General features: G+C 43.7%; 3 protein-coding genes across 3 annotated transcripts; all 3 read right to left on the bottom strand.

Moving 5' to 3' along the window:
• Positions 1-7,856: 7,856 nt before the first annotated feature.
• LOC141134780 (olfactory receptor 11L1-like) lies at positions 7,857-8,801 on the bottom strand. The gene has a single exon (XM_073624217.1). The coding sequence runs from the start codon at positions 8,799-8,801 to the stop codon at positions 7,857-7,859; it is 945 nt and encodes a 314-aa protein (XP_073480318.1).
• Positions 8,802-39,930: 31,129 nt separating this feature from the next.
• LOC141134781 (olfactory receptor 6C2-like) lies at positions 39,931-40,866 on the bottom strand. The gene has a single exon (XM_073624218.1). The coding sequence runs from the start codon at positions 40,864-40,866 to the stop codon at positions 39,931-39,933; it is 936 nt and encodes a 311-aa protein (XP_073480319.1).
• Positions 40,867-62,900: 22,034 nt separating this feature from the next.
• LOC141134175 (olfactory receptor 11L1-like) lies at positions 62,901-63,845 on the bottom strand. The gene has a single exon (XM_073623759.1). It carries the CDS (start codon positions 63,843-63,845, stop codon positions 62,901-62,903), a length of 945 nt encoding a protein of 314 aa, XP_073479860.1.
• Positions 63,846-72,089: the final 8,244 nt, after the last annotated feature.

Raw genomic sequence — 72,089 nt, forward strand, 5'->3', positions numbered from 1 at the left:
TCGTATCTCTCTCTCTCTTTGCAGAGAAAAAAAAAGGCCTGCGTGTAAAAAAATAAATAGTAATAATAATAATAAAAATAAAAAATAAAGAAAAAATACCCGAATCAAGGTTTGATCTGGGTCAGTGCCAGGGTTAGTTTTTGGGTCAAGTAATGGTCAAAGGTCAAGGTCAAAGGTCAGGGTCAGTATATTTTAAACAGCAATTGTTTTAAACAGTATCAGTATCAATCAGTGCCAGTGTATTTTAGGAGGGATATAAAAAAATTAAATGCGCACTGTTGTTTATGAGCTATACTACGGGTACATACATTCTTTGGTAGCAGGCTATGGTAGTAACAAGAAACATACAGCTAAATAAAAAAGAAAAAAGTAATATATAATATATATATATATATATATATATATATATATATATATATATATATATATGTGTATATCCTTCTTTTCTTCCTATTTAATGATATCAAAGCACGGTCAGGGTGGACTCCCAATCCTCCGCCAACAATCAATTAGAAAAAAAGACAGGACCAATGCTTCAATGCAGCATCTTCTTTACTTCAAAATTCATTCAATTACAGAAAGTGCAGACGTTGAAGCCACTGTGCAGTATCAAGCATCACTGCTCTTCATCAGGCTTTTCTGGCTATCTTCATCAGGCTTCATCAGGCTTTTCATAGTCAGAAAAGCCTGATGAAGAGCAGTGATGCTCGATGCTGTACAGTGGCTTGCACATCTGCACTTTCTGTAGTTAAATGAATTTTGAAGTAAAGAAGATGATGCATTGAAGCATTGGTCCCATCATTTTTATATATATATATATATATATATATATATATATAACTTTTTTCTTTTTTATATATAATATATTATTTTGAGCCAGTTTTCATTTGATATAAAAAAAAAATCAGGAGATATCCATTACCATTTTCCACCAAATGAAAGCCCAAATTGTCCTGAAAAAAAAAAAAAGGAATAATCCACCTGGATGCACAAAGTAGTTGTGATGATACTGTATGTACAGTTTTATTAGCACATGACAAAGTTGCAAAACTGTGCTTAGGCAATAAAGTGTTACTAAACCCAGGACCCTGCATTCATTATATCTGGTCTCCCACAGTACACAGAACATGGAAATGCAATCATTTCAGTAAATATAAACAGCTAAATACCTTTTCTCATCAGCAGTATATAGCACAGCGGTGGCCTGACAATTAGGGGAGCACGGGTGCCCCCCCCAATCCATGTGTCTGGCCCCCTGATCTACATGGATTCCAATCGGGTTTTTTTTTTTTTAAGCATGTGATTAGAGCCAGAGGCTCTAAGAGGCTTCAAAAAAAGGTGGACTCGGGGGGCAGAGCACTGCGCCCGAAGCCCACCCAGCTGTGTGACAATAGCATATGAATATTCACTATTGTAACACTGATTCTCCTTCTGGGCCAATCAGGAAGTCGGTTATGAGACCTCAATGTCGCCTGATTGGCCGAAAGGAGATCTGACCGAATTGTCCGCCAGGAGGAGGTGGGAGGAGACGCTGGGGACCCGAGAAAGCAACCGCCCACAGCCCAGAGAGAAGCTGCTGCCACCCGTAGTGCTGCACATGAGCTGGAGTAAGTGCTGGGTCCCGACTGACTGACCCACTAGGGGGGTGTGGATGGAGGATGCCATCCGTGACCTGACTGACCGGGGGGGTTGGTGACAGGTGGATTATTTGCCACCCCCCCAAAAGAAAAACCACCAGCCACCACTAATATAGCAGTCTTGTGACTTATATCAGTTCCTGGCTAAAGCTTGCAGGAGGCGTTTTCATACTGCACTGGCTGTCCTATCAGGATGCAGGACCCTGACCCTCTGTCTGGGCAGTGCTGATTGGCCCTGTGTGGATCACATGCACTCTCCAAAAGAAAAAAAAAACTCTATAGCAATATACACCTAACTTCAAATTTGTTTCACCCTTAGGTGTGAAGGGGCTAAATTGACAAGGGATGCACCCTTGTCTACACTATACAAAACAAAAAAAATTATTTTGGTTATAAATACACTTTAAAGGTTTCAAATTTGCAACAGGCAAAATGGACTTTGTGGTAGTACACGGGTTAAATTATTATTACAAAAAAACACAAAATATTATACAGTATATGCAGTTAGTTAATAATTCTTAAAATGCCAACAAATAAAAAATATATTTTTTTTTATATGGACAATAAATGTACATTTCTAAAAAAAAAAAAAAAGTCAAGCAGAAAAAACGAACAAATATAAAAAATTGAAAAAAAAAACGAATGGCAAAGATGAATGTAGCGTAATATCAGAAAACACTGGAGAAATAAATACATTCATCAGCCCAGGAACTCAGCATCTTGATTTGACTTTCCAACATGACTTTGAACTGAAAGATAAAGCCAATATGGCTCTTCAGTAGCTTCAGTAAAAAAAATTGAAGGTTATAAAATGGTCATCACATTCTCCTGGCCCACTCACATCAAGGATTCATTTTAGGGAGCTCTCAAACATGTAGTCACGAAGACTGCAAGACATCATTGATGCTAAATGGAACAATACATGATATTAAGAGCTAAGCGAATGAAATTTTTTTACAGGACCAATGCATTATTTCCTTAATTTCTATGTTTTGCTTAATGATCATGCTATTCTGTGATGCCTAATAGTTTAATTTGAATTTGGATTGAAATTGTTTAATTTGAAATTTTGAATGAATTAAAAAAAAAAATGTATATGGCTTGATCACTTATGTTTTCTTTAAAAAATGCTCCTTATTTTACTCATTTTGTGGCATGAGTACAACTGTATTTTTACAGAGAAAAAGTAACCATTCACATCTCTCTCTGCCAGAGAATTTCTTACAGTCCATGTAGTATTAATCAATAATGTGGCGCTCCAAAAGTGGCGCTCCAAAAGTGAACAAAATAAAAAGCATAGATATGAACCTGGAAAATCAAAGGTATAAATGAAAATAGTAAACAAACAAACACCCCAGATGATGTCCTATGGGACGAAACGTGTCGGGTGACGCTCGTGGAGTCATTGCAAAATGCTTTGATTACTGAAGGATACAAACATGTTTTTTTTATTGGAATCTTTGTAAGTGTAGCCCCCCCCCCCCCTTTTTACTCATTAAACCCACTATACAGTGTCACACTATGTGCGGCTGTTTGTTTTTTATACATACCACCATGGATCACTGCAACATCTGATGCGGTCCACCGCACACTGGAGCCTGCTTTTGGATGTTGGAACCTCTCCCTCAATATTGGATGGAGCCTACTCTCTAAACATTGATCTTTCCATGTTGGATACTGGTGGATGATTTCCTGTTTGACTCCCATGCTGTACAGTATATGAGTCCACCTTTTCTGGTAAGCGTGCCAACCTTATCACTTATTGTTTGCACCTTTAAAGATCAAGTTTTCTTTCACTTTGAACAGCACGAGAGACTTTTTACTGTATGTATATTTTTCATTTTTTATGATGGACTACTTCATGAGGTTCACCCACAAACTTTGATTCATTTTGAACATTGTTCCTTTCTCATTCATTATCACATTTTTTCTCTCATATTTTTACGTCATTTGTTTGTTTACTCACTATATTCATTTATACCTTGGATTTTCTAGGTTCATATCTACTTATGCTTTTTATTTTGTTCTCTTTTGGAGCACCACGTTATTGGTTTGTATGGTTTTTTTTGCATTATATATCTAGTGTGAAGTGGCAGCTTAACAGTTTCTATGCACAATATTTTATTTTTTCCATGTAGTATTAATGTCCCCATGTTTGACAGATATCATTTAACTATGCCCAATTTTTGACAGAAGTTATTTAACTAACATTTGTTTCATTGGATGGTGGGAGGAAGTCCACCAAGCCTATTGAGAATATATGATTTCCACCTGGGAGAGTATGGATAGGATTTTCCATCAGAATCACAACACTGGAAAACCAGACCAATTCAGCTAAGCCTGTACCAGTACAGGGTCCTTTAGCACCTAAGGTTAAAATTCCAAAAAGGGCCACCATGATCTGTAAACTACTTCTTTAGCTTAGATTGCAGGTTCTCCACTTTCTGTACTCTCCTCCTGCTGGAACGCTCAAGGTGGCTGTCTCTCCTGTCTACCCTGCCCTGAGCTAAGCTACTTTGAACATTTCTAACCCAGAATTAATTCTACATGATTATAAAGCCTTAAGTCACTGATATTTGGCTAAGTGGCTGGTATGAAGCTGTACAGTTACTTACTTGTTTCTTAATGTAAATGAATAGTTATCTCCCATGAGCATCTGTTATCTACAGATCTGAATTGTCGAAGATCATTTTATAGTTTCAGACATATATTAATAGGTCCTCTGGGAATTCTATCACTGGTCCTTTGTTGATATAGTTGTGTATTTACTGCTAAAGAGCTATGTGTAAAACAAGTCTCTGGAGTAACTACTGACTTTTTTTTTTTTATAAGGTCAGTATCACACATTGACATGGTACTAAGCCTACAACATAGTCCTGCTATTATGTAGAGGTCATAGTCTAGCTATTTTACATTATGTAAAATTATCTCACACAGGATCATTCCACATTGGTGCATGCAATAATTTCCAGCTAGGAGAGGACTGGTCTGGGGCAATGGGAGCACTTGCCCCTTGGGTCACCGCTAATAAGATTTGTTGGGCCAGTGGCCCTGATTAGAGGTCCCTCCCCAGACATCAATCACACAAGGACCTGAAATCTGTGATACATTCCTATCATTTAATAGCTATTGGTTTCCAGCACCAACTTCCTTTGTGGCTCTGAGATGTCATATGACTAAATGCTAAAATATTTAAAGGCAGCGAATGCTGTAAGATGTGGAAAGGTGTGTCACAATAAACTGTCCCTATACGGCACCCACCTTTCTCAATGCCCACCAATGACTGTGGCTCCATGGCACACTTTGCATGATACATATTATTTAACCCCACAAAAATCAGTCCCTACAATTAAAGGGAAAAATGGTTGTGTCCCCCCCACCATCCCCCTGTAGGCCATTTATTTGTCGTGCAAGCCAGCATGCATCCGAAATAAATGATAATATGAATAGATAATAAATGGTACACTACTGCCCAAGTTTGTATGTTTAATCTTTAGATCATTGTCTCCAGCAGTGTACATGTCCCCACATTCGCCTTGGTAATGGCAAATGTGCCATCCGTGTCTCCACTCGCCACCTCTAGTATCTAGGATTTTATGTGGAATTTTTGTAAGTCTTTCCTATCTTTGGTTGTAATACTCATAAATACAAGACACTCTTTGTTTTCTTATTGTATATGTTTTTTTAATTAATCTAGAAAGTATTTTCAATTCCTGAAGAAGCGATCACTCGTAAAATATGTAGAGCAGAACACTATTGGGCTGTCTTCTCCCACACTATTGACTTGGGTCTTATTACAGCTCAAGATTGCTTTTAATGTGGCCTTCTATTGGGGCCTATTTGAGCCACAGCTGCCAACTACTATTCAGCCTGATGGTTTGACCTTTATGAAGTTTGATCTCTAATCATGTTTTAAGATGTAACTCAATAAAATTTGTTAATTTTTATATATCGGTGCCTATAAGGTCAATGTTTTACTGTTGGTCATTGTTGGTTCTCAACAAATAATACTCAAAGTTGAGAGAAAGTAAGCCTACAAAAAAAGTATGCCAAATTACAAATAACCCAACATTATTTAGGCATATTTCCTACAAACATAGATACACAATGTTGGACTAGTTTGTGAGATGGTAACTAGTTTAGTATTGAAGAAGAAATTTTAAGCACCTGGGGAAAATATACAGACCTGGAAAGGCCATACAATCTGCATGTAGGATGACCTGGGTACGTTCAAGATAACTTTACAGTTGGGTTGTTTTTCTTTTATTTTCATAAAGAATTTTTCATGAAATTACCTCCGACGTGAGATAGAAGGAAAAACAAGGACTGATTTACAGAATGTTCACACCCGGAGTAATAACGTTTAATTCAATATCCAATCATTTACAAGGAAAACCCCTTTTTTTTTTTACATTGCACATCATTTGTTCATAGGCAAATGCATATTCTGCTCACTGTATCCAGTGAAGCTGTAATCTGCCAGTAAGGTATGCTCAGTGCATTCAGCTACTGCCAGTCTGGCCTATAGATTCCTGTGTATCCAGGAAACTCGAGAAGTTTCTGGATAATGGGTGTGAAGCTATGCAGATGGCAGCATGAATATTGATACAGCCCTGGCCTATCCCAGAGCGGTAGGCTCTGATGGCATGGTGGGTGACTGTATATATTCAATGAGCACACAGCTCTGAGTATTTTTCCAGAGTGGATTAGCCCAGCCTGGGGAGCATGCAGCCTTCCCAGGCAGAAGCTGCTGATCATGAAACCTCAGGTGGGTGACTTGAGGGGAGGAATGCTGAGACTCGGGCTAAGGAGAAGCTGACTGAGGGGAGCTGTCTGCCAAAAATCGGTGTTGCATCACTGGAAGACTTGGAAGATTTGGAGGAGGCTGCCATCTGTCCTTGGGGACCTTGTTCTTTAGCTACCCCTCTGGTGCCCTATAATCAGTTGTGGGTCTGTTAAAGGGGACACAAGCTGGTATCCTGCAGAGCTTTGTCCAGATAATCTCCTACTTAAAGGGTCTCTACTTTTGTCTTAAGCTTCTTAAGCTGAAGTCTGCTGTTTGTTACAAGCCCGAACTTCATTCTAGCTTGCTCAGAAAGGAATACCAAGGCCTCAAGTTATACATAGTTCTTATCTTTGGAGTATACTAAAAAAATAAAAACAAAAACATCCCCTAGACTGGTTCTTGAAGAAAGAGTAAATGAGCCGCTTGTGTGTCTGGCTGTGGGGCTGTAGTTTGGGAAGACCTGGACAGTAATCCTGCAGCTGCTATGGGGGTAGCGCTACAGTTTTTTTTTAAGTCACCTAAAAAAGACCTCTGACAGATTAATTTTATTTTGTTTATTAGTACATACTGTATGCCCAGGGCCACTGCCAAGCACTCCATGGGCTTTTCTTGACAATACCTTGCCTATTAGCCCAAAAATGGTTATTACTGATTTCTAATGGAGCTTGGGTTTGGAATCTGAGCTTTGATACTGTTCCCCTGAACCTGGGTATGTTTAGCTCATCCCTACTATTACTAACACTGAACTTCTCTTATTTACATCTTTTTGGTCTGTTGAATATATCATTAAGTGTGTATCCTTTTCAATAAATGTCAAAACTATCTGTTAATCTGCCAGAAATTCAATAAGCTTGTAACTTCCTGTAGTGAGCTGACCACACAGTGCCTCTACTGCACTGATATCCCAAGTGGTCAGTCCTGCCAAAGGTATTTCTAGAGAGAGAGAGAGAGAAGGAGAGAGAAGGAGAGAGAGAGAGAGAGAGAGAGAAGGAGAGAGAAGGAGAGAGAGAGAGAGAGAGAGAGAGAGAGAGAGAGAAGGAGAGAGAGAGAGAGAAGGAGAGAGAGAGAGAAGGAGAGAGAGAGAGAGTGAAGGAGAGAGAGAGAAGGAGAGAGAAGGAGAGAGAAGGAGAGAGAGAAGGAGAGCGAGAGCGAGAGAGTTACTGGTATGATCACTAAGTGAAAAAAAGGAAAAAAGACTAAGGAACTAAGGAATGATAAGAACCGATACATTACATTTTTATTCTTGTATTTAGATACAATTGCAATACAAATGTTTATTGGGTTTCAATGACAGCGGGAAGCCAGAGCTCTGAAAAGGAATGTACATTGTAAGGGTCAGATAGTGTCCACCATGAGAAGTGCATTGCAGTTCTCATTAAACAGAAGATTAGTTATTTCATGTCACTCATTCTCCTTTGAATATTCACATATCTCTATCTAAATTGCTTCACTGCTATCTTCGTCAACTTTTTATGAAGAGCTTGTCTTATCTCCTGGTTCCTCAGGCTATATATGATGGGGTTCATCAATGGGGTCACTACAATGTACAATAAAGAGCTGTACTTGTTCACGTTAGGTGACATCTCACTGGATGGATTCACATAAATAGTGATTAAGGACCCATAATATGCACCCACAGAGATCAGGTGGGCACTACATGTTGAAAAAGATTTTTTTCTGGCACTAGAAGATGAAATCTTGAGAATGATCATAAAAATGTAGATGTATGTGCCAATGATAAAGGTAAGAGCACAGAATAAGACTAGGACAGAATATGTGAAGTCTAGCCATTGTACGATAGACGTGTCTGAGGTGGACAATTGCATAACTGGACCCAAATCACAAAAGAAGTAATCAATGTCACTGGGGCCACAAAAATGAAACTGAGTTATCCAAATAAATTCAATTGAACATAGGCTGCAATTTAATACCCAACAACCACAACCCAAAAGGAAGCAGATTCTGCGGTTCATGATTAAAATGTAACGTAAAGGTTTACAAATAGCTACATATCGATCGTAAGACATTACAGCAAGAAGAAAACATTGCACAAACCCAAACATATAATAGAAATACATTTGTGTGATACAGCAAACAACAGACATTTTCCCCTTTGTCTTTAATATTATCTCTGCCATCATTGGTATAACACAAGTGGCTAGGAGGGCATCAGCGAAAGCAAGGTGCTGGAGAAAGATGAACATAGGAATTTTGAAATTACTATTTGTTGACACTAGAAGGATAATTAAAAGGTTTCCGGTCACTATTACAATGTATACTAAAAGTAGGGCAGTGAAGAATAGAAGTTTGAAGTTGCCTAGACCTTGTGCTCCAAGTAGATAGATTTCTGAGACTTTTGTTTGATTCCCTTGACACATTTTAATAGCCAGGAGGTTGACCTGTCCGGTAGGAGAGTAAAATATTTGATCATACAGATAGTATAAGGGGAGAACATCAAAGCAATTGGTAACAATGAGCTGTCCACTTAATCTGCCATTATCTTAAAGGGACTCTGTGTATTGGTTTTGCACAGAGCAGGCCCAATTCCCTTACTTTTTTGGTCCCTCAATCCTGGAGTCCTGGCTCCTTACCCCTGCCGAGTGCCCCCAATAGCAAGCCTCTTGCTATTGGGGGCACTCGAGCAGGCTCACTCCTGAGCCATGCTCCTGTGAATGGACATTGTCCATTCACACACAGAGCGTGGCTTGGCCCCACCCCCCCATTCTTTTCTCATTGGCTCACTGGGTGTGTTTGACAGCAGCGGGAGCCAATGGCTCCCGCTGCTGTTTAAGCCAATGAGGAGAGAGAAGCCTTGAAGAGACACTGCTGTAATGCACATTGCTAGATTCAGATGGGTCTCAGGTAAGTATAAGGAGGGGTGGGGGGAGGAGAGGGGGGCTGCACCCAGAAGTCTAGCTGTAAAATTAACTTTTGTTACAGCTTGTTTTAGGAATACACACATTTTTTCAAAACATAAATACAGTTTATATTGCAAAGTCAACACAAAGCACCATAATGTTTTTTGTCCCAAAATTTATGATGGATGATGGTGCCACTCCATGTCCTTCACCTTGATGATGATGATGGCAGTCACCTATATCCCCTTCTTCTCACTGGGTTTAGCCAGTCACTCTTCAGAAGCACCAGTCCCCCTCCAAGCGTCCCAAACAATACAGGATCTAATATCATGGCCACTGGAGAGACAGCTGCCTGAGCAATATAAGCACTTCTAAATTTCTCAGGGTCAAAAGATTCTTTAACAAAGTAAAAGAAAATATATAAATGCTGTGCTAATGTGAAAATCAAAATATCAGAGCATCCCTCAGGGATGAGTGTGAAACTGGTGACAGTTTGTAAATCAAACACAAACATATAATATATAAATCATACAAGTCATAAAAAAAGCTGTCAAATATACACAGCAAATATATATAAGATGACTGTGGGGAAAAAAGGGCAATAAAGAACTGTCCTTGATAGACTCAAAATAAAATATTCCTCAATAAAGTGCAGTGAAGTCCCATATGAAGAGAATGTATGAAAGTGATGCCTTTTCAACCAGTGGGTATAGCTGAACAGGCCTCTTCATATAGCATTTACCAACATACAGGTAAGATGATGGAAGAATTAGGTACGCTTACTACAAAGGGTGGACACACTTGCCATACGGTGGTAGGGTGACCACATTTCCAAACTGCCATTCAGGGACACCCCCCCCGCACCCACCCAAAAAAGATGGTTTTTGATACTTTTTTTTCCAATTTTTGGGGAAAAAAGAAAACAGTGGTAACCAGTTTAAAATAGAAAAAATGTGTCTACGCTAGATAAAAATTGCCATAAAAGTGTTATAGCTAACCAATAATAAATAAAAAATAAATCAAAGATAACCATAAGTACATAAAACTGTAAAGTGCTCAGTGCTGTATCAAACATGCAATGTAAGTGCTCAATCAGGGAACATATAAAAATTGAATAAAATATAAAAAGAAAATATAAAAAGAAAATATCTTCTTGTGAATCTAATCAAGTCCAAAACAGGGTGCATCCAGAGATATAAAAGTGCCCAAAAACATTGTCCGTATTCAGTGAAGTTCACACATCTTTCCTTCTGAAGGTGTATCACCATAAAACGTGCTATAGTGTCTTCCAGCGTTCCCCACAAGCATATATGCTCACCTTCTTGCGTGTGACACAGTGATTACACTCTGTCAAAACAAGCTTTGGAGACACTCCTGTGCTCTAATGGAAACCGCTGTGTAGACCTCCAATGCTCTCAATCAAGATTATATATGCAAAAGAAAAGAGACTCCATAGTGCAACATTGCAAGGTATAACACAAACGTTTTATTGAGAAAAGACTTTCTCCCCTTGCGGGGGTACTCACATACTGTGGGTGCGTAAGTGCACCATCCTAAATAGATTAAAAACGGCCGATCTCGCGGTGTGGCGTGCGGTGCGGTGTGTCTCTCGAACTCTCCCTCTCTCTCTCTGCTGACAGCTCCGTCCAGGCCCCTCCCCTACGCGTGTTCGGCACCGGGATCACGTGCCTTCATCAGGGGGAATCTGATTGGACGGACGCTCTATGGTAAATATATAGCTCCGGCGGCCATTTTGCCTAAGATCGCGGACAACATTATCAATAGGCTACAGCTGTGTCCATAGCGGCCATTTTCCCATAGACTGTAGACCAAGCTGAAAATGGGTCATATCCATCACGGCGGCCATTTTGCCTTAGATCATAGACATAACCACTGTTAGGCTACAGACATGTCTATGGCAGCCATTTTCCCTTGGACTATAAATCAGCTAAACAGCAAGGTATATACATTAATGGTAATCGGATCATACAATTGGCGGTGGGACTAAACATTGTCCAGGCATTAAAAGCCTAATGGTACAATTTAAAGTCCACCAATAAGGTGTAAAATCTTCACGAAAATGAATTAAATCCAGGATGGAGCAGTCAAGCACAGAGAGCACCGCCACGCACCTCACATGCATAGATGGCCTTAACCATCACAACCATATTATAAATAGAGTATCCTACCTAGTAAATCCAATATAATGTACAAATATAATAATATAATATAATATATAAAACAGTCTTAATAAATAGGAAAAATAACTATTTGAAAAAATAAATAAATAAAATTAAAGATAAAAATAAAAATAAAATTAAAATAATCATATAATCCAAAAAATTTTTTAAAAAATATTTTAAAAGCGGTAACCACTAAAATCACTGCAGGGAAGCAACCATAATATTTAAATACCGAGAGGAATGAGCGGGTGTAAAAATGTCATAATCTTAAAAAAGTCATAATCTTAAAAAATCCATGCCCAACTCAGCCCAAAAACGAATCTTTAAATTCCAATCAAAAAGGGAACCAGCATCTTAATAGAGTATGTCGGCGAAACAAACAATAACAGTAATTACTTAGAAAACATCTCAGATCGAACTCTCTATTCAATCCCCCAGGAACCAAAGATCCAAGCTGGTGTATCCACCAGGATTCCCTTTTACTTATCTCTCTGATGAAATTCGAACCCCTCCAGTGGCGTTTAGGCGCCTCTATCCCCCAAAATTTCATACCAACGGTGCTTTGATTATGTATCCTCTTAAAGTGCACATACAAGTTGTGCTTATCGGACCCATTCCGTATGTGCCTCACATGCTCCTCCATGCGGTCCTTTAGAGCCCTGGTAGTGCGCCCCACGTACACCAAATTGCATGGGCATTTCAAAGCATAGACCACCCCTACTGTATCACACGATATAAAGCCCCTAATCTTATAGGATAAATCATTCCTAGGATTCGAAAACTCCTTCATCCTTCTAGTGTTATCCGGGATCCTAATGCAACTGTAGCACCTGCCACAGCTATAGAATCCTTCTAGATCCAAGAACATTTTGGGTTTGGGAGGGGGTGGATCTACTACATTATGTACCAGCCTGTCCCGCAAATTAGGAGCTCTCTTAAAGACAAACTTGGATTTATCAGGAAGCACATCCTTAAGATGAGTATCCTGCTTCAACACGCTCCAATATTTACATATAATCCTCCTTACTTCATGGCTTTGTACAGAATAATCTAGAACTACGTTGATACCCTCATGTTTCTCATTATCAGTTACCCTAATGTCATCTTTTAATAGGTCCTCTCTACTCATGCGTCCAACTTTACTCTTTTCTTTCTCCAAAAACTCCTTCTGGTACCCCTTCTCCAAGAACATAGTACTCAACCTATCTGACTGGGTATCATAATCCACCGCCCTTGTGCAATTCCTCCGCATCCTTGTATATTGTCCTCTTGGGATATTACTCAACCAAGGTTTGTGATGACAACTTGTAATCGGAATGTAAGAATTGCGATCCGTGGTTTTAAAGAAGGATTTGGTAATAATACCCTCATTGGTATTGAAAATCTCCAGATCCAGAAAGTGTATACATTCTGTACTAACATTCCAAGTGAGAGAGCTATTGCGATCATTGACATTCATGGAGTCCAATAACCCCATCAGTCCCTCCATATCCCCTCTCCAAACAATTAAAAGATCATCAATGAATCTCCTGTATAATAGAATGTCCCCATTATCACCACTTAAATTCTCCTCCTCCTCCCATTTGGCCATATAAAGGTTCGCCACACTAGGGGCGAATTTAGCGCCCATCGCGACACCTTTCTTCTGTAGATATATTTTATTGTCATACCAGAAAAAATTGTTTCGTAAACAGAAGTCTAAACACTTCAAAAGAAAAGTCGTAAAACCTTCATCAGCTGAATCTTCTCTATCCAAGGCCCATTTAACAGCATTCAGGGCGCCCTCATGGTCAATGTTGGTGTACAATGAGGCTACGTCTCCTGTTGCCATAATCATATTCTCATGTATAGTACACCCACCCAGAAGCTGTAAAGCGTGCTTGGTGTCCTTGAGATAGGCTCTGGTCTTCTTCACTAAGGGCTGCAGATGGATGTCTATGTACTCTCCCAATCTGGAGGTTAGAGATTCAATACCACTCACTATCGGTCTACCGGGTGGATTTAAGCTATCTTTGTGGATCTTGGGTAAGTAGTATATTACAGGCATTCTACTGACCATAGGAACTAAATACTTGGCTTCATGTTTGTTTAAATAACCTTCATCAATTCCATATTTGATAATACATTCCAATGTGTTCTTACAAGATTTGGAGGGGTTACCATCAAGTGGCTGATAAGTATCCGTGTCGCTCAATATTCTCCCCATCTCATCCTTATACTGTTGTAGTGAGAGGACAACGACACCCCCCCCCTTTGTCCGCTGGTCTAACCACTATGTCCTTTCTTTTTCCCAGTAAGTCCATTCCTCTCTTTAAATCTTTATGTTCATACACCTTCTTAACCGGTAACTGTTCCAGTTCTGTAGTAACCAATTTCTTGAATAAGTCAACATATTTATTGTTGGATATATAGGGGTTGAACACAGAGTTGTTTCTTAGGTTGGTAAATCTATGGTTGGTAACAGCCCTTTCAACAGGATTAAGGGCATAATACTTTTTAATATTAAGTTTTCTGATCAATTTCTGTACACCAACATAGGTGTCAAACTTATTAAGACCTTTTTTCGGGGCGTACTTAATTCCCTTATCTAAAACCAGTATTTCCTCTCTTGATAACTCTACTCCGCTCAAATTATAGATTCCCTGCCCTAATCTTCCCGCCTTCTTTTTCTGTTGTATTCTTCGTCCAGCTCTCCCTCCTCTCTTCCTGGATTTCGTGTTTCTCGGGTGGGCCCTCCCCTGGTCCCCCCTAAAAAAGACTCATCCAGAAAGTATTCATTATCACTCAAAGGCTGAAAGCTGTTGGCTACAGGTACTCCATACTGGTCCTGTTGAGGTTTTTCATATCTAACTCTCTGCGGTTTAGGAGAATAGTAAGCTCCACCCCTACGTGTATCTTCTCTTGGATAAGAGGGGTATCCCCTAAAAGGAGGCTGATACGGTAAGGGACCCCTGTACGGTACACAATTTCCTCTGTGGGGTGTATTATGTTGATTTCCATAACTCCTGTGCTGATGGTGTGGAGTACTGTGTTGGTATCCATATTGCCTTTGATAGCCATACGAGCTCTGTTGACCACTTCTATATTGAGGGGGAGGGTTTGAAGGATAGTTCCTGTCATAATGATCTCCTTCCTGCTGGACCCCATAACCATTATCCTGGTAGGTGGAAGCCTCATAACCCCAATTACCTTGATTGGGAGGCGGGCCATTTCTCCCCTCATTCGGTCGCCTTGGTGGATTATATTGCGACTTTCTTGGGGGTTGGCGGTAAGGTGTATGGGGTAATGCATCGTCCTGGCGATGCGGTGGATACCCCCTATTAAATTGCTTATTATTCTGTTGCTGCGGATAAAACTGACCCAGTGGTTGTGATACTGCCATATCCCCATTCGTGGCTGTCCCCGCTTGCGGTTGAAGGTTAGCTGCGGTAGTGGACGCCAGTGTAGATTGCCATCGAAAGACCCGTTTGTTTTGATAGTCCTCGAAGTCCCTCTGGTACTTCTTCTTTGCGTTCTTATTTTCAGTGTCTTTCTTCTGCATACTTCTATGTAACTCCCCCATAAGCTTGGTGTATTCAGGATTATTAATAAAGGGGTTAAGCTTGTCCCTAATATCCTTAATTTGATTCTCCAAAAGGTTTAATTTCCGCTGTTTTCTTTTCATAAGGAACTCCATAATCTCCCTTCCTTTACTTACAAAAAAAGTGTACCACTCCTCTACATCATCATCCCCTAGCAGGCCATCATTAATGGGAACATCCCATCGTAGCTTCCTAGGGACCAGACCGTCCTTTAAATACTTTCTCATGGTGGATTGATCCCACCATATATTACTTTTTTTATCCATGCAATGTCCTAATTTCCTAAAAAGCTGCGTAATATCATTCTCCTTAGCACTAGTGGTGGAGAAGAGATCCTCCAGATCAATTTCTCTATTCTCAAAAAAGGCAAAGGGATCCATCTGGCTACTAGCAAGAATATGAAATCAAAGAGTCAAAATAATAATAGACAAACCTTGCGAGCCACTTACGGATAAATGCCCAATCAAATATCAAAGTAGTGTATAACCAATCCTGAATGAAAACCAGCTGCAAACACTCAATCACGTTTCATAATCGTGCAAGTGGAAAATAGAAAAAAATGTGTCTGCGCTAGATAAAAATTGCCATAAAAGTGTTATAGCTAACCAATAATAAATAAAAAATAAATCAAAGATAACCATAAGTACATAAAACTGTAAAGTGCTCAGTGCTGTATCAAACATGCAATGTAAGTGCTCAATCAGGGAACATATAAAAATTGAATAAAATATAAAAAGAAAATATAAAAAGAAAATATCTTCTTGTGAATCTAATCAAGTCCAAAACAGGGTGCATCCAGAGATATAAAAGTGCCCAAAAACATTGTCCGTATTCAGTGAAGTTCACACATCTTTCCTTCCGAAGGTGTATCACCATAAAACGTGCTATAGTGTCTTCCAGCGTTCCCCACAAGCATATATGCTCACCTTCTTGCGTGTGACACAGTGATTACACTCTGTCAAAACAAGCTTTGGAGACACTCCTGTGCTCTAATGGAAACCGCTGTGTAGACCTCCAATGCTCTCAATCAAGATTATATATGCAAAAGAAAAGAGACTCCATAGTGCAACATTGCAAGGTATAACACAAACGTTTTATTGAGAAAAGACTTTCTCCCCTTGCGGGGGTACTCACATACTGTGGGTGCGTAAGTGCACCATCCTAAATAGATTAAAAACGGCCGATCTCGCGGTGTGGCGTGCGGTGCGGTGTGTCTCTCGAACTCTCCCTCTCTCTCTCTGCTGACAGCTCCGTCCAGGCCCCTCCCCTACGCGTGTTCGGCACCGGGATCACGTGCCTTCATCAGGGGGAATCTGATTGGACGGACGCTCTATGGTAAATATATAGCTCCGGAGGCCATTTTGCCTAAGATCGCGGACAACATTATCAATAGGCTACAGCTGTGTCCATAGCGGCCATTTTCCCATAGACTGTAGACCAAGCTGAAAATGGGTCATATCCATCACGGCGGCCATTTTGCCTTAGATCATAGACATAACCACTGTTAGGCTACAGACATGTCTATGGCAGCCATTTTCCCTTGGACTATAAATCAGCTAAACAGCAAGGTATATACATTAATGGTAATCGGATCATACAATTGGCGGTGGGACTAAACATTGTCCAGGCATTAAAAGCCTAATGGTACAATTTAAAGTCCACCAATAAGGTGTAAAATCTTCACGAAAATGAATTAAATCCAGGATGGAGCAGTCAAGCACAGAGAGCACCGCCACGCACCTCACATGCATAGATGGCCTTAACCATCACAACCATATTATATTATATTATAGTGGTAACCAGTTTAGACAGGTGGTATGGACAGCAGAACGGAGGGGGGCAGCAGAACGGAAGGGGACACGGAGGAAGAACGGAGGGGGACAGCAGAACGGAGGGGGACATCAGAACGGAGGGGGACACGGAGGAAGAACAGAGGGGGACACGGAGGAAGAACGGAGGGGGACAGCAGAACGGAGGGGGACACGGAGGAAGAACGGAGGGGGACAGAAGAACGGAGGGGGACATGGAGGAAGAACGGAGGGGGACAGCAGAACGGAGGGGGACACAGAGGAAGAACGGAGGGGGATAGAGCAGAACGAAGGGGGACACAGAGGAAGAACGGAGGGGGACAGCAGAACGGAGGGGGACACGGAGGAAGAACGGAGGGGGACAGAGCAGAACGGAGGGGGACACAGAGGAAGAACGGAGGGGGACAGCAGAACGGAGGGGGAAACAGAGAAAGAATGGAGGGGTACAGCAGAACGGAGGGGGACACAGAGGAAGAACGGATGGGGACAGCAGAACAGAGGGGGACATGGAGGAAGAATGGAGGGGGACAGCAGAACGGAGGGGGACATGGAGGAAGAACGGAGGGGGACATCAGAACGGAGGGGGACATCAGAACGGAGGGGGACACGGAGGAAGAACGGAGGGGGACAGCAGAACGGAGGGGGACATGGAGGAAGAACGGAGGGGGACAGAAGAACGGAGGGGGACATGGAGGAAGAACGGAGGGGGAGAGCAGAACGGAGGGGGACATGGAGGAAGAACAGAGGGGGACAGCAGAACAGAGGGGGACACGGAGGAAGAACGGAGGGGACAGCAGAATGGAGGGGGAGGGCCTTAATATGAATGAAAAGTCCCAGGCCGGGAAGGAAGGTTTTCTGAGAGGTCTTCATTTTAGACCAGCCCTTTGGAACTGAATGACGAGAGGATGCTGTGCCCACTTGACTCTAGTCAAAGCGGATAAGGCTGACACCTGCACTTTCAGAGTGCTTGACCCAAGGCCTTTCTCCAGGCCTGACTGAAGAAATTCAAGAATCTGTGAAAATGTTGGAGAGGATGAGTTCCAAGATTGCTGTTGTGCAAAGATGGCACATTTTTCCCAAATTCTCCTGTAGGTACTGTTGGTAGTGGGCCTTCTGGCTTGGAGTAAGGTTTCTACCACTTTCTGAGAGCAATCCTGGTCTAGACCTTTCAGCTTCCAGGCCATCAGATGCAGCTTCTCCAGGTTTGGATGAAGTAGATGACCCTGGGAGAGGAAGTCCGCCGATAACGGGTGAGGCAGCGGGTCCACTGTGCTCAATTGTAGGAGAGTTGTGAACCATGGCCTCCTCGGCCAAAAAGGAATCACTGCTACTACCGATGCCGTTGACCTCTTGAGCCTGAGCAGGAACCTCGCTATGAGAGGTGTCAGAGGGAAGATGTAGCCCAATCGGAAATTCCAGTGGTGTTGAAAGCAGTCTGTCCCCTCCGCCGATGGAAAGGGGACCCTTGACAGAAATCTCTGGCACTTCGCGTTTGCTGTTGTCGCTGCTAGCTCTATGTCTGGCAAACCCCAAGTCTGAGATATGAGGGAGAAGGCCTGATGACTGAGCGACCACTCGTTGTTGGAGATAAAATTCCTCCTTAGTGAGTTGGCAAGCAGATTCTGGACTCCCGGGACATAGGGAAGAATGGAGGGTGACAGCAGCAGAACAGAGGGGGATATGGAGAAAGAATGGAGGGGGACAGCAGAACAGAGGGGGACACGGAGGAAGAACGGAGGGGGACAGAGAAAGAACGGAGGGGGACAGAGCAGAATGGAGGGGGACACAAAGGAAGAACGGAGGGGGACAGAGGAGAACGGAGGGGGACACAGAGGAAGAACGGAGGGGGACAGAGCAGAACGGAGGGGGACACAGAGGAAGAACGAAGGGGGATAGCAGAACAGAGGGGGATGCGGAGGAAGAACGGAGGGGGACAGCAGAATGGAGGGGGACATGGAGGAAGAACGAAGGGGGACAGCAGAACGGAGGGGGACATGGAGGAAGCATGGAGGGGGACAGCAGAACAGAGGGGGACACGGAGGAAGAATGGAGGGGGACAGCAGAACAGAGGGGGACACGGAGGAAGAATGGAGGGGGACAGCAGCAGAACGGAGGGGGACACAGGGGAAGAACGGAGGGGGACAGCTGAACAGAGGGGGACAGCAGCAGAACGGAGGGGGACACAGAGGAAGAATGGAGGGGGACAGCAGAACGGAGGGGGACACAGAGGAAGAACGGAGGGGGATAGAGCAGAACGAAGGGGGACACAGAGGAAGAACGGAGGGGGACAGCAGAACGGAGGGGGAAACGGAGAAAGAACGGAGGGGGACAGCAGAACAGAGGGGGACATGGAGGAAGAATGGAGGGGGACAGCAGAACGGAGGGGGACACGGAGGAAGAACGGAGGGGGACAGAGCAGAACGGAGGGGGACACAGAGGAAGAATGGAGGGGGACAGCAGAACGGAGGGGGAAACGGAGAAAGAACGGAGGGGGACAGCAGAACAGAGGGGGACATGGAGGAAGAATGGAGGGGGACAGCAGAACGGAGGGGGACACGGAGGAAGAACAGAGGGGGACAGCAGAACAGAGGGGGACACGGAGGAAGAACGGAGGGGACAGTAGAATGGAGGGGGAGGGCCTCAATATGAATGAAAAGTCCCAGGTCGGGAAGGAAGGTTTTCTGACAGGTCTTCATTTTAGACCAGCCCTTTGGAACTACGTGCTCAATTGTAGGAGAGTTGTGAACCATGGCCTCCTCAGCCAAAAAGGAATCACTGCTACTACCGATGCCGTTGACCTCTTGAGCCTGAGCAGGAACCTCGCTATGAGAGGTGTCAGAGGGAAGATGTAGCCCAATCGGAAATTCCAGTGGTGTTGAAAGCAGTCTGTCCCCTCCGCCGATGGAAAGGGGACCCTTGACAGAAATCTCTGGCACTTTGCATTTGCTGTTGTCGCTGTAGGCTCTATGTCTGGCAAACCCCAAGTCTGAGATATGAGGGAGAAGGCCTGATGACTGAGCGACCACTCGTTGTTGGAGATAAAATTCCTCCTTAGTGAGTTGTCAAGCAGATTCTGGACTCCCGGGACATAGGGAAGAATGGAGGGTGACAGCAGCAGAACAGAGGGGGACATGGAGGAAGAATGGAGGGGGACAGCAGAACGGAGGGGGACACGGAGGAAAACTGGAGGGGAACAGCAGAACAGAGGGGGACACGGAGGAAGAATGGAGGGTGACAGTAGCAGAACGGAGGGGGACATGGAGGAAGAATGGAGGGGGACACAGAGGAAGAACGGAGGGGGATAGCAGAACAGAGAAGGACATGGAAGAAGAACGGAGGGGGACAGCAGAACGGAGGGGGACACAGAGGAAGAACGGAGGGGGACAGCAGAACAGAGGGGGACACGGAGGAAGAACGGAGGGGGACAGCAGAACGGAGGGGGACACAGAGGAAGAACGGAGAGGGACAGCAGAACGGAGGGGGATGCGGAGGAAGAACGGAGAGGGACAGCAGAACGGAGGGGGACACTGAGGAAGAATGGAGGGGGACAGCAGCAGAACGGAGGGGGACACGGAGGAAGAACGGAGGGGGATAGCAGAATGGAGGGGGACACAGAGGAAGAACGAAGGGGGACAGCAGAACAGAGGGGGACACGGAGGAAGAATGGTGGGTGACAGTAGCAGAACGGAGGGGGACATGGAAGAAGAACGGAGGGGGACAGCAGAACGGAGGGAGACACAGAGGAAGAGCGGAGGGGGATAGCAGAACAGAGAAGGACATGGAAGAAGAACGGAGGGGGACAGCAGAACGGAGGGGGACAGCAGAACAGAGGGGGGCACGGAGGAAGTACGGAGGGGGACAGCAGCAGAATGGGGGGGACACAGAGGAAGAATGGAGGGGGACAGCAGAACAGATGGGGACACGGAGGAAGAACGGAGGGGGACAGCAGCAGAACGGAGGGGGACACAGAGGAAGAACGGAGGGGGACAGCAGAACGGAGGGGGACGCAGAAGAAGAACGGAGGGGGACAGCAGCAGAATGGAGGGGGACACGGAGGAAGGACGGAGGGGGACAGAGCAGAACAGAGGGGGACACAGAGGAAGAATGGAGGGGGACAGCAGAATGGAGGGGGACACAGAGGAAGAACGAAGGGGGACAGCAGAACAGAGGGGGACACGGAGGAAGAACGGAGGGGGACAGCAGAACAGAGGGGGACATGGAGGAAGAACGGAGGGGGACACAGAGGAAGAATGGAGGGGGACAGCAGAACAGAGGGGGACACGGAGGAAGAACGGAGGAGGACAGCAGCAGAACGGAGGGGGACACAGAGGAAGAACGGAGGGGGACAGCAGAACAGAGGGGGACACGTAGGAAGAACGGAGGGGGACACAGAGGAATAATGGAGGGGGACAGCAGAACAGAGGAGGACACGGAGGATAAACTGGAGGGGGACAGCAGCAGAACGGAGGGGGACAGCAGCAGAATGGAGGGGGACACAGAGGAAGAACGGAGGGGGACAGCAGAACAGAGGGGGACAGCAGAACAGAGGGGGACATGGAGGAAGAACGGAGGGGGACAGTTGCAGAACGGAGGGGGACATGGAGGAAGAACAGAGGGGGACAGGAGAACAGAGGGGGATAGGAGAACAGAGGGGGACACGGAGAAAAACTGGAGTGGGACAGCAGAACAGAGGGGGACACAGAGGAAGAACGGAGGGGGACAGCAGAACAGAGGGGGACACGGAGGAAGAACGGAGGGGGACAGCAGAACAGAGGGGGACACGGAGGAAAACTGGAGGGGGACAGCAGAACAGAGGGGGACACGGCGGAAGAATGGAGGGTGACAGCAGAACGGAGGGGGACACAGAGGAAGAACGGAGGGGGACAGCAGAACAGAGGGGGACATTGAAGAAGAACGGAGGGGGGCAGCAGAATGGGGGGGACACAGAGGAAGAATGGAGGGGGACAGCAGAACAGATGGGGACACGGAGGAAGAACGGAGGGGGACAGCAGCAGAACGGAGGGGGACACAGAGGAAGAACGGGAGCCTGGAGGAGGACTCGGACGAGGCTCAGGCTGCTCAGGAGAGAAGTTGAACTGTTACTTCTCCGTGCGCTGCTGGCAAATGGCAATGTGCTGCAGAGCAGCGGAGAGCGGCTGCGGGCAGCGGGAATAGTCAGCGGCGGCCCCCGGCCAGGACTGGCACTGACTGGGCACAGGCTGGATGATCCTTACCAGCAGTAAGTGACTGTGGCTCTGTCTGGTCACTGGCATGTTGTCACTCTGTGCTGGCTGGCTGCTCTCTCGTAGGCGCACGTGCTGCTCTCAGCCGTAGGGTGCGGGTGCACTGCCCACACTGACTGCCCACGTGTCAGCCCTCAGGCCTCAGCCGACGTCACTGGTTGCTAGACGCAGCCCTAGCCTAGCAACCAGCCTATGATGGGTCATGTGTGAGACTGTGTATTGTGTGGTGTTTATAAGGGTGGGGGCGGAGTCAGCGGACTGGTCTGACTCTGGTGGTGTGTTATTTTTTTCATTCCGGGACACTGTATTGTCCCGGAATGAAAGTGCCCGGGACACGGGACAAAAATCAGAAATCAGGGGCAATCCTGGGCAATCCGAGACACGTGGTCACCCTATACGGCGGTGGGTCAATCAGGCGTTTTTGTTCATTCAATCCAGCGGGTGCTTGGTGGAAGATGGTGATGATATAGAGGTGCACTTCGATGGCCTCATCCAATACAGTGAGGAGTAGATGGTGCTTATTAGAACCTCCAACAAGCAGTCGTGCTTGAACTCGCATGAGGTTGTCAGCTGGATGGAGTATGCAGGCTCCAAAATGCAGCATATCGGATCATAGGAGAAAAATAAAAAAAAGGCCTCCACATAGTGCATGAATCCAATGGAAAAATTGATCAAAAATGCCAAGAAGTAAAAAGTACAATCCATCTAGTAAGGTGGGTACAGGGGGTGATCACATAAAAAATATATATCTGGATTGCGTGGTGTCAGAAGCACAAAGGCTTAGCAACCCACGACTGCTTGTTGGAGGTTCTAATAAGCATCTACTCCTCACTGTTTTGGATGAGGCCATCGAAGTGCACCTCTATATCATTACCATCTTCCACCAAGCACCCGCTGGATTGAATGATCCAAACACCTGATTGACCACCGTCGTATTGTGAGTGTGTCAACTCTTTGTGGTAAGCGTACCTAATTCTTCCATCATCTTACCTGTATGTTGGTAAATGCTATATGAAGAGGCCCGTTCAGCTATACCCAGGCATCACTTTCATACAGTCTCTTCATATGGGACTTCACTGCACTTTATTGAGGAATATTTTATTTTGAGTATATCACGGACAGTTCTTTATTGCCCTTTTTTTCCCCACAGTCATCTTATATATATTTGCTGTGTATATTTGACAGCTTTTTTATGACTTGAATGATTTATATATTATATGTTTGCATTTATATATTTTCTTTTACTTTGTTACACAGTTTACTACACTGTTGATGCTGGCTTCTAAATTATTGCTTTTTGGCTTTTTGTCATCATTAGTAGCGCAACTTTTTTTTTCATATTTATTGTTTTCAAAAGATTCTTTGCCTACTGCCTCCATCACTGTGAGGCAAAGGTAGCATGAGGTAGAAGAGTAAGAGGAAATGTTGAATTCCATTTAGAAATCCTGTGTGTCACAAAAGCTGCAGTACGGCTTCTATAAATGGCACAGCGGGACAGAAATGGAAACCATTGTCAAGATCTCTTGATGAGAGCTCCTGACAGCCCCTCAATTGTTTTAACCCTGAAAGATTATTGTGGTAGGGACAGGGGGGTAGGAAAGATGAAAAGTTCTCCTGAACTGAGAAGAATCAGCACAGGGGACACATCATGCTAAATATCAGTTATGTCTCTTGTACTGATCTTAAGTTGGTCATTTAGGCCAAACTTAGGCTTTAATCACTTAAAGACCGGAAGGATTTGCCCCCATTTTTTGCGAAGCGGCACTGCGCTGATGTAACTGACAATTGCGCGGTCGTGCGACGTTGTACCTAAACAAAATTGACGTTCTTTTTTTCCCACAAATAGAGCTTTCTTTTGGTGGTATTTGGTCACCTCTGCATTTTTTTTTGGCGCTATAAACAAAAGAAGACTGACAATTTTGAAAAATAAAACTATATTTTTTACTTTTTTGCTATAATAAAGAGCCAAAAAAAAGGCCGATATGTATCCTTCTGCATATTTTTGGTAAAAAAAAAAAAAAAAAAATCACAAAACGCGTATATTGATTGGTTTGCACAAAAGTTATAGCGTCTAGATTTACTAGTAATGGCGGTGATCAGCGATTTTTAGTGGGACTGCAACATTAGATAGGTCTGAAACTTTTGATACTTTTTTTTGGGACCATTGACATTTATACAGGGATCAGTGCAAAAAATAGCCACTGATTACTGTATACATGTCGCTGGCGGGGAAGGGGTTAACACTAGAGGGCAATCAAGGGGTTAAGTGTTCCCTGGAGAGGTGCTTCATAACTGTGCGGGCATTGTAGTGACTGAAGGAGGAGACAGATCTCTGTTCCTAATCACTAGGAACAGCAGATCTTTCCTCCCCTGACAGAAGGGGGATCTGTCTGTTTACATTGACAGATCCCCGTTCTGTCTCTCTCAGGAGTGATGGCGGGTGGCCGGCGGACATCGCGGCTGCTGGCCACACACATCAGCTCTGGCGTGGCATTGCAGGGCGCACGTGCGTGCCCTCGGCGCCACGCGCGCACCCCCTAGTGGTCTTAAAGTGACCGACGTACAATGACAGTGATTCGCCCAGGAGAGCCAACCTGCCGCAGTACAACTGCTGCGGCTGGTCCATAACTGGTTAAAATAAAATCATTCCATTTTTAAAATAATGTGAGACCTATATTAAGAATACTAACTTAGGATTTGAATTGGTAACATTGGAAAAATATGCTTGCAAAACTAATGAGGTTGGAAGAATTTGTAAGGTACCTGTCGAAAATTGGAGTCCAAAGTGGTGCTTAGGCTGAGGGTGGAGGTGTTAGCATAGTCAGGCAGCCTGGGTCTTCAACAGAACTGGCAGAAAGGCCCAACATCAGAATCGTCAGGCAGAAGCGTCATCAAGAAATCAGGCAGAAGTGCGAAACCAGTAGTTTACACAAGAAGGCAGTCTACCAGTGAACAAACTCAACACAAACGGGCACAAAGCACAGGAAGTCATGCTATTTAAAGGCTGAGCTGAATGCAAATTGACCGCAGCTGGAAGGCAGGTGGAGCCGAAGAGTCCAAGGGGCAGAACCACTAAGCAGAGTACATGCTGCAGAGACTCAGATCTTCCTGTGGCAGAGGAAAAAAAGGCGATAATGCATAACAAGCCCAGTCTTCTGTTGTGATTTCCAATATCATGATAGTTTGATTGCAATATTCATAAAAACATAAATAAATAAATGACTGTACAAAATGTGGGGTTGACATAATCTTATGCTGTGATGCAGTGGTGCTATCAGATCTTTCCTTGTTTGACATGCAACCTTGAAATATACCGTATTTATCGGCCTATAACACGCACTTTTTTCCCCTGAAAATCAGGGGAAAATCGTGGGTGCGTGTTATAGGCCGATCCCCGCCGATTTCTGTGTCATCGGAGCGATCGCGGCAATTGCCGCGGTCGCCGCCGACATACACAGCCGTGGGTAGATTCAAAAATGGCGCCGAGACTGCAGGGAGCCGAGATACACATACTCGAGTGTTCTCGGCTTTTTCCGGCGCCGCCGTCACGCCCAGTCCCGCCCCTGGACCTGTGTTATGTCCATCATAGGGCGGGACTGGGCGTGACTGTGAGCGGCGCCGAAAAAAGCCGAGAACACTCGGGTATGTGTATCTCGGCTCTTGGCGGATCCGAGATACACATACCCGAGTGTTCTCGGCTTTTTTCGGCGCCGCTCACAGTCACGCCCAGTCCCGCCCTATGATGGACATAACACAGGTCCAGGGGCGGGACTGGGCGTGACGGCGGCGCCGGAAAAAGCCGAGAACACTCGAGTATGTGTATCTCGGCTCCCTGCAGTCTCGACGCCATTTTTTGAATCTACACCGAGTGCACAAAGCTGCACTGACATGGCTGGACTGGGGCAGACCTGCACTAACGAAGCTGCACTGGGGCAAGGCTGCACTGAGGCAAGGCTGCACTGGGGCAAAGCTTCACTGACAAGGCTGCACTGGGGCAAAGCTGCACTGACAAGGCTGCACTGGGGCAAAGCTGCACTGACAAGGCTGCACTGACAAAGCTGCACTGACACTGAAAAGGCTGCAGATGGACAGATAAGGCTGCATTGATGGGCATTTTAATGTAAGTTTTTTTTTCCTTAAACTTCCCTCCTAAAAATTTTTTTTCCTTAAAATTCTCTCCTAAACTTGGGGTGCGTGTTATACGCCGGCGCGTGTTATACGCCGATAAATACGGTAATCGGAAATACTGCACTGCTCCTTTTTGTTTCTTTCTGTGACTTTGATGATATTTGTTATTTGGAATGCTTACTATTGGACTTTTAACTACTGTCTGAGTTGTTTGTATTGTACGGATTTTTTTCTGGCTCCCAATAAAAAAGTTTGTGGAAAAAAAAAAGAAGACTGACTTCAAACAATTTGTACTCTAAATGACCCTTTTGGTGAATGATTTGTGCTTGGCTCCCGCTGAATGTTCGCCTCAAAAAAATAATCTCTCAAGCAGTAACATAATTCTGGTGCAACATGTTTTGGTTAATGAAATAATTAATCATTGCGACCATTATTTTTTAGACTTTTTTAAATTTAATTTAACAGTATGTTGTTATTAGGCAAGAGCTTTAGCTTTTTTTTTTTAATAGACTAACCATGTACAGTTATTTTATTATTATTATTATTATTATACAGGATTTATATTATATTTAATATTATTCCTTACCTGATGTTGTGGATGTTACAACTGGAAAACATGTTTTGGATCGATGAGATCAAAATTTAAATTTATAATCTCAAACATAATTTCTATGTTAGGAGAGGAGTCTGTAAGGTTTATGAAGAAAAGAACAACATGCCTTCCATACAGCATGGAGATGGATCTCTACTGTTCTGGGGTTGCGTGAGGTACAGCAACAGAGGTAATAAAGTCACAGTTGATGGCAAGATGAATGTAGCACATTATCAGAAAACACTGGAGGGAAATTTGCACCCAGAAGCTACAAATGGGACACACGTGAACTTTCCAACATAACAATGATCCAAAACAGTAGCTACAGTACAAAAAAGTGAACGTTATGAACAGTGGCGTCGGGAGGGGGGTAAGGGGGACTGGAGCCCCGAGTGGGCCCTCAAAAAGCCCCAGGTCTCAGGCATTCACAAATCTATTATTAGCCCCAAGCCCGAGCGGGTACCAATCTGACTCGGAGCGCGGCTGAGTGACATAGCAGGTCCCATCATCTGGAGCCTGCATCGCCTATGATGGACGCCCCACTGGTCCAATGCCGGGACCGCGGGATGTATGACTTCCATCATAGGCGCTGCAGGCTCCAGAAGGCAGAAATTACAATGCGGCCGTGCCGAGCACTATGAGATCCCCGTTTGAGCTTGGACTGGCAGCTCTCCTCTCCTGTCCTCTCCTGGCTCTTCCTGGCTGCCTGCTGTCTGCTGGGATGGGCGTGCGGCACACTATGGCTGAGCTGCAGGAGAAGGTCACCTGAAGTCTGACATGTAATGGTCAGGTAGGTCAGTGCATGTCAGTGTGCGTCAGGTAGGTCAGTGTGGGTCAGTGTAATGATCAGTGTGGGTCAGGTAGGTCAGTGTGGGTCAGTGTAATGGTCAGTGTGTGTCAGGTAGGTCAGTGTGGGTCAGGCAGGTCAGTGTGTATCAGGTAGGTCAGTGTGGGTCAGGCAGGTCGGTGTAATGGTCAGGTAGGTCAGTGTAATGGTCAGTGTGTGTCAGGTAGGTCAATGTGGGACAATGTGTGTCAGGTAGGTAAGTGTGTGTCAGGTAGGTCAATGTGGGTCAGTGTGTGTCAGGTAGGTCAGTGTGTGTCAGTTAGGTCAGTGTGGGTCAGGTAGGTCAGTTTTTAGTGGTCAGCATTGATGGGCACTGGTAAGCCAGGCAGCAACCAGCAAGTGAGCTTACCCCCCCCCCCCCGGTGTCGGGCTCGGACTTCCGGTAGAAGCCCCTGGTCTTTTTCCCACCTAGCAACGCCCCTGGTTATGAAGTATCACAATCTCCTGGTCCACTGTCACCACTGAGTCACATTTTGAGATCACAAACACGTAGTTCATATTAGACAGCTAAAGAATTTACAGGGCCTGGAGGCTTTTAGCCCAAAAAGAATGGTCAGCTTTACCACATGAGAAAATAAAGGATCTCATCCACAACTATCACAAAAGACTGCAAAACATCATTGATACTAAAGGAGACAATACATAATATTAAGAACTAGGCAAAGACAAACATTTAAATAGAAACAATTTATTATTTCCGTAATTTTGTTTTGCTTAAGGGTTGTGCTTTTTTGTGAGGCCTAATATTTTAATTTAAATGAAAATAGTTTAGACGGATAAGATTTAAAAAAAAAAATGTGTACGGCTTGATCACTTATGTTTTCTTTAAAATGCCAGGGGTAAGTAAACTTATTAACACAAATGTATCTTTACAGAGGAAAATTAATGATTTACATCCCATCTCTGCACCATAGGTTGCAAGTTCCACACTTTATGAGCCCTCCTGTTGCTGGAAGGATCAAGGTGGCTGCCTCTCCTGCCTACCCTTCAGCTTTGCCCTGAGCTAGTTTGCAATGCACATTTTTAATCTAGTATTAATTCTACACCTTTTTAAATTATTAAGTCTTTTTAGAATTAAAAAAGAGGTCTCTAGTTTGTAAATTCCCTTAGACCTGAAATGTGACTAAGTGATTGGTAAGAAGCTGCACAAAGTCACCTACCTTTTTAGCCAAATGCTAATAAATATATATCACTCATGAACATCTGCAGTCTACAGATATGAATTATCTAAGATCATTTTATAGTTTCATACATCCAATATTAAGTCCTATGGGTTTTCTATCATTGTTCCCTCTGTGCTTACCATTATCTACTGAGCCTTTGTTATATAGCGGTGTATTTACCACTAATGAGCTATGTGTAAAAATAAGCCTCTGGAGTAACTACTGATTTATTTTTTATTATTTGATTTAATTTAATTTTTTAGGACTACTAAAACAGAAAACTCAATAATTCCCATGTAAATAGAAAAAGTGTTCCACTCTAGTTTCTTCAAGATAGGGTTGGGGCTCACACATTCTGGTAGTAACAAGCAGGGCCGCTGATACAGCTGGAGGAAGAAAAGATAAGTAGAAGTCGGAACCACTGCACAAGAGTCACATGTGTCAGCAATAAAGCAGTACAGCCAGCCCTCCTGTACTGGGTCCATGCCACATTAGTTTAGCTTTATTGCTGACACTTGTGACTCTTGTGCAGTGCTTCCGACTTCTACTTATCTTTTCTTACTCCGGCTGCACTACAGGAGGATTGGTTTTAGTATCTGCTCCCCCTTCCCCATGCTATCGGGGACCCCTGTATGCCCCATTTCCCCCCCACAGTGCTACCATTTTCCCTCCTCTCCTCTCCCACTGGCAGCTACTGAGGACACACAGGTGGGTTATTTCAGGATGGTGAGCAGGGGGCTCAACATCCTGAATGAACACGCCACCCTAAATGAATACAGTGAGCGTTTGGTACTGATCGCTCACTGAGGGGGTGCAGATATTGCCTTAGCGCCGCTAATCACTTGAATAGATCTTGTTCAACAAGGGTTTAATTTCTGCCATGGCTGCAAAGCATAGCATCGTGGGTGTTGCAGTTTAGCAAAAATATCATTTGATATTTTCAGAAGAGGTGAACCCTGTAAGGTAGGCTGTACAGGGCCCTGTGATTTCTATAAGCAGCCCTGGTAACAAGTGTAAATAAGAAAATTACTGCGCTAACTTAAATAAAAAGTGAAGAGCTGCTACATAAACAACGTGACAAAGATGCTAAAGAGTGAATGATAAATAATGTAGCGCTAGGGGGTGAACTCATACATCAATACAAAAAACAATTATACAAAAATAACACAATTGGAAATGTGAAAAAGTCCAATGGGTGTGAAGGTCCTGAGAAGGGCCAAATACGCCGGAAATGTCCGGTATAAGAAGCATCAGGGATGGTACATCTTCAACCAAAACGGGGAAGTTTTTCTACTCTTATCGGAACAAGTGGACTCGAATGTCAGTGACAATGAGTCATAAAGGCATAGATGACGGGATTGGCAGATCGACAGAACTCCAAGAAACCCAGGGCCTCCAGACACGACTCTGAAAGGTGTTAGGGACCACCACCAAACCGGACGTCAGATGAAGAGAACACCGGGGCTGGACCTTAGGCATGTAAGGACTGACTGGACCACAAGGAAACTCTCGTCCAGAAAGTTATGCAAAGAAAAAATGCCTCAATATGGTGTAGGTCAAAAAATGTTTTTTTTTTTATTTCTAAAAACCGGCATACATCAATGAGAATAAAATCTGTGATCACAGAATAAAAATGAGGGGCAATGTATGAAGCAGAAAGCCAATACTGACGCGTTTCGTCCCAAAGGACTTCAACTGGGGCATACCTGTATTACCATGTAGTATTGTATCATGTAGTATTATTGCCCATAACTCACTGTATGCCTAGTTTCTAACAGAAGCCATTTAACCATCATTTGTTTCTTTGGATGGTGGAAGTTCACTAAACCAAAGGAGAACATATGATTCCCATCCAGGTAACATACAGATAGGATTTCTCATCTGGACATCAACATTGGAAAGCCAAACTGCTTACAGGCAAGCCAGTTCTGGGACAAGGTCCTTTAGAACCCAAGATTCAAAAGCCACCATAAGCTGTGAACTAGTTCTGCAGCATAGGTTGAAGGTGCCACATTTCCTGCACCCTCGTCTTGCTGGAATGCTCAAAGTGGCCACCTTCCCTGTCTACCCTTCATCCTTGCCCTAAGCTATATTACATTGCACGTTTTTAATGCAGTACACAATTGTAAAGCTTTAAGTTAAGTTAAAGCTCTGTTTTTTTAATCTTGAAGAAACACAGATATCTACTTTGTAAATTCCATGAAAAGAGTAGACCCTTCACTCATATGTGGTGGTTGTGATAAGTGGTTTGTGTGAACCTGTACAGAGTTACTTACTTTTTTGCTTAATGCAAATAAATATATATCACCCACGAAGATCTGCAGTTTGCAGATCTGAATTATCTAAAATCATTTTATAGTTTCATACAAAAATGATTAAGTTCTATTAGATTTCTATCATTGGTGCTTCAGTGTACAATATTCTCTCCGTTGTTCTTGTCTTGGTTGGCAGTCATGAGGATTATTTTGTTCTAATAAATTCATGTTGGATCAATATTGCCGGTGTGCAGCCATTTCTTCTTTTCCGATCACTTCGGTGACAAGCCATGGCTTGCATCCAGCATATCCGGATCAAATTTAATTGGGATCACCTGGAGAGGCGTTACCTTCTTGGATTTTCTCTACAATATTCTCTGCTGAACATTTGTTGAGATAGCTGAGAATTTACCACTAATGAGCCATGTGTAAAAATAAGTCTCTGGAGTAACTACTGATTTATTTTATTTTTTTAAACCAGTAAAATACAAAACTCATTGTAAAAAGAAAATCTATGTGTCCTGGTCTAATTTCTTAAGAATTATGTGGACTTCTTCACACATTTTGATAGTAACGAACCCACAACTAAGTCCTGCTACTGACTATTATTCATTTTGTAATATTATCTCATACTGTCCCACTCCACATTGGTGCATGGGATAATTGCATGCAAGGAGAGGACTGGTATGGGGCAATTGGAACACTGATAAGATAGGTTGAGCTGGGGGTCCTGAGTGGAGATGCTGCATCAGACATCGATAGGAGTGGGACACAAAATCTGTGATACATGTCAGGCATTATATGCTGAAGCTATCTGCTCCATGTTCAGATCAAAACCAAAGCTCCTGGCAGAGGGAAGTCATCCAGCACCAACTTCCTTTGCGGCTCTGAGATGTCATGTAACTGAATACCAAGAACTACAGTTGATGCTGTAAGATATGGAAAGGTGTGTCACAAAGATATCCTTATATAACATCCACATTTCACCATGCCCACCAATCTCTGTAGTTCCAAGGTATGTTGCATGGCGTACATTCTTTAGTAAAGTTCATTTAAACGCCCAATCATTCGTAAGGGTAACTTTTGTTTTTTTTGTTTTTTTTTGTTTTGCTGCACATCATTTGAAGGGAATAAGCCTACCCTGGACTACAAGTGAACATCCCTATCTAGGGACTGGAAAAAGTATTAATTTCCAAGAAATTTTTGCAAAAATGGGGAGATTTCACTGAAATGTTGCCATTTTGGCAACGAGTCAATGTGGAAATCAAGAAGGTTTTAAGGGTGTAATGGGAATTCCTGAGGGTTGCAGAAGCTCCTTTCAACTATCCTGGACCTCACCTTGTGCCAAAAACAGGCCCTCGTTTTATTTTTGTAATAAAAGTAAAATAACAAAATTAAAATTAAAAGAAAAAATTGAAAGCAACGCCACTAAAATTCTTATAAGTACACCCCAATAAGAAAAAAATGAATTTTTCAAAATGTATTTTTATTTCCCAAACGAATTTCATCTACAGTGCCTTGCAAAAGTATTCACCCCCTTGGCATTTTTCGTGTTTTGTTGCCTCACAACCTGGAATTACCATGGATTGTTTGAGGATTTGCATCATTTAATTTACAGAACATGCCCACAACTTTGAAGATGTTTTTTTTTTTATTATTGTGAAGCAAACAACAAATAGGTCAAAATAACAGAAAAAGTCAATGTGCGTAACTATTCACCCCCCTAAAGTCAATCCTTTGTAGAGCCACCTATCACAGCTCCAAGTCACTTTGGATAAGTCTCTTTGAGCTTGCAACATCTTACCACTGGGATTTTTGCCCATTCCGCCTTACAAAACTGCTCTAGTTCCTTCAAGTTGGATGGTTTGCGCTTGTGAACAGCAATCTTTAAGTCTGACCACAGATTTTCTATTGGATTAAGTTCTGGGCTTTGACTAGGCCATTCCAACATATTTACATGCTTCCTCTTAAACCACTCAAGTGTTGCTTTAGCAGTGTGTTTGGGGTCATTGTTCTGCTGGAAGGTGAACCTCCGTCCTAGCCTCAAATCACACACAGAGTGGTACAGGTTTTCCTCAAGAATATCCCTGTATTTAGAACCATCCATCTTTCCCTCAACTCTGACCAGTTTCCCAGTCCTGACTGCCAAATAACATCCCCACAGCATGATGCTGCCACCACCAGGTTTGATGGTGTTCTTTGGGTGATGTGATGTGTTTGGTTTGCGCCAGACCTAGCATTTTCTTTGATGGCCAAAAAGTTCAATTTTAGTTTCATCAGACCAGAGCACCTTCCTCCATACATTTTGGGAGTTTCCCACATGCCTTTTCACAAACTCAAAACATGCCATTTTGTTTTTTGCTGAAAGTAATGACTTTTGGCCACTCTGCCATAAAGCCCAACTCTATGGAGCGTACGGCTTATTGTCGTCCTATGTACAGATACTCCAGTCTCTGCTGTGGAACTCTGCAGCTCTTCCAGGGTTACCTTAGGTCTCTTTGCTGCCTCTCTGATTAATGCCCTCCTTGCCCAGTCTGTGAGTTTTGGTGTGCGGCCGTCTCTTGGCAGGTTAACTGTTGTGCCATGTTCTTACCATTTGGTTGTGATAGATTTGATGGTGCTCCTAGGGATCATCAAAGATTTGGATATTTTTTAAAACCTAACCCTGACTTGTACTTCTCAACAACATTGTCCCTTACTTGTTTGGAGAGTTCCTTGGTCTTCATGGCAGTGTTTGGTTAGTGGTGCCTCTTGCTTAGGTGTTGCAGCCTCTGGGGCCTTTCAAAAAGGTGTGTATATGTAATGACAGATCATGTGACACTTAGATTGCACACAGGTGGACATCATTTCACTAATTATGTGACTTCTGAAGGTAATTGGTTGCACCAAAGCTTTTTATGGGCTTCATAACAAAGGGGATAAATACATACGCACATGCCAATTATCAGTTTTTCATTTCTGAAAAATAGTTTTATGTATATATTTTTCTAATTTTACTTCACCAACTTAGACTATTGTGTTCTGATCCATCACATATAATTCAGATAAAAAAACATTGAACTAAAGGCTTTAATGTAACAAAATAGGTAAAAAGCCAAGGGGGGTGAATACTTTTGCAAGGCACTGTAAGCAGATCAATAAGTGAAATTGATGATTGCTCGGTTCTCAGTACTCCGTAAGCAGAGAGCTGGTGACTGTAAGTCACCGGCTCTCTCCTTTGCTATCCTCCATGCTCACTGGAGCGCTGGGCTGTGGAGGGGTGGAAGAGGCTGGATCGGCTCCCAGCAGCATGCTGAGAGGCTAAGCCTGGTGTCCGTGCAGGCATCTGGGTGGATCCCGACCATATGGTCGTGATCTTTCCCTAGCTGGGACTGGCTCTGTGGTGTTAGCCGACAGAGGGCTTCAGAGCTTTGGCTGTACTTCTACTTTAAGAAATAAGGAAGTACCATATTTGTTTATTGAGTTTCACATGTCCCACTTCCCGTCCTGCCAACCTGCAGGTGGGCGGGGGGCATATACAGGCACAATAACGTACCTCTATGTTGGGAGCTGCACATGTGTACTAGAGCACTCCCTGGGTGTGCAGGCACGCACTCCCATGATGGCTGTGTCTGTCGGGCACAGTGGATCACGGTGCTCGGTAGTCCGCCGCTAGGAGGGAAGTGGGACATGTGAAACTCAATAAACAAATATGGTACTTCCTTATTTCTTAAAGTAGAAGTACAGCCAAAGCTCTGAAGCCCTCTGTCGGCTAACACCACAGAGCCAGTCCCAGCTAGGGAAAGATCACGACCATATGGTCGGGATCCACCCAGATGCCTGCACGGACACCAGGCTTAGCCTCTCAGCATGCTGCTGGGAGCCGATCCAGCCTCTTCCACCCCTCCACAGCCCAGCGCTCCAGTGAGCATGGAGGATAGCAAAGGAGAGAGCCGGTGACTTACAGTCACCAGCTCTCTGCTTACGGAGTACTGAGAACGGCTGGGGTATCATGTGATCACTATGAAGCCCGTGGTGGATGTGCCCCTGGAGTGGCAGTCCAGGGGTGCCTTAATTCTCACTGTCGGACCGGGTGGTTTGAGTTTTGGCACCAAGGTCACTGCACTGCACACACTTTTTTCACACCTGCCTTTAGGGCTGAGCCTTTTGGCTAGGACCAGAGGAATTTTTTATTCCTGGCCTGAAGTCTGGCCATTGTATTGCACAATGGCACCTTTGCACTTCTCCACTATCCTTCCCCCCACTGGTATGCGTGCAGGAGAAAAATCTGGACAGCCGCACTCCGGAATAGGCAAGTAAATAAATAAAATCTTCTTTATTCAATAACGTAGCATAAAATCAGTACATGGAACTGTTGGAATAATACAGCATAACTGCTAACGCGTTTCACGCTCTTACAGAGCGCTTACTCATAGCTGGTTTACACAAAGGTGATAACCACTTTTATACACAGTATAGGTCTATCACGTGACCCAGAATTAACTAGGTAACACTGAGCAGCTGACAATTGGGCTGCATAAGGTCTTAGCGCTGGTTCGGGTGAGTTAATAACCTGCAGTGGAATCACTATTAAAGCAGAAGTATAAAAAAAAATTATACATATAGGAAATGCAAACATTTATGGATAATCTATAAAATAAAGAATGAGACAACAGAGATGAAGACTGAGACAAAAAATCAATAAAAAATGAAAAATGATAAGTGTGTGAACCATATGAATTATTAATTGTAAGATCGTGACAAAAAAATGAAGAAGTGAACAGTACTGTGTGAAAAATGTGTGAAAAAATGAATATGTAAAAAAAAAAAATAGATATATATATGTTTATAAATTATAGGTAGCTTAAACCCAGAGAGAATTATTGAAAAAAGATAATTTTTCAGGAAAAGTAAACCCAATGTGAATTGGTGTGTGTGAAGTGCATCTGTGTCCTTCCTTAGGCATGACAGATATACGGTTGGGTGTTCTCATATAGATGTTCAGTACATGTCGATATAGTGTAAAAATACTGATTTAACTCACTATCAACATGTATATGCATGTGATCATAAGGCACTATGTTATAAAATATTTGCAAAAAAGTAAAAAATATGTAAAGATGTGATGAATAAATGAAAAAATTGAAAAATAAATAGGTGAAGGGTTAAATATAAAAAACGAGAGACCGGGGCTATGCAAAATATGTGTAAAGAAATTTTAAACAAAGTTCAAAGAGACTGGTGTGATAAAATGAAGACTGCAGTGAATATCCGTATTTTATCTGGTCTTCATTTTATCACACCAGTCTCTTTGAACTTTGTTTAAAATTTCTTTACACATATTTTGCATAGCCCCGGTCTCTCGTTTTTTATATTTAACCCTTCACCTATTTATTTTTCCATTTTTTCATTTATTCATCACATCTTTACATATTTTTTACTTTTTTGCAAATATTTTACAACATAGTGCACTATGATCACATGCATATACATGTTGATAGTGAGTTAAATCAGTATTTTTACACTATATCGACATGTACTGAACACCTATATGAGAACACCCAACCTTATATCTGTCATGCCTTACGAAGGACACAGATGTACTTCACATACACCAATTCACATTGGGTTTACTTTTCCTGAAAAATTATCTTTTTACAATAATTCTCTCTGGGTTTAAGCTACCTATAATTTATACACATATATATATATATATATATATATATATATATATTTTTTTTTTTTTACATATTCATTTTTTTCACACATTTTTCACACAGTACTTTTTCACTTCTTCATTTTTTTGTCACGATCTTACAATTAATAATTCATATGGTTCACACACTTACACACTTATCATTTTTCATTTTTTATTGATTTTTTGTCTCAGTCTTCATCTCAGTTGTCTCATTCTTTATTTTATAGATTATCCATAAATGTTTGCATTTCCTATATATATAATTTTTTTTTATACTTCTGCTTTAACCACTTCAGCCCCGGAAGAATTTACCCCCTTCCTGACCAGAGCACTTTTTGCGATTCGGCACTGCGTAGCTTTAACTGACAATTGCGCGGTCGAGCGACGTGGCTCCCAAACAAAATTGATGTCCTTTTTTTTCCCACAAATAGAGCTTTCTTTTGGTGGTATTTGATCACCCCTGCGGTTTTTATTTTTTGCGCTATAAACAAAAAAAGAGCGACAATTTTGAAAAAAAACGCATTATTTTTTGCTTTTTGCTATAATAAATATCCCCCAAAAATATATAAAAAAAACATTTTTTTTCCTCAGTTTAGGCCGATACGCATTCTTCTATATATTTTTGGTAAAAAAATCACAATAAGCGTTTATTGATTGGTTTGTGCAAAAGTTATAGCGTTTACAAAATAGGGGATAGTTTTATGGCATTTTTATTTATTTTTTATTTTTTTACTAGTCGTGGCGGCGATCAGTGAGTTTTATCTTGACTGCGACATTATGGCGGACACGTCGGACAATTTTGGCGTGATTTTGGGACCATTCACATTTATACAGCGATCCGTGCGATTAAAATTGCATTGATTGATGTGTAAATGTTACTGGCAGTGAAGGGGTTAACACTAGGTGGCGCTGTAGGGGTTAAATGTATCCTAGGGATGTGTTCTAACTGTAGGGGGGATGGGCTAGCAGTGTTACTACTCTGATCGCTGCTCCCGATGACAGGGAGCAGAAATCAGTGACACTGTCACTAGGCAGAACGGGGAGATGCTTGTTTACCTTAGTATCTCCCCGTTCTTCCTCTCCGTGAGGTGATCGCGGGTATCCCTGCGGCGATCGAGTCCGCGGGACCCGCGACCCGACTCATGGAGCTCCCGTCCGGCACACGCAACGGCACGGCGCCAATTTCAAAAGGACTTACAGGTACGTCCTTTTGCCTAGCCGTGCCATTGTGCCGACGTATATCTGCGTGCGCCGGTCGGCAAGCAGATAATAGTGATTCCACTGCACGTTATTAACTCAGCCAAACCAGCGCTAAGACCTTATGCAGCCCAATTGTCAGCTGCTCAGTGTTACCTAGCTAATTCTGGGTCACGTGATAGACCTATACTGTGTATAAAAGTGGTTATCACCTTTGTGTAAACCAGCTATGAGTAAGCGCTCTGTAAGAGCGTGAAACGCGTTAGCAGTTATGCTGTATTATTCCAACAGTGCCATGTACTGATTTTATGCTACGTTATTGAATAAAGAAGATTTTATTTATTTACTTGCCTATTCCGGAGTGCGGCTGTCCAGATTTTTCTCCTGCACGCATACCATTGGAACAGCAATTGCCGGCACCTGGGGCTCTCACATTTTTTCACACAGTGGAGGACGGGAGATTTGAACCCGAATAGCCTTGAGCGGTGGTAACTATCTTGTTTTATCCTTCCCCCCACCTTTATGTGTGTTTGTCACGTTTGTCTTTATTTTTGGTTGCACTGTACGTGTCTTTTTCATGTTTGATTACATGACCGCGCAACTGCCAGTTAAAATAGCGTAGTGCTCTGATCATGAAGGGGTAAAACCTTCTGGGGGTCAAGTGTTTAAAAAGAGATAGTGGCAATTCCATGTTAGCACTCTCACATCAAAATAAGTGGAGGATGTCCCCTTATTATCTCTTGCACCACCTTTCAGTGAATTAACGTAATATCTTCATTGGCTTTTACTCACATCAGTACAGGAAGACAGAATTAATCCAGGTGACATCAGACTTGCAACGTCAACACAAAGTCAACACTTTTTTGCCAAGATTTGGTTATACACATAGGTAAAAGTGGCCCAAAAGGCTACTTCCCAGTGCAAAATACATAGTGTTAACAATTTTTTTTAAAGGGATCATTGGCAAAATCTAATAAAGATGAATTTAAGATGCTGCAGCTTATGAACTTCTGACTTCTATGAATTCAGAAATCTAAAAACAAAAGTAGTATATTTTCCTACTGAGTGCTATCCTAGAGCACACATAGGGCCTTCCCAGCAAGCTTCAATCAAAATCCCCACTTTGCCCTGTAGAGTGGCTAGGGGTCACTTAGATGGTAAAGATGCATTTGGGTCCAGCTGTGAACACCTTCGCAACCCTGGTGGCCTTTTACTCCAAGTAGGCTGGTTTGGTTGGTTCTCCAGCTTACCTCATGATCAGGTTGCTTTTGCATATATGTCGAATCATGTTGTGATTTTTATGTATTTATGTCCCTACCTTTGGGAACATTTTTATTGATTGTAACCAATAAACTTTTGTTATACTTTTTTAATTAATTACTATTATTACGCTTCTTTTTCTCACTCACACCCTTCCCCTATATGTCTATAAAGTCCTTGTTGGGGGTTATATTTCTTTGTAGTCACTTAGATGATAAAGAGGCTCTGCTCTTTATAAACACAGGATCCTATTGGGGGGAACTCCTTCCAATCATAACAAACATCTCATAATCATACTTACCTGCTATGTACAATGTATTTGCAGAGAGCAACTCCTATCTTCCTCTTCTTGGATCCCCAGATGGTGCTCTGGACTCCTCTTCTCTGTATGCCACAATAGTCCTATAGTGGCATGCATGCAGGCTCAATCCCAAACAAGGCTATGTGTCTCTATAGACAAACACAGTGCAGCTTACTGGATTTGATTGAGAGCAGCAGAAGCCAATGGCTCCCGCTGCTCTCACATAAGTCCAGTGAGGAGTTGGGTTTCAACGAGAGCGGAAAGCCAGAAGTCTGCAATGGAATGTGGGGTATCCTAGTACATTTTAAGGGTCATATAGTGTCTACCTTGAGAAGTGAATGTCAGTTTTCCTTCGACAGAAGATTTGTTATTTAATGTCCCTCATTCTCCTTTGAATATTCGCATAACTCTAAATTACCTCACTGCTATCTTTCTCAACTCTTTATGAAAAGCTTGTCTTATCTCCTGGTTTCTCAAGCTATATATGATGGGATTCATCAGTGGGGTCACCATGGCGTACAATAAAGAAGTGTACTTGTTTACGTTAGGTGACATTTCACTGGATGGAGTCACATAAATAGTGATTAAGGACCCATAATATGCACCCACAGAGATCAGGTGGGCACTACATGTTGAAAAGGATTTTTTTCTGGCAGTAGAAGATGAAATCTTGAGAATGATAATAAAAATGTAGATGTAAGTCCCGATGATAAAGGTAAGAGCACAGAATAAACCTAGGGCAGAATATGTGAAGTCTAGCCATTGTACGATAGACGTGTCTGAGGTGGACAATTGTATAACTGGACCAATATCACAAAAGAAGTAATCAATGTCACTGGGGCCACAAAACTCATACTGAATTATCAAAATAAATTCACTTGAACATATGCTCCAAGTTGTTACCCAACAGCCATATCCCATCAGGAAGCAGATTCTGCGGTTCATAATTAAAATGTAACGTAAAGGGTTACGAATAGCTACATATCGATCATAAGACATTACAGCAAGAAGAAAACATTGCACAAACCCAAACATATAATAGAAATACATTTGTGTAATACAACCAACCACAGAAATTTTTCCCTTCGTCCGTATTATTATCTCTGCCATCATTGGTATAATACAAGTGGCTAGGACAGCATCAGCGAAAGCAAGGTGCTGGAGAAAGATGAACATTGGAATTTTGAGGTTATTATTGGTTGACACTAGAAGGATAATTAAAAGGTTTCCAGTCACTATTGCAATGTAAAATAAAAGTAGGGCAGTGAAGAATAGAAGTTTGAAGTTGCCTAGACCTTGTACTCCAAGAAGATGGATTTCTGAGACTTTTGTTTGATTGTCTTCACACATCTTAAAAGCCAAGAGGTTGACCTGTCAGGTAAAGAGTGAGAGTGAAATATTGAATCATATAAAAAGGAGAAACGTCAAAGCAGCAAGTAACAAATATTTGCATATCTGTGTCTTAAAGTCTATTCAATCTTCCATTAAGCTAAATTTTGAAATGCTAAATTAAAATCAGCTTCTTACTGTTGGGGTCTTCCACTCCATTTTGTCCTCTGGTATCCATTTTAATCAGTGTTCAATTTATAATGTAAATTGTGATTGCATTCTACAGTGGTGGCTATATGCACAGAAAATTACTAACTGGCAAGCTGCAAAATTCACTTTTGTTATTTATTTATTTTTCTTTATTTTATGTGATGACAGTACAGGATAAAAAAGAAAAAAAAAATCAACATTCAAAGGCCATGGAGCTTGTAGGAACAGATGCATTTCAATACCAAACAAAATTCAGTTAGCATGTCTGCCAATTATGATATACAAACTAGCAGAAAAGGTTGGTGTTTACGCTGATTTTTCTATTAATTTAACCTGGGCTTTTTTTCAGCGGGAACACAGGGGAACGCATTTCCGGCACCATCACCACTGACAGCAAGTGGTGCTGGGGTGTGCTGCAGGGTCTATTGATACTCACTGCTAGGGGATCTATTCTAGCTGGAGGGTATCTATTTTTGCATGGGGGTCTATTGTTTCTGAGGAAGTCTATTGCTGGTGGTGGAAGACTTACTGTTGCTGGGGGTGGGTCTTATATTGCTGGGGGGTCAGTTGCTGGGAGAAATCTACTATTGAGGGAGGGGTCTATTGTTGCTGGATGCCGGAGAATCTATTGATGCTGGATGTGGGGAAATCTGCTGTTGCTGCTGGCAGTCTATTGTTGCTGGGGGGATTTTTTGTGGTCAGGTGGTCGTTTGTTGCTGGTGGGGGCTGTATTGTTACTTGATGCAGGGGTTCTATTCTACTGCTTTTCTTGTTATAATTATCAAATTCCTTACGGATTACTCAGTACCACAAATTGATACTTGATTTTGTATTGTCTAAAAGGGCAGTGCTGGGAGGTGGGTAGGGGATGGAACCAAGGAACGGTGCTCGGAGGTGGGTAGGGGGTGGAGAAAAGGGGTGGCTCAGAAAGGGGGTAGTTCCTGCACCTATTCTCTGAGAAAAAAACTTACTACAACTTACTCAGTCATGCAACAGTGTACCTATATGAAATGTTTGTCCTTTTTTTTTACACAAATAGAGCTTTCTTTTGGTGGTATTTAATCACCGCTGAGTTCTTTATTTTTTGCGCTATAAAAGAAAAAAGACCGAAAATTCTGTAAAAAAATGCATTTTTCTTCGTTTCTGTTATAAAATTTTGCAAATTAGTAATTTTTCTTCATATATTTTGGCCAAAATTTATACCACTACATATCTTTGGTAAAAATAACCCAAATATTTGTGAAAGTTATAGAGTCCAAAAGCTATGGTGCCAATATCTGAAAATTGATCACACCTGAAGTACTGACAGCCTATCTAATTTCTTGAGACCACAACATGCTAGAAAAGTACAAATACCCCCCAAATGACCCCTTTTTGGAAAGAAGACATTCCAAGGTGTTTAGAAAGATGCATGATGAGTTTTTTGAAGTTGTCATTTTTTCCCACAATTCTTTGCAAAATCAAGATTTTTTTTTTCTCTTTTTTTACAAAATTGTCATATTAGCAGGTTATTTCTCACACACAGTATATGCGTACCACAAATTACACTCAAAACACATTCTGCTATTACTCCCGAGTGTGGCGATACCACATGTGTGAGACTTTTACACAGCGTGGCCACATACAGAGGCCCAACATGCACGGAGCACCTTCAGGCGTTCTGGAGTGCCCAGGCCAATTCTGACATTTCTCTCCTACAAGTAAAAATCATAATTTATTTGCTAGAAAATTACATAGAACCCCAAAACATTATATATTTTTTTTTAGCAAAGACCCTAGAGAATACAATGGCAGTCGTTGAAACTTTTTATCTCGCACGGTATTTGCGCAGCAATTTTTCGTACATTTTTTTTGAAAAAAAAAAAAAAAAATTAACATTAGCCCACTGTTTTTGCATAATGTGAAAGATGAAGTTATGCCGAGTAAATAGATACCTAACATGTCACCCTTCAAAATTGCACACGCTCATGAAATGGCGCCAAACTTCGCTACTTAAAAATCCCCATAGGCAACGCTTTAAAATTTTTTACTGGTTACATGTTTTGAGTTACAGAGGAGGTCTAGGGCCAAAATTATTGCTCTCGCTCTACCGATCGCAGCGATACCTCACATGTGTGGTTTGAACACCATTTTCATATGTGGGCGAGACTTACGTATGTGTTCGCTTCTGCATGTGAGCACACGGGGACACGGGGGGAAATTTTTTTTTTTTTTATTGTTCATTTTACTTTATTTATATTAGTTTGATGCTTTTGTCCAAAAAATAAATGTTTTGATCACTTTTATTCCTATTACAAGGAATGTAAACATCCTTGTAATAGGAATGTGGCATGACAGGTCCTCTTTACAGTGAGATATGGGGTCAATATAACCCCCACATCTCACCTCTAGGCTGGGAAGCCTGAAATAAAAAAAAAAAAAAAAAAAAACGATCCTTGCTTTGATCGTAGCGGTGAGTTGGTAGAAGCACCGGAGGGCGGCGGGAGGGGGGGACATCCCCTCTCGCCTCCCGTAAGAACGATCAAGCAGTGGAACAGCCGCTATGATCATTCTTATGGTGTAGGGAATCGCCAGCTGAAAAAGATGATATCTGAATGATGTCTGTAGCTGCAGGCATCATTCAGATATCCCCGCACAAAGTCAAGGACATCGTATGATGGCCGGTGGGCAGGAAGCATTTTTTTTTAACACAAAGTTGTCCATTTATACGATATTTCTAACACATAGCATGTGCATACCAAAAATGACACCCCAAAATAGATTCTCCTCCTCCTCCTGAGTACGGCGATACCACATGTTTGAGACTTCCACAGCCTGGCCAAGTATGGCTGAGTATGACTGAGTATGGCTGAGTATAGCTGGTTCATACCTGGCCATCCACGTTGCCCCTTCCCTGGTGGTCCTAGTGGCATCCCTGGTAGTCCAGTGGGGTGATCTGAGGGGGGGCTGCGCTGATAAACAATCAGCGCAGACCCCCCCTGCCAGGAGAGCCGCCGATCGGCTCTCCTCTACTTGCGTCTGTCAGACGCGAGTGAGGAAGAGCCGATCAACGGCTCTTCCTATTGACAGCGTGATCAGCCGTGATTGGACACGGCTGATCACGTGGTAAAGAGCCTCAGCCGGAGGCTTTTTACCAAGATCAGTGTAGCGGTGTGTCAGACTGACACACCGCTCCACCGATCGCCGCGCTGCGCGCCCCCGGGGGCGCGCTGCGCGCCCCCGGGGGCGCGCTGCGGCATGTTATCCTGCTGGACATCATATGACGTCCAGTCAGGATAACACAACCACTTCCCGGACGTCAATCCGCTATAGGGCGGGCGGGAAGTGGTTAAGCTGCAAAAAAAGCTCAAAAAAGCAGCTGTAAAAATGTCCGTGTGCATGAGGACTAAATGATCAAAGAGTTGTTGAGAAAGCATGATATTTAGAGCTTCCAATCTGTAGACATTCATTTTGTAATAATATAGGGCTTTGTATGTCTCCAGTTTTTGTAATAAGCCTGGTAGGATATTGTGGGGATCAGAAATAAAGAAAGGTAAGTCATTCGCATATGCTGCGACTTTATGGACAAGTTTAGTGGTGATAAGGCGTTTGATCTCAGGATTCTTTCTAATGCCCTGTACACACGGAAAATGTGTGATAGGACCTTGTTGTCAGAAATTCCGACCGTGTGTGGGCTCCATCACACATTTTCCATCGGAATTTCCGACACACAAAGTTTGAGAGCTTGCTATAAAATTTTCCGATAACAAAATCCGTTGTCGGAAATTCCGATCGTGTCTACACAAATCCGACGCACAAAGTGCCACGCATGCTCAGAATAAATTAAGAGATGAAAGCTATTGCTACTGCCCCATTTATAATCCCGACGTACGTGCTTTATGCCACCGTGTTCAGAACAATCGGATTTTCCGATAACTTTGTGTGACCGTGTGTATGCAAAACAAGTTTGAGCCAACATCCGTTGGAAAAAATCCATGGACTTTGTTGTCGGAATGTCCGATCAATGTCCGACCGTGTGTACGGGGCATTATTGTACGCAGGAATAGCTTCAGTGACAATATAATATATTTAAATATAAAATATATATATTTGTTTTTTCTTGAACCACGTGGATAGTGTTTAGTTTATGTTGGGAGTTGTCCCTTGCCTCCCTGTCAGAAACAAAACCTGATTGATCTAGGTGTACAAGGACAGGGATATAAGATAGCAAGTGCCTAGTGAGGATTCTAGTAAAGATTTCGAGGTCTACATTCAGTAGTGATCTAGGACTATAACTCTGGCACAGCTGGGGATCGTTACCCTCCTTGGATATGACTGTAATAATTGCCCATAAGGTATCATGTAATGTCATCTCCTTTCAGAAACTTTTGTTCTATCTTGTTTTAGGAATGCAAACATTTCCCAAATCAAGAACACAGTTGATATTGCAAAGTCAACACAAAATAACAAAGTTTTTCTTTCTAAAATGTATGATGGATGGTGGCACCCCGTGTTCTTCCCCTTGGTGTTGAAAGCATAGTCGGCTATACCCTGTTCTCCTCACTGGCGCTAGGAACTCCTCAGAACCACCAATCCCCCTCAAGCACAACAGAACCTATGCAGCTGGTATACCTAAGGAAAAGAAGGTACAATGGGCCATAGTTTCCGAAAGCTATTCAGCAATAGGCAGGCTGAGAGGTGGCTGATCCCACTCCAGCTTTTGCCAGGCCTGACAAACTAAGGCACAAATAAGGTTCACAATGCCTCTGATGTTCCTGCAGGAGTACACAAAGCATGTTGCAATATCGTGGCCACTGGAGACACAGTTGCGGAAGAAAGAGGAAAACTTCCAATTGTCTCAGGGCCAGTAAGTTTCTTTGCCTACTGCCTCCATCTCTGTGAGGCAAAGGCAGCAAGAGGCAAAGGAGTAATAGAAGTAGGAAGGTTGGGGTTCTGCTAGTGAGAAGGGAAGGATGTGATGCTGGTGGTGTGAAGGAAGAGTGTAGGTGGTGTTGGGAGCAGATTCACACCTCCCCAATAGGAGAATAGCAAGAGGATCTCTTCTACCATCCAAAAAGGAGCACAAAGCTCCTCAGTTTGAGGTAGATTAACCCTTTTGCCACATCTCTCTATGGTTGTCTTTGTTTATTGCACATTACCCCACACTTTAGCACAGAAGAATTTGATTCCAAAACACCTCCCTATTTTGTCTCACCATTTGGCATTTCTTCCAAAACATTTATTTAATCTGGTCACAATTCTGCCACATTGAAGGCATAACTGCAGTACAAAATCAAAACAAGTTGGCTTTCAGTGTTCCATGTGTTTCTGAAACAAATTTCCCCTTTGCGGGCTGCCCTTTTTTAACAATGGTTACAATTTTTGAAAATGTTCTAATTCAAGGAGTTAGAAGCCCGCTGTCTTTAATACAAAAATAGAAAGGGCAGGAACTTGATCTTTGATAGTGCTGAGATCCAAAACACTGGTTTAGCTTCACCCATATTCCCATCCAACAGTAACTTTTTATGTTACATTATTTATTTGGAACACTATTTCAACATTATCATTTGTTTATTGTTTAAAATAGTTATGATAAAAAATTTCAGGTGTTTGTTTTTCATTGGAAGGTCATCCCTGAACTGGTCAAGCAAAGACAGTAGGCAGAGATGGCAAGACTGTAAACAAAACACTTAAAAACTACCAAGTAAGTTCATGAATGTGATCAAGGCTGGTCAAGGTCAAGGCTGGACTACTCTCTGGAGGTGGTCCAAAATGCATTTTAGGTACTAGTCTGCCCTGCTACACATGTGGTATTAGAGAGGGCCAATGCAGTGGGGTGATTTTGTGACTGAAAAGCTGCATTTTAATAATGGGTTGTGGGTACGGGCTTTCTGGGTGTACACTGTTTTACTCTAGGCTTAGGTGTCTAGGCTTGACCACTGGGTCTAGGTTCTTCTACATGTGCTCTAGACACTACCCTGCCCTGCTGCATGTGTCATGCCAGAGAGTCTTCAATGCAATTGGGTGAACTTGTGACTGAGGAGCTGTTTATTAAAAACCTGGGGTGAGGGTTTGTGTTAAATAACTATCAGTATGAAAGTTGCCCTTCTGCACACGTCATGTCAGAGCGGGCTTTCATCACAGTGGGATGATTTTGAGTGAACACTTTTTTATTCGTTAAATTATCGACCACAGTCTCGAGGTAGCGCAATATGTATTCCAGGTACTAGCCTACCCTGCTACATGTGTCATGTCAGAGAGGACCTTTAATAAAGTAGGTTACATTTGTTCATGTTTAAGCACTGGATGTAGGGTAATGCTACATATTCTTTAGGTGTTAACCTTCCCTACTGTGCATGTTATGTTAGAGAGGGCTTTCAATGCAGTGGGGTGAATTAGTAATTGAGAAGATGCATTTTATTAACCTGGGGTGAAGGTTTTTTGGGTTCAAAGTGTTTTTCATTTTTTGGGGGATTTAAATGAAACAGTGAAATGCATACTATGGGACTTACTTATAAAAATGTGCTGCGTGAATGTCTTACCATTTACGCTAAAGTCACAAACAATACCTGTGAAAGGGAAGTTACTCTTTAAAGGTTTCAAATGTGCAACAGCCAAAGTGGGCTTTGTGGCACATGGGTTACCTTATTATCACAAAATATAATACATTTGCAGTTAGTTCATGTTAAAAAGCTTAGAAGTGAAATCAAATATAACTATATGTTTTCTATTTTATATTTACCATGAATGTTACATCTATCAAAATATTTAAGTGCAAAAAAAATAACAAATGTAAAAAGTCACACCGGAATGGTACCAGATGATTGGAGAAAAGCAAATTTGGTACCAATATTGAAAATAAAAGCCGATACGTATACCTGGGAATTACAGGCTAACATCAATAGTATGTAAACGATTGGAATGATAAGGTTCTTGCCAGACAAACCCTTTAACATTTTATTAGGAGGTAAGCTGCTGTAATTTTGATAGAGGAAGGCCTGTGGAAATAGTGTATCTAGATTTCCCTGAGACATTTCATACATTAATTTACCACATAAATGATTAATTAGTACAAATTAAGATCTTCTGACTTTGATGAAATGGTATGTACCTGGATCGAAAACTGGTTGCAAGAGAGCAGCCAGAGGTTGGTGATAAATAGCATATTTCTGAATAGTCTAGAATTGTGAGTGGGTTACAACAGGGCTCTGTCCTGGGGCCAATTCTGTTTAGCTTGTTCATAAATGATATAGAGGTTAGAATACTGTAAATAGTTCTTTCTCAGTGTTTGCTGATGATACAAAGCTAAGCAGGGAAATAACTTTACCACAGGATACAGCAACTTCATAGGAGGACCTACATAAATAAAAGGTTGGGCAGCTAAATGGCAGAGGAGGTTTATTATTAAAAAATGTAAAATAATGCAAAGGGGAGCTTAATATATGCATGCAACTTACATGCTAAGGTGATAACCTGTGGGGGGCATGCAAGTTACCTGCTATGGTGAGAACCTGTGGGGAAATGTAGGATGGAAAAGGATCCTAATAGATCACAGACTCAGCAACTGCATGCAATGCCAAGCTGCAGCAAGCAGGACTGACAGACAATTAGCATGCATTAAAAGGGTATTTATTCAAGAGATAAAACTATAATTCTATCACTTTACAAAACTCTGGTTCTGCCACATCTTGAATATGCCATCTGGTTTTGGTCACCAGTCCTCAGGAAAGATGTCCTTGAACTGTAAAGAGTCCAGAGAAGGGCAACAGAGCTAATAAGCCACCTGGCGGATCTCAGTTATGAGGAACGACTAGGAACATTAATTGTATTCTTCCTGGAAAAAGAATGCGTAAGAGGGGATATGATCACTATATACAAATCTTTAAATGATGACTAGGATTGGGAGAAAACTATTTAACCAAATGTCTCTAAAGAAGACACATGGCCATACAAGTAAGTTGGGTGAAAATTGATTCAATCATAAACTGCATAATGGGTTCTTTACTGTTAGAGCTTTAAGGATGTGGAACTCCCTTCCACAGTTGGTGGTGTCAGCGGGGAATGTAGGTAAATTTAAAAAAAAAACTTTTAGATTTGTTTCTTAGCAAGCTCAATGCACAGGTATATGGAAAGTGGTAGTGGCATACACACTCACACACTCAGGATGAACAGGATAAACTAGTGTTATTTATTCAGTCTTACAAAAACTATGTAACTTTTACTTCAATGATAGTAATTTGATAAGTATGGCAACATTAGCACATGGCATGAGATAATGCTAAAAGAAAAAAGTATAAATGCATAAAAGTAAATCACAGTTCAACCAGATATCCTCTAAAATGTCAGGCTAATCAAAGGAAGAATTGTTGATTAGTTGAAATAAAGTAATAAAACTTAATAAGAAAATGTGAGATAGATTTTAAAAATATTTATTGGAAAAATGAATTTAAAAAAATGGAAAAAATAAATGAAGCAAGAAGCATTCTCTTCTACAGCTCAAAAAGAATGGAAAATGGCCAGCATGCACAAAAGGGCCCTGATTTCTGTTGTAATTTTCAATGTCATGGTAGTTTGATTGCGGTATACATAAAAAAAAAAAAAAAAAAAAAAATAGCAAAAATGCAAACAATCTTCATTTTGAATGATCCTTCAGGTGAATGATTTGTTTTTGTCTCTGCATGAATGTTTGGCCTGTACCTGAAATGGTAAAATAATTTTGCTGCAATGATGTATGGATTATACATATGTTAATTGTTTATTAAAATATGAACTATAATATTTTCATTATAATTATTGTGATTATTTCTTATTTTTTTAAAATTTATTATTATTTTGGTATTAAGGTAAGAGCTTTGGCTTTTAAAATTGACTTACTGTGTACGTTTTTTTTCCTTATCTGATGGTATGGGTGTTACAACTGGAAACAAATGTTTTAGATTGGTGACATCAAAATTAAACTTGGTGGTCTCAAATTGTGTTAGGAGAGGAGTCAGCAAGGTCTATGAAGAGAAGCACAACATTCCTACCATACAACATGGAGGTGGATCTCTGCTGTTTTGGGGTTGTGTGAGCTACAGCAACACAGGTAATTAAGTCACAACAGATGTCAAGATGAATGTAGCATAATATCAGAGAACATTTGAGGTACATTTCTATCCAGAAGATACACATGGGACACTCTTAGATTTTCCAACATAACTGTGTAAAAATAGGAACACAACTGTATCTTTACAGAGAACAATGAACCATGCACATCCTCTCTCCCAAAGAATATCTTACAGACCATGTAGTATTATCACGCTATGCCCAGTTTCTGACAGAGGCCATTTAACCAACATTTGTTTCTTTCAATGGTGGAAAGAAGTTCACTAAACCAAAGCAAAACAGATGATTCTCACCCAGTTAGCGTACAGATAGGATTTATCACCTGGACATCAATACGGGAAAGTCAAAATTCTTACAGACAAAGCTGAAGTGGTCCACCATAAGCTGTGAACTACTTCTGCAGCATAGGCTGCAAGTGCCCCACTTTCTGAGCCCTCCTCTTGCTGAAAAACGTATGGTATCCACCTCTCCTGCCTACCCTTTGGCCTTGCCATGAATGACATTGTACATTTTTTTTTTCAGCTTTCATCTTTCCTTGTCAATAGAAGTTTATTGAGTATACAATAATATAAAGATACATGAAGTAAGTTTACAAGGATCTATAAAGTAAGCTCATTGTTTTACAGTAGAGTCTGTATAGGTAAGTATCATGAAATTTCAAATATTAAACATTGGGTTCACGTAAACCTAAAATAAAGGTATATATTGTTTCATTAGTTTCTTTTGTAGGTATTTAAATGATTTATACCTACTATACATATTATTTACAGGTAAAATGTGTATAGGTCAAATAAATTCTGATAATGAGCTTTAAACGTGAGGTGGAGAAAAGGAAAGAAAAAGAAGAAAAAGGGTAGAAAGACAGAGGTATGGTCCACAAGACATTGCACATTTTAAATCTATTATTATCTCTACACCTTTTTAAAGCATGAAGTTTTTTTTTAATCATGAAGTTTGTAAAGTCATTTAGAAAGAGTGATTGGTATGAAGTTATGCAGAGTAACTTACCTTTTTTGCTAAATGCAAATAAATATACAGGATATCACCCAGTCTCTGCAATGTACAAATATGAATTTTCTAAGGTCATTTTATAGTTTCATTCATACATTATTAAGTCCTATGGGATTTCTAGCATTGTTCCTCTGTGTATAATATTATCCACTGAGCCTTTCTTAATATAGTTGTGTATTTACCAATAATGAGCCATGTGTAAAAAGAAGGCCCTGGAGTAATTATTATTTTATGTTATTTATTTACATTTTTTATAGGACTAGTAAAACAGTAAAACATAAAAAATTCACATGTAAATAGAAAATCTATATGTACCACTCTAGTTTCTTAGGACTTGTAGTTTTGCAACAGCAGGAGGATCACAGGTTGAGCGCCCATGCTGCAGGACATGGGTGCTTAACCTGTGGCCCTCCAGCTGCTGCGGAACTAAAAGCCCCATGAAGCATTGCAAGGCAGACAGTTACAAGCATGACTCCCAAAGGCAGACGCAGGATGGGACTTGTAGTTCTGCAACAGCTGGAGCTCCACAGGTTGAGCACCTATGTCCTACAGCATTGACTAACTTTGCATCTTCAAGGTTGAGCACCCATGCTGTAGGATATCACAGTGGTGTAGTGGGTAGCACTTTCACCTAGCAGTAAGAAAGTTTGCTGTTTCGAATCCCAACCATGACACTACTTGCCTGGAGTTTGCATGTTCTCCCTGTGCCTGCGTGGGTTTCCTCTGGGTACTCCGGTTTCCTCCCACACTCCAAAGACATGCTGGTAGGTTAATTGGATCCTGTCTAAATTGTCCCTAGTATGTATGAATGTGAGTTAGGGACCTTAGAGTGTAAGCTCCTTGAGGGTAGGGACTGATGAGTATGTACAATGTACAGTGGGGACAGAAAGTATTCAGACTCCCCTTAAATGTTTCACTCTTTGTTATATTGCAGCCATTTGCTAAAATCATTTAAGTTAATTTTTTCCCTCATTAATGTACACATAGCACCCCATATTGACAGAAAAACACAGAATTGTTGACATTTTTGCAGATTTATTAAAAAAGAAAAACTGAAATATCACATGGTCCTAAGTATTCAGACCCTTTGCTCAGTATTTAGTAGAAGCACCCTTTTGATCTAATACAGCCATGAGTCTTTTTGGGAAAGATGCAACAAGTTGTTCACACCTGGATTTGGGGATCCTCTGCCATTCCTCCTTGCAGATCCTCTCCAGTTCTGTCAGGTTGGATGGTAAACGTTGGTGGACAGTCATTTTTAGGTCTCTCCAGAGATGCTCAATTGGGTTTAAGTCAGGGCTCTGGCTGGGCCATTCAAGAACAGCCACAGAGTTGTTGTGAAGCCACTCCTTCATTATTTTAGCTGTGTGCTTAGCGTTATTGTCTTGTTGGAAAGTAAACCTTCAGCCCAGTCTGAGATCCTGAGCACTCTGGAGAAGGTTTTCGTCCAGGATATCCCTGTACTTGGCCGCATTCATCTTTCCCTCGATTGCAATCAGTCGTCCTGTCCCTGCAGCTGAAAAACACCCCCTTAGCATGATGCTGCCACCACCATGCTTCACTGTTAGGACTGTATTGGACAGGTGATGAGCAGTGCCTAGTTTTCTCCGCACATACCGCTTAGAATTAAGGCCAGAAAGTTCTATCTTGGTCTTATCAGACCAAAGAATCTTATTTCTCACCATCTTGGAGTCCTTCAGGTATTTTTTAGCAAACTCCATGCGGGCTTTTATGTGTCTTGCACTGAGGAGAGGCTTCCGTCGGGCCACTCTGCCATAAAGCCCGGACTGGTGGAGGGCTGCAGTGATGGTTGACTTTCTACAGCTTTCTCCCATCTCCCGACTGCATCTCTGGAGCTCAGCCACAGTGACGGACAGCCAGCTCTAGGAAGGGTTCTGGTTGTCCCAAACATCTTCCATTTAAGGATTATGGAGGCCACTGTGCTCTTAGGAACCTTAAGTGCAGCAGAAATTTTTTTGTAACCTTGGCCAGATCTGTGCCTTGCCACAATTCTGTCTCTGAGCTCTTCAGGCAGTTCCTTTGACCTCATGATTCTCATTTGCTCTGACATGCACTGTGAGCTGTAAGGTCTTATATAGACAGGTGTGTGGCTTTCCTAATCAAGTCCAATCAGTATAATCAAACACAGCTGGACTCAAATGAAGGTGTAGAACCATCTCAAGGATGATCAGAAGAAATGGACAGCACCTGAGTTAAATATATGATTGTCACAGCAAAGGGTCTGAATACTTAGGACCATGTGATATTTCAGTTTTTCTTTTTTAATAAATGTGGGGTGCTGTGTGTACATTAATGAGGAAAAAAATGAACTTAAATGATTTTAGCAAAAAAATTAAGGGGGTCTGAATACTTTCCGTCCCCACTGTATATGTAAAGCACTGCGTAAAATTGACGGCGCTATAAAAGTACCTGAAATAAATAAATAAATATCCTTATATACTACCCACCTTTTACCATGCTCATCGAACATTACCATGGCACACTTTGCACGGTACATGTTCTCTAGCCCACAGAAATCAACCTCTTTCATTCAAATTCAAATCAGTTGTTTTTTCTCCCACCAGGCCAAAGTTTTTTTTCTTGCAAGCCAGCATGTCCCAGGAATGAATATTATTACTTGAAGTTGAGAGGATGTGAGCTTTCAAAAAATTATGAAAAATTACATATAACCTAACCTTATTTTGTTATATTTACCACACTAGTTAAGTGAGGTGGCAACCAACAACAAATGTAAAATTCTGAACACCTTGAGAAAGTCCACAGACCTGGAAGTGATTTTCAGGATGAGGTATGTATGTGCAACATGATTTTACAGCTGAACTTTTTCTTATTTTTTATTTATTTTTGCATTTTCTTCAAAGTTTTTATATGTTTAGTGATAGCAGCAATATATTTTTTTTATGAAATTGCCTCAGGGCTGAGAGAGAAAGAAAAAGAAAGACAAACAAAGCGGATTTACTGAAACCAAGGATTGACAATATTTAGAGTGTTCATTTCTAAGAAATGTCGGTAAAATAGGGAAATTGTAGTGAAATGTTGCCATTTTGGCAATGAATCGTTAGGGAAGGAAAATCAATGAGGTTTTTTTTTTAGGTTATAATGAGATTTAAATGTCTCCTAAGGGTTACAGAAGGAAGCTCCTTTACATCAGTCCAGGAAGAGTTGGATGTCCAAGATCTGACATCAAAGTGTATGTAAAGCCAAACAAGGCAAACAAGGCATGTTACTCTGGCTTTGAAAGATGTGGTTACATTTAAGGATGCTTTGTATCATAAAATAGACCTAGACCTCAAAAGGGCATAAACCGCGGTGGCTGGTGCTTGAAGGCTAGCAGTAGCACTGGCACTGAGTGATAACTAGTTGGACAGGAAACATTAAAAGAGTAATGATGGAGGATGTGGAATGGGACAGATTAGTCACAGCCTTTAAAAAGATAAAAATATTAGGAGATTTTGGGGCATAGGCATAAATAAATATTATTAAATGCTCAGCCAAGTCTATGCTATTGTCAGTGATTTCCATGATGGTACTATGGTTAAAACCCTGATCAACAAGTCTGGCACTTAAAACAAACTCATGCATGATTTCCTATTACAGTTCAAACTAGATTTTGCTTTTACTAAGATGACAGGGGTCCTCTCTGGCCTGACCCAAAGGACAAAAAGCAAAGACATCAGTGACAGTCATCTGACAGAAGACAGCTTCCTGATAAATACAAACAAGCTTAAGTTACAGACCAACAAAACTCACTTCACTTCAGAGCAGCAAAAGTCCTTTTGAATGTATGTCCAGCCTCCAGTTAATCATTTCCAGGAGACAAATATTTCCTCTTTTACAGGAGAACATGATTGCACGGTTTCCAGAGTCGGCAGAGCTTTTTTTTTTCAATGCTGTTTCAAGTAAAAAAGTTTGGTCTTGTTTGGTCTTATATTTAAATACATTGAACAAGCATATAGATGTGGGGTCCTTCAATGCCAATATCAGTGAGTATGGGTGACTGGATGCTCTCTGATGCTTATCTACATGCCTCTGTACATCCAAGCTTCCATAAATATCTGCAGTTTGCAGTTCAGCAAGGCCTCTCATTCAGTAGGTCAACTTCCCCAAGGACATTCTACCACTCAAAACAATCCTGAAGGAACTGAGTCCATCATTATTTGAACAACATACTGTCTCTAGCCAGTGATCAAGTAGTTCTTCGGTATCATTGGACAATACCTTTTAATTATAAGGTTATCTAATCAACTGGAAGACAAGCTCACTCCAGTCAAAGCAGAGGATGGTGTTCCTCAAGACACTCAAAAAATTCAGTCAAGCTTCCACTGCAAGAAATTTTGAGAATTATGTAGAAGGTTTCCAGCATTACTTGCATTTTTCTTGCTGTTTCCTAATTAAAAAGGTGCAAAAAGAGCTTGTACAGGCAGCCAGGTGCTAGGAGCATTTCCTGATGTGGGTCCTGGAGAGAAGTTCTGGGAAATGTACATCTTCTTGCTAATCAATGTCTAGCATCCTGAAAATATTTTCATCAATTATTACAATGACCAAATGGGCACACTGGCATACCCGTACATCCAGAATGCTATGCTCAGTTAGTGTGATGGAACATTCCTTTATCAGCCCATCCAATTATCCTCACTAGTGATGAGCGAACAGCATCCATTCGGATGATTGCCAAAGACCCAAATTTTCTGTGCGCTCAGCAGGATGTTTGCCCGCCGAACGCACAGTTAATAGGTTGTTAAAGAGCGGGGCTGGCTGCAGCATCCTTAATAACAGATGGGTCATCTTCTGAATTAAAATAAAATTGCCAAATTTACCGGCAATAGTAAAGAATTAATGATGTGGGCCCCCCTAATCCATACATCCATACCAAACCATTAGGTCTAGTATGAATTTTGAGGGGAACCCCCATGCCAAAATTTTAAAAAATAGCGGTGCCATCAGGTGATGTCACCAGGTGGCCCCCCACCCTTTACCTATTTAAGAACTATCAGACAGAGGAGCAGGCATTTTGCGGTTCATCTCCATCATGGGCAGAGCTTCTTCTTTTTTTTTCGGGTCCAGCGGGTCATGATTGACGATGGATCTACATCGGGAACATTGTTTTTTAATTTTTTAAATAAAAGAATTGTCAAAAACCTGCTCCTGTCTTTATTTATTTTTGACACTCTTTTTGGTCAATGAGTAGGGGTACAACGTACCCCATACTCATTCATTTGGGGGGTGGGATCTGGGGGCATCCTTGTTAAATGGGGCTTCCAGGTTCCAATAAGCCCCCTGCCCGCAGACCCCCACAACCACTGCCCAGGGTTGTCGGCAAGAGGCCCATTGTCCCCATTAAAATGGGGACAGGGTGCTTTGGGGTGGGGGGGGGGCATTTATGTGTATTGCCGGAAATACCTGCGAGTGAATTGAAATGTCAAGTTTTCTTGTTTTTGTATGTCAGTTTTGCTGCAACAGGTTCTATACATGTTACGGATGTGGCACTTTACAGGCAGACTAAGGGGATCCCCCAGACACTATATTTAATGGAATTTTTCATTTTTATTGTTTCACTTGAAGCATCATTAAAATCACTGCTCCTTTAAAAACTATATTTAAAAGAAAAAAGATTTTGCATTGATACATGTCCCCCAGGGCAGTAGCCAAGCCCCCATACCCATTTTATGGCCAATAACTTGCATATAAGCCCTTAAAATTGGAACTTTTTATTTTTCATGTTCGGGTTCCTTAGACATTTTAATAGAGTTTGCGACTCGGGTCCGAACTTTTTCCCTTTTTGGGAGTTCTGGTGCAAACTGAACTGGGGGGTGTTCAGCCCATCAATAGTCCTCATCAGTGAAGAACTCTCTTTGGTAGTGAACACATGGAAAGAATCCGAAAAATCACCAGCCAGTTATTATATTGAGCTGGGACAGAGCTACATCAAACACCAGGCAGATAGAATGGAGTGCCCACTTCCAGGATCATGACCAGTGGGCATTACACTCATCATTTTATCAAATGTCCTCAAGCTCAGCATCACGTTCAAAGCATTATTAGTGTGGAAGGTACCAGAGTACTTCAAGTCTGAACAACAAGGTACTAGTAGTATAAATTCAAATACAGATTGTGAACAGAAGACACACTCTGATGAGGGAGGTCTGCCCAATTATTGAATGGGCTCAACAACATCTGCTGGATCTGAGGACAGTGAATATCCCAGCAGCACAGACTCAACTTGCTGATACACTTCCTGTGGAACAACAAGTGGACCCTCAATAAGACTATCTTCGATCAGCTGGCTTCACTGTGAGGAACATATCAGATAAACCTGGCAGCAACACTCCCATTATGTCAGATCAACATGAAGTCAAGATACCTGTGTTGAAGAATCTCAGAGCCAAATTCAAGAATGAGTCATGGTATCCCATCAATGGGTTATCAGCTGCATTGAAGGAATGGAAAGGTCCTGGCTGTTGGCCACCCAACCTGTTGCCAGACTCCAGTGGGGGGCATCAAACTTGTTTTTACAGCAGGGTATCTTGTGTGTTACCCAAACTTGTAGCAGAGATGCCACTTGGTGAACATGTTCTTGAATCAAGATTCCCCAGCAGCTCACAGTATTTTGAAAACATAGACTTTTTTGTGTCACATGGACTTGGACTATTAATTTGCCTGTTGAAAGTAACTTTCAAAGGACTCCCTCTCTGGATGGCACCATGAAGGCGTGCCAGGGAACAATACAGACTTCATTTGCCAAGGCTTACTAAAGTGTAATGAGGCATCTTCTTAAAGAGGGGGCACTGTTAGGAACTGGATCACCTGCTGCTAGAACTGTGGTCCAAGTACACGAAGGGTGTAGTTTTGGTGTCCACCAGTGGGTGTCTCCCAGCAAGTGCCCGGATTTAATATGCACCTGGTGTTGGCTTCTGGGAGGGTGTTTAGCTACTCCTTTAGAATACCTCAATGTCTCAGCCTTTTACTTTACTTTCCACCTGTGTGTCCACTCTACACTCATTGTATCTGTAAATTGTGATACTGATTCTGCCTTTTTTGTACCTTCTCTTCATTTTGGCCCATCTGATTCACTGTTCATTGCTCCTCAGCCTGAAACTGCTTTGCCTTATTCTTCCTTCTGTTTACATATAGGTTACTAAGTTCTTGAGTACCGTAGGTTTGCATTTTTTGCTTTAGTTGGGTTCATTTTCACTAGGGAGGTTCAATTTGATATCAGTTCACTGGGGTTTGTATTTGTTGCTGTTTTTGGTGTTTGTATTTATCAAGTTATGTTGCATGCCACTGATAAGGTCCTCTTAATAAATCATATTTTTTTCACTTTGAGTCTGCTGTTCTCTGTTCAGATCCACATATCTGGTCCAGCCCCCTCTGCAGGATACTAGCATGGGGTATTCACAGCTTAGAATTTGAAGTATTGCAGGTTCTTGGTGCAGGTTATTTACCTTACAGTGCAAGGTATAGACTTCCTATTCCTTCTATGAAGCTTCCACCTGGAGTATATCTTCTCCTAGCCTTTTTGATCCCCAGGTTCTTGGCCAAGCGCAAGTATTATCTGATGAGGTTAATAGTAGTGATATAATTCTGGCCAAGGAGATATTTCTAGTGCTAGTAGAATTGACTCTAGAACCACCAGTTTGCTAGTCAGCATCACCAAAATTACTTCTACAAGGTCAACGTCTTCATTGAGCCCCTGAGAGACTACTTTTGGTGGAATGGAAATTTAGAGGTGGATGTTACTAAAGCAAGGATGGAACCAAAGACCTGTTCACATGAGATATGGTTGAAATGTGTTTACTTTATGGAAAGAAAATCACGGAAATGATTATTGCCAGAGCCTTCACAAGTGTTATGCCGCGTACACACGAGCGGACTTTTGGGCAATAAAGGTCCGACGGAACGAATCCATCAGACAATTTGATCATGTGTGTGGGCTTCATCTGACCTTTTCTGTCTAAAAATCTGACGGACCTTAGAAATAGAACAAGTTTCAAATCTTTCCGACGGACTTGATTCCTATTGAAAAATCAGTTCGTCTGTATGCTAGTCCGACGGACCAAAAACGATGCAAGGGCAGCTATTGGCTACTGGCTATGAACGTCCTTATTCTAGTCCGGTCGTACGTCATCACATTAGAAAGGATCGGACTTTGGTGTGATCGTGTGTAGGCAAGTCTGTTTTGTCGTAACTCTGTCGGAACTCTGTCGAAAAGTTCTTTGGAGTTTAGTCCGACAAAAAGTCTGCTCGTGTGTACGCGGCATTAATGCCGCGTACACATGACCGGACTTTCCAGCAGAAAAGGTCCGACGGAACGAATCTGAAGGGCCTTAGAAATAGAACATGTTTCAAATCTTTCCGACGGACTCGATTCCTATAGAAAAAAACGTTCTTCTATTTGCTAGTCCGACGGAACGAAAACGACGCAAGGGCAGCTATTGACTACTGATCTCCCATGAGCATCTGTTATCTACAGATCTGAATTGTCGAAGATCATTTTATAGTTTCAGACATATATTAATAGGTCCTCTGGGAATTCTATCACTGGTCCTTTGTTGATATAGTTGTGTATTTGCTGCTAATGAGCTATGTGTAAAAGAAGTCTCTGGAGTAACTACTGATTTTTTTTTTTATAAGGTCAGTATCACACATTGACCTAGTACTAAGCCTACAACATAGTCCTGCTATTATGTAGAGGTCATAGTCTAGCTATTTTACATTATGTAAAATTATCTCACACAGGATCATTCCACATTGGTGCATGCAATAATTTCCAGCTAGGAGAGGACTGGTCTGGGGCAATGGGAGCACTTGCCCCTTGGGTCAGCGCTAATAAGATTTGTTGGGCCAGTGACCCTGATTAGAGGTGCCTCCCCAGACATCAATCACACAAGGACCTGAAATCTGTGATACATTCCTATCATTTAATAGCTATCGGTTTCCAGCACCAACTTCCTTTGTGGCTCTGAGATGTCATATGACTAAATGCTAAAATATTTAAAGGCAGCGAATGCTGTAAGATGTGAAATGGTGTGTTACAATAAACTGTCCCTATACGGCACCCACCTTTCTCAATGCCCACCAATGACTGTGGCTCCATGGCACACTTTGCATGATACATATTATTTAACCCCACAAAAATCAGTCCCTACAATTAAAGGGAAAAATGGTTGTGTCCCCCCCACCATCCCCCTGTAGGCAATTTATTTGTTGTGCAAGCCAGCATGCATCCGAAATAAATGATAATATGAATAGATAATAAATGGTACACGACTCCCCAAGTTGGTATGTTTGATCTTTAGATCATTGTCTCCAGCAGTGTACATGTCCCCACATTCGCCTTTGTGCTCGCCATCAGTGTCTCCACTTGCCGCCTCTAGTATCTACTATTTTATGTGGAATTTTTGTAAGTCTTTCCTATCTTTGTATGTAATACTCATAAATACAAGACACTCTTTGTATTCTTATTGTATATGGTTTTTTTTTTTTATTAATCTGGAGTATTTCAAAGCTCCTGAAGAAGCGATCACAAAAAAGTAGAGCAGAACACTATTGGGCTATCTTCTCCCACACCATTGACTTGGGTCTTATTACAGCTCAAGCATCTTCGTTGCTTTAATGTGGCCTTCTATTGGGGCCTATTTGAGCCACAGCTACCAACTACTATTCAGCCTGATGGTTTGACTTTAATGAAGTTTTACTGTATGATCTCTAATCATGTTTTAAGATGTAACTCAATTAAATGTGTTAATTTTTATATATCGGTGTCTATACGGTCCATGTTTTACTGTTGGTTATTGTTGGTTCTCAACAAATGAAAATACTCAAAGTTGAGAGAAAGTAAGCCTACAAAAAAAAATTATGCCAAATTACAAATAACCCAACATTATTTAGGCATATTTCCTACAAACATAGATACACAATTTTGGACTAGTTTGTGAGATGGCAACTAGTCTAGTATTGAAGGTGGAATTTTAAGCACCTGGGGAAAATACATATACCTGGAAAGGCCATACAATCTGCACGTAGAATGAGCTGGGTACATGCAACATAATATTTACAGTTGGGTTGTTTTTCTTTTATTTTCATAAAGAATTTTTTCATGAAATTACCTCCGGGGTGAGAGAGAAGGAAAAACAAGGACTGATTTACAGAATGTTCACACCCGGAGTAATAACATTTAATTCAATATCCGATCATTTACAAGGAAAACCCCCCTTTTTTACATTGCACCTCATTTGTTGATAGGCAAAAGCATATTCTGCTCACTGTATCCAGTGAAGCTGTAATCTGCCAGTAAGGTATGCTCAGTGCATTCAGCTACTGCCAGTCTGGCCTATAGATTCCTGTGTATACAGGAAACTTGAGAAGTTTCTGGATAATGTGAAGCTATGCAGATGGTAGCATGAATATTGATACAGCTCTGGCCTATCCCAGAGAGGCAGGCTCTGATGGCATGGTGTGTTATTATATATATTCAATGAGCACACAGCTCTGAGTCGATTAACCCAGCATGGGGGGCATGCTGCCCTCCCAGGCAGAAGCTGCTAATGATGAAGCCTCAGGTGGGTGACCTGCAGGGAGGAATGCTGAGACTCAGGTGCTAAGGAGAAGCTGACTGAGGGGAGCTGTCTGCCAAAGATCGGTCTGGTATCACTGGCAGGTGTCACTAAGAAGATTTGGAGGAGTCTGCCATCTGTCCTTGGGGACCTTCTTCTTTAGCTACCCCTCTGATGCCTTATAATCAGTTGTGGGTCTGTTAAAGGGGACACAAGCTGGTATCCTGCAGAGCTTTGTCCAGATAATCTCCTACTTAAAGGGTCTCTGCTTTTGTCTTAAGCATCTTAAGCTTCTTAAGCTGAAGTCTGCTGTTTGTTGCAAGCCTGGACTTCAATATAGCTTGCTCAGAAAGGAGTACCAAGGCCTCAAGTTATACATAGTTGTTATCTTTGGAGTATCCCACCAATTCCCTCAACCCTAAAAAATAAAAACAAAAACATCCCCTAGACTGGTTCTTGAATAAAGAATAAATGAGCCTCTTGTGTGTCTGGCTGTGGGGCTGTAGTTTGGGAAGACCTAGACAGTAATCATGCAGCTCCTATGGGGGTAGTGCTACAGTTTTTTTTTTTTAAGTCACCTAAAAAAAGCCCTCTGACAGATTTATTTTATTTTGTTTATTAGTACATACTGTATGCCCAGGGCCACTGCCAAGCACTCCATGGGCTTTTCTTGACAATACCTTGCCTATTAGCCCAAAAAATGGTTATTACTGATTTCTAATGGAGCTTGGGTTTGGAATCTGAGCTTTGATGAGAGAGAGAGAGGAGAGAGAGAGAAAGAGAGAGAGATATTTTGCAGCTATTCCTATAATATATATATATATATATATATATATATATATATATATAATAATTTCCTAGGACAGGAAGTGTGTTACTGGTATGATCACTAAGTGAAAAAAAAGAAAAAAAAAATCCTAAAAAAACCCCAATGTAGCCATCACAACTAAGGACTGATAAGATCCGATGCATTACATTTTTATTCTTGGATTTAGATACAATTGCAATACAAATGTTTATTGGGTTTCAATGAGAGCGGGAAGCCAGAGCTCTGAAAAGGAATGTACATTGTAAGGGTCAGATAGAGTCCACCATGAGAAGTGCATGGCAGTTCTCCTTAAACAGAAGATTAGTTATTTCATGTCACTCCTTCTCCTTTTGAATATTCACATATCTCTATGTAAATTGCTTCACTGCTATCTTTCTCAACTTTTTTTGAAGAGCTTGTCTTATCTCCTGGTTCCTCAGGCTGTATATGACAGGATTCATCAATGGGGTCACTACAATGTACAATAAAGAGCTGTATTTGTTCACGTTAGGTGACATCTCACTGGATGGATTCACATAAATAGTGATTAAGGACCCATAATATGCACCCACAGAGATCAGGTGGGCACTACATGTTGAAAAAGATTTTTTTCTGGCACTAGAAGATGAAATCTTGAGAATGATCATAAAAATGTAGATGTATGTGCCGATGATAAAGGTAAGAGCACAGAATAAGACTAGGACAGAATATGTGAAGTCTAGCCATTGTACGATAGACGTGTCTGAGGTGGACAATTGCATAACTGGACCCAAATCACAAAAGAAGTAATCAATGTCACTGGGGCCACAAAAATGAAACTGAGTTATCCAAATAAATTCAATTGAACATAGGCTGCAATTTAATACCCAACAACCACAACCCAACAAAAAGCAGATTCTGCGGTTCATAATTAAAATGTAACGTAAAGGTTTACAAATAGCAACATATCGATCGTAAGACATTACAGCAAGAAGAAAACATTGCACAAACCCAAACATATAATAGAAATACATTTGTGTGATACAGCAAACAACAGACATTTTCCCCTTTGTCTTTAATATTATCTCTGCCATCATTGGTATAACACAAGTGGCTAGGAGGGCATCAGCAAAAGCAAGGTGCTGGAGAAAGATGAACATTGGAATTTTGAAATTACTATTTGTTGACACTAGAAGGATAATTAAAAGGTTTCCGGTCACTATTACAATGTATACTAAAAGTAGGGCAGTGAAGAATAGAAGTTTGAAGTTGCCTAGACCTTGTACTCCAAGTAGATAGATTTCTGAGACTTTTGTTTGATTCCCTTGACACATTGTAATAGCCAGGAGGTTGACCTGTCCGGTAGGAGAGTAAAATATTTGATCATACAGATAGTATAAGGGGAGAACATCAAAGCAATTGGTAACAATGAGCTGTCCACTCAATCTGCCATTATCTTAAAGGGACTTGGTGTATTGGTTTTGCACAGAGCAGGCCCAACTTACTTTTTTGGTCCCTCAATCCTGGAGTCCTGGCTCCTTACCCCTGCCGAGTGCCCCCAATAGCAAGCCTCTTGCTATTGGGGGCACTCGAGCAGGCTTACTCCTGAGCCATGCTCCTGTGAATGGACATTGTCCATTCACACACAGAGCGTGGCTTGGCCCCACCCCCCCATTCTTTTCTCATTGGCTCACTGGGTGTGATTGACAGCAGCGGGAGCCAATGGCTCCCGCTGCTGTTTAAGCGAATGAGGAGAGAGAAGCCTTGAAGAGACGCTGCTGTAATGCACATTGCTAGATTCAGATGGGGCTCAGGTAAGTATAAGGAGGGGTGGGGGGAGGAGAGGGGGGCTGCACCCAGAAGTCTAGCTGTAAAATGAACTTTTGTTACAGCTTGTTTTAGGAATACACACATTTTTTCAAAGCATAAATACAGTTTATATTGCAAAGTCAACACAAAGCATCATAATGTTTTTTGTCCCAAAATTTATGATGGATGATGGTGCCACTCCATGTCCTTCACCATGATGATGATGATGGCACAGTCACCTGTTTCCCCTTCTTCTTACTGGGTTTAGCCAGTCACTCCTCAGAAGCACCAGTCCCCCTCCAAGCGTCCCACACAATACATGATCTAATATCATGGCCACTGGAGAGACAGCTGCCTGAGCAATATAAGCAATATGAGCAATATAAGCACTTCTAAATTTCTCAGGGTCAAAAGATTCTTTAACAAAGTAAAAAGAAAGTAAAAGAAAATATATAAATGCTGCGCTAATGTGAAAATCAAAATATCAGAGCATCCCTCAGGGATGAGTGTGTAACTGGGGACAATTTGTAAATCAAACACAAACATATAATATATAAATCATACAAGTCATAAAAAAAGCTGTCAAATATAAACAGCAAATATATATAAGATGACTGTGGGGAAAAAAGAGCCACAAAGAACTGTCCGTGACTCAAAATAAAATATAAGTGCAGTGAAGTCCCATATGAAGAGAATGTATGAAAGTGATGCCTTTTCAACCAGTGGGTATAGCTGAACAGGCCTCTTCATATACTGTAGCATTTACCAACATACAGGTAAGATGATGGAAGAATTAGGTACGCTTACCACAAAGGGTGGACACACTTACCATACGGCGGTAGGGTGACCACATTTTCAAACTGCGATTCAGGGACACTCCCCCCCCCCCGCACCCACCCAAAAAAGATGGTTTTTGATACTTTTTTTGCCAATTTTTTGGGAAAAAAGAAAACAGTGGTAACCAGTTTAGACAGGTGGTATGGACAGCAGAACGGAGGGGGACAGCAGAACGGAGGGAGACAGCAGAACGGAGGGAGACAGCAGAACGGAGGGGGACATGGAGGAAGAACGGAGGGGGACAGCAGAACAGAGGGGGACACGGAGGAAGAATGGAGGGGGACAGCAGAATGGAGTGGGACACAGAGGAAGAATGGAGGGGGACAGCAGAACAGAGGGGGACAGCAGAACAGAGGGTGACACAGAGGAAGAACGGAGGGGGACAGCAGAACAGAGGGGGACACGGAGGAAAACTAGAGGGGGAAAGCAGCAGAACGGAGGGGGACAGCAGCAGAACAGAGGGGGACACAGAGGAAGAATGGAGGGGGACAGCAGAACAGAGGGAGACACGGAAGAAAACTGGAGGGGGACAGCAGAACAAGGGGGACATGGAGGAAGAACGGAGGGGGACAGCAGCAGAATGGAGGGGGACACAGAGTAAGAATGGAGGGGGACAGCGAGGAAGAATGGAGGGGAACAGCAGAACAGAGGGGGACAGCAGAACAGAGGGGGACACAGAGGAAGAACGGGTGGGGACATCAGAACAGAGGGGGACACAGAGGAAGAACAGAGGGGGACAGCAGAACAGAGGGGGACACGGAGGAAGAACGGAGGGGAACAGCAGAACAGAGGGGGACACGGAGGAAGAACGGAGAGGGACAGCAGCAGAATGGAGGGGGACACGGAGGAAGAACGGAGGGGGACACGGAGGAAGAATGGAGGGGGACAGCAGAACGGAGGGGGACAGCAGAACTGAGGGGGACACGGAAGAAGAATGGAGGGGGACAGCAGAACAGAGGGGGACAGCAGAACAGAGGGGGACACGGAGGAAGAATGGACGGGGACAGCAGCAGGACGGAGGGGGACACAGAGGAAGAATGGAGGGGGACAGCAGAACAGAGGGGGACACGGAGGAAGAATGGAGGGGGACAGCAGAACAGAGGGGGACAGCAGATCAGAGGGTGACACGGAGGAAGAATGGAGGGGGACAGCAGAACAGAGGGGGACACGGAGGAAGAACAGAGGGGGACAGCAGAATAGAGGGGGACACGGAGGAAGAACGGAGGGGGACAGCAGAACAGAGGGGGAAAGCAGAACAGAGGGGGACACAGAGGAAGAACGGAGGGGGACAGCAGAACAGAGGGGGACATGGAAGAAGAACGGAGGGGGACAGTAGCAGAACGGAGGGGGACAGCAGAACAGAGGGGGAAAGCAGCAGAACGGAGGGGGACACGGAGGAAGAACAGAGGGAGACAGCAGAACAGAGGGGGACAGTAGAACAGAGGGGGACACGGAGGAAGAACGGAGGGGGTCAGCAGAACAGAGGGGGACACGGAGGAAGAACAGAGGGGGACAGCAGAACAGAGGGGGACACGGAGGAAGAACGGATGGGGGACAGCAGAACAGAGGGGGACAGCAGAACAGAGGGGGACATGGAGGAAGAACGGAGGGGGACAGCAGAACAGAGGGGGACACAGAGGAAGGACGGAGAGGGACAGCAGAACAGAGGGGGACACGGAGGAAGGACGGAGGGGGACAGCAGCACAGAGGGGGACACAGAGGAAGAACAGAGGGAGACAGCACAACAGAGGGGGACACGGAGGAAGAACGGAGGGGGACAGCAGAACAGAGGGGAACAGCAGAACAGAGGGGGACACGGAGGAAGAACGGAGAGGGACAGCAGCAGAATGGAGGGGGACACGGAGGAAGAACGGAGGGGGACACGGAGGAAGAATGGAGGGGGACAGCAGAACGGAGGGGGACAGCAGAACTGAGGGGGACACGGAAGAAGAATGGAGGGGGACAGCAGAACAGAGGGGGACAGCAGAACAGAGGGGGACACGGAGGAAGAACGGAGGGAGACAGCAGAACAGAGGGGGACACGGAGGAAGAACGGAGGGGGACAGCTGAACAGAGGGGGACAGCAGAACAGAGGGGGACACGGAGGAAAACTGGAGGGGGACAGCAGAACAGAAGGGGACATGGAGGAAGAACGGAGGGAGACAGCAGCAGAACGGAGGGGGACAAAGAGGAAGAACGGTGGGGGACAGCAGAACAGAGGGGGACACGGAGGTAGAACGGAGGGGGACAGCAGCAGTACGGGGGGGGACACAGAGGAAGAACGGAGGGAGACAGTAGAACAGAGGGGGACACGGAGGAAGAACGGAGGGGGACAGTAGCAGAATGGAGTGGGACACAGAGGAAGAATGGAGGGGGACAGCAGAACAGAGGGGGACAGCAGATCAGAGGGTGACACAGAGGAAGAATGGAGGGGGACAGCAGAACAGAGGGGGACACGAATGAAAACTGGAGGGGGACAGCAGCAGAACGGAGGGGGACACAGAGGAAGAATGGAGGGGGACAGCAGAACAGAGGGGGACACGAATGAAAACTGGAGGGGGACAGCAGCAGAACGGAGGGGGACAGCAGCAGAACGGAGGGGGACACAGAGGAAGAATGGAGGGGGACAGCAGAACAGAGGGGGACACGGAAGAAAACTGGAGGGGGACAGCAGAACAGAGGGGGACATGGAGGAAGAACGGAGGGGGACAGCAGCAGAATGGAGGGGGAAACAGAGTAAGAATGGAGGGGGACAGCGAGGAAGAATGGAGGGGAAAGCAGAACAGAGGGGGACAGCAGAACAGAGGGTGACACGGAGGAAGAACGGAGGGAGACAGCAGCAGAACGGAGGGGGACAAAGAGGAAGAACGGTGGGGGACAGCAGAACAGAGGGGGACACGGAGGTAGAACGGAGGGGGACAGTAGCAGAATGGAGTGGGACAAAGAGGAAGAATGGAGGGGGACAGCAGAACAGAGGGGGACAGCAGAACAGAGGGTGACACAGAGGAAGAACGGAGGGGGACAGCAGAACAGAGGGGGACACGAAGGAAAACTGGAGGGGGACAGCAGCAGAACGGAGGGGGACAGCAGCAGAATGGAGGGGGACACAGAGGAAGAATGGAGGTGGACAGCAGAACAGAGGGGGACACGGAAGAAAACTGGAGGGGGACAGCAGAACAGAGGGGGACATGGAGGAAGAACGGAGGGGGACAGCAGCAGAATGGAGGGGGAAACAGAGTAAGAATGGAGGGGGACAGCGAGGAAGAATGGAGGGAAAAGCAGAACAGAGGGGGACAGCAGAACAGAGGGTGACACGGAGGAAGAATGGGTGGGGACAGCAGAACGGAGGGGGACACGGAGGAAGAACAGAGGGGGACAGCAGAACAGAGGGGGACACGGAGGAAGAACTGAGGGGGACAACAGAGCAGAGGGGGACATGGAGGAAGAACGGAGGGGGACAGTAGCAGAACAGAGGGGGAGAGCAGCAGAACGGAGGGGGACACGGAGGAAGAACAGAGGGAGACAGCAGAACAGAGGGGGACAGTAGAACAGAGGGGGACACGGAGGAAGAACGGAGGAGGTCAGCAGAACAGAGGGGGACACGGAGGAAGAACAGAGGGGGACAGCAGAACAGAGGGGGACAGCAGAACTGAGGGGGACACAGAGGAAGGACGGAGGGGGACAGCAGAACAGAGGGGGACACGGAGCAAGGACGGAGGGGGACAGCAGCACAGAGGGGGACACAGAGGAAGAACAGAGGGTGACAGCACAACAGAGGGGGACACGGAGGAAGAACGGAGGGGCACAGCAGAACAGAGGGGGACAGCAGAACAGAGGGGGACACAGAGGAAGAACGGAGGGGGACAGCAGAACAGAGGGGGACAGCAGAACAGAGGGGGACACGGAGGAAGAACGGAGGGGGACAGCAGAACAGAGGGGGACACGGAGGAAGAACGGAGGGGGACAGCTGAACAGAGGGGGGCAGCAGAACAGAGGGGGACACGACGGAGGAAGAACGGAGGGGGACAGCAGCAGAATGGAGGGGGGACACGGAGGAAGAATGGAGGGGGACAGCAGAACAGAGGGGGACACGGAGGAAGAACAGAGGGGGAGAGCTGAACAAAGGGGGACAGCAGAACAGAGGGGGACACGGACGAAAACTGGAGGTGGACAGCAGAACAGAAGGGGACATGGAGGAAGAACGGAGGGCGACAGCAGCAGAACGGAGGGGGACACAGAGGAAGAATGGAGGGGGACAGAAGAACAGAGGGGGACACGGAGGAAGAACGGAGGGAGACAGCAGCAGAACGGAGGGGGACAAAGAGGAAGAACGGTGGGGGACAGCAGAACAGAGGGGGACACGAAGGTAGAACGGAGGGGGACACAGAGGAAGAACGGAGGGAGACAGCAGAACAGAGGGGGACACGGAGGAAGAACGGAGGGGGACAGTAGCAGAATGGAGTGGGACACAGAGGAAGAATGGAGGGGGACAGCAGAACAGAGGGTGACACAGAGGAAGAATGGAGGGGGACAGCAGAACAGAGGGGGACACGGAGGAAGAACGGAGGGGGACAGCAGCAGAATGGAGGGGGGACACGGAGGAAGAATGGAGGGGGACAGCAGAACAGAGGGGGACACGGAGCAAGGACGGAGGGGGACAGCAGCACAGAGGGGGACACAGAGGAAGAACAGAGGGTGACAGCACAACAGAGGGGGACACGGAGGAAGAACGGAGGGGGACAGCAGAACAAAGGGAGACAGCAGAACAGAGGGGGACACGGAGGAAAACTGGAGGTGGACAGCAGAACAGAAGGGGACATGGAGGAAGAACGGAGGGAGACAGCAGCAGAACGGAGGGGGACAAAGAGGAAGAACAGTGGGGGACAACAGAACAGAGGGGGACACGGAGGTAGAACGGAGGGGGACAGCAGCAGTACGGGGGGGGACACAGAGGAAGAACGGAGGGAGACAGCAGAACAGAGGGGGACACGGAGGAAGAACGGAGGGGGACAGTAGCAGAATGGAGTGGGACACAGAGGAAGAATGGAGGGGGACAGCAGAACAGAGGGTGACACAGAGGAAGAACGGAGGGGGACAGCAGAACAGAGGGGGACACGAAGGAAAACTGGAGGGGGACAGCAGCAGAACGGAGGGGGACAGCAGCAGAACGGAGGGGGACACAGAGGAAGAATGGAGGGGGACAGCAGAACAGAGGGGGACACGGAAGAAAACTGGAGGGGGACAGCAGAACAGAGGGGGACATGGAGGAAGAATGGAGGGGGACAGCAGCAGAATGGAGGGGGAAACAGAGTAAGAATGGAGGGGGACAGCGAGGAAGAATGGAGGGGAAAGCAGAACAGAGGGGGACAGCAGAACAGAGGGTGACACGGAGGAAGAACGGGTGGGGACAGCAGAACAGAGGGGGACACGGAGGAAGAACAGAGGGGGACAGCAGAACAGAGGGGGACACGGAGGAAGAACGGAGGGGAACAGCAGAACAGAGGGGGACACGGAGGCAGAACGGAGAGGGACAGCAGCAGAATGGAGGGGGACACGGAGGAAGAATGGAGGGGGACAGCAGAACGGAGGGGGACAGCAGAACTGAGGGGGACACGGAAGAAGAACGGAGGGGGACAGCAGAACAGAGGGGGACATGGAGGAAGAACGGAGGGGGACAGCAGCAGAATGGAGGGGGACACAGAAGAAGAATGGAGGGGGACAGCAGAACAGAGGGGGACACGGAGGAAAAATGGAGGGGGACAGCAGGACAGAGGGGGACAGCAGAACAGAGGGGGACACGTAGGAAGAATGGAGGGGGACAGCAGAACAGAGGGGGACACGGAGGAAGAACAGAGGGGGACAGCAGAATAGAGGGGGACACGGAAGAAGAACGGAGGGGGACAGCAGAACAGAGGGGGACAGCAGAACAGAGGGGGACACGGAGGAAGAACGGAGGGGGACAACAGAACAGAGGGGGACATGGAGGAAGAACGGAGGGGGACAGTAGCAGAACGGAGGGGGACAGCAGCAGAACGGAGGGGGACACGGAGGAAGAACAGAGGGAGACAGCAGAACAGAGGGGGACAGTAGAACAGAGGGGGAAACGGAGGAAGAACGGAGGGGGTCAGAAGAACAGAGGGGGACACGGAGGAAGAACAAATGGGGGACAGCAGAACAGAGGGGGACACGGAGGAAGAACGGATGGGGGACAGCAGAACAGAGGGGGACAGCAGAACAGAGGGGGACACGGAGGAAGAACGGAGGGGGACAGCAGAACAGAGGGGGACAGGGAGGAAGAATGGAGGGGGACAGCAGAACAGAGGGGGACACGGAGGAAGGACGGAGGGGGACAGCAGCACAGAGGGGGACACAGAGGAAGAACAGAGGGTGACAGCAGAACAGAGGGGGACACGGAGGAAGAATGGAGGGGGACAGCAAAACAGAGGGGGACACGGAGGAAGAACGGAGGGGGACAGCAGAACAGAGGGGGACAGGGAGGAAGAACGGAGGGGGATAGCAGCAGAACGGAGGGGGACACAGAGGAAGAACGGAGGGGGACAGCAGAACAGAGGGGGACACGGAGGGGAACAGCAGAACAGAGGGGGACACGGAGGCAGAACGGAGAGGGACAGCAGCAGAATGGAGGGGGACACGGAGGAAGAATGGAGGGGGACAGCAGAACGGAGGGGGACAGCAGAACTGAGGGGGACACGGAAGAAGAACGGAGGGGGACAGCAGAACAGAGGGGGACATGGAGGAAGAACGGAGGGGGACAGCAGCAGAATGGAGGGGGACACAGAGGAAGAATGGAGGGGGACAGCAGAACAGAGGGGGACACGGAGGAAAAATGGAGGGGGACAGCAGAACAGAGGGGGACAGCAGAACAGAGGGTGACACGTAGGAAGAATGGAGGGGGACAGCAGAACAGAGGG

This window comes from Aquarana catesbeiana, linkage group LG03 (assembly GCF_042186555.1).
Source record: "Aquarana catesbeiana isolate 2022-GZ linkage group LG03, ASM4218655v1, whole genome shotgun sequence".
Taxonomy (NCBI): Eukaryota; Metazoa; Chordata; class Amphibia; order Anura; family Ranidae; genus Aquarana; species Aquarana catesbeiana.

Coding starts and splice junctions, on each gene's coding strand:
- LOC141134780 (XM_073624217.1), bottom strand. CDS start 8,801: ATGTGTCAAGGGAATCAAACAAAAGTCTCAGAAATCTATCTACTTGGA.
- LOC141134781 (XM_073624218.1), bottom strand. CDS start 40,866: ATGTGTGAAGACAATCAAACAAAAGTCTCAGAAATCCATCTTCTTGGA.
- LOC141134175 (XM_073623759.1), bottom strand. CDS start 63,845: ATGTGTCAAGGGAATCAAACAAAAGTCTCAGAAATCTATCTACTTGGA.